The sequence below is a fragment of the Chiloscyllium plagiosum genome, unplaced genomic scaffold (assembly GCF_037043375.1).
Source record: "Chiloscyllium plagiosum isolate Xiang-an unplaced genomic scaffold, Cpla_swu_hap1 HiC_scaffold_35, whole genome shotgun sequence".
Classification (NCBI taxonomy): Eukaryota; Metazoa; Chordata; class Chondrichthyes; order Orectolobiformes; family Hemiscylliidae; genus Chiloscyllium; species Chiloscyllium plagiosum.
In genome coordinates this window covers 60,820,266-60,892,354 of record NW_028270173.1, presented here as the reverse complement: position 1 = coordinate 60,892,354, position 72,089 = coordinate 60,820,266, and the positions used below count along the sequence as shown (strand labels likewise).

The window sequence follows — 72,089 nt, the reverse complement described above, 5'->3', positions numbered from 1 at the left end:
GCCTCCATTCTGCAAATCATTTATCAATCAATGGTCCACAGGATACTAACCAGCTCCCACCAGACACAGAACTCAACAATAGGAAATCAATAAAGGTGAGGCCTCATCTGGAATACTGTGTCCAGTGCTGGTCACTCAGTTATAGGGACAATAGTATTAAGCTGGAGGGTTCAGAAGACATTTACCAGGATGTTACTGGGTGTGGAAAGTTTGACATATACAGAAAGGCTGGACAGGCTGGGACTCTTCACTGGAAGATAGGAGATTGAGAGGCAACCTGACAGAAGTTCATAAAAATAATGAGAGGTATACACAAAGTTAATGGTAGTTGTCTTTTCCCCAAGATGGGGGATTTCAAGCTGAGGGGGCACATTTTTATGGTGAGAGGAGATAGATTTAAAACGATGAAGTGTACTTTTTTTTGAGAAAGGGTGGTTCATATGTGGAATGAACTTCCTGAAAAGGTGGTAAATGTGAGTAAAATTACAATGTTTAAAAGACATTTGGGTAGGTACGTGAATTGGAAAGATTTGGAGGGATATGGTGGGACTAGTTTAGTTTGGAATTATGTTCGGCATGGACTGGTTGGACCGAAGGGTCTGTTTCCATGCTGTATAACTTTCTGACGCTGCACCTCCCAGATAATTACACCTCGCCTTCTCACATTCAGGAATGAGCCAATTACAAACCTCAGCCGGAAATCAGGGGGAAATGCTTCCAATAAACACACTCAATATCCAACACACAGCTCCAGTCACACAGTTCAGCACAAAGCACCGAGTAAACAGCTCTCTCAGCTGGATCTTCTCACACAGCATAAGGGACATTTCCACCCCTGACTGCCCACAGGATAGTCAGACTGCCTGAAGATTGGTGTGGATATTATGGGATACAATTTGTATAAAAGCTGCTCCTTCACTCACCATCTCCTCACTTGGATTTCAGTCCCTATAGGAAGTGAACCAGCTCTGGAAGAGGAAGAGGAGACAATGGGCAGAGTAGGTGGGCTCTCTGATTGACGTCTCTCACAGTCAATCCAAATATTTCTGGAGCAACATGAGTTTCCTGAAACTTGGGAAACTGACCGGGGAAATGGAGGTGACTTTGAGCAGCAGATCAGGTGGAGATTTAAACTTGTCACTGTCCCATCTGAATAAAACCTCACTTATTGCAGCTGCTGTCTCAGTTTCCCTGGTAAATGTTTGACAGAGAATTCTAGTGTGGGAATAGCAATCTTCATCCTCAGAGAGGTTCAAACTGACAGCATCAATGTGGGATGTGTAGCCTCGGATGTGTTTGACAGCAGCTCAGAAGAGGAAGACCCAGAGCATTCAAGGCAGGGATGATGTGCGCGGTGGGATCAGCATATGTACAGGAGAGAGAGAGAAAGAGAGAGCGCGCTCCGGGATTGAATCTATACTCAAGGAATAACCTGTTCTTTAAGGCACTGAAACTCACAGAATGACCCCTTGAGGGAGTGACATCCATCACTCTGACTGGAAGCGTCAGCTGCCCTCTTGTCCCTTATTTTATGTGACATTTTTTGCCCAACTCCTCACTTTTCCACATAGTACTCAATTGATCCTTCCCTTTCCAGGATTTGAGGCGACAATATGTTCTTGACTTTGGAGAGTAAGGGGAGTTTGGAGATGGGGTACGAGTTTGCAAGGACAGAGGACTCCAAAGACTTTTGTCTGAGGGGTGATAACAGAAAAGCACGACAATATATTCAGAGAATGAACTGTGTACAAAATCAGAGAATATGGGATCATGAAGAGTATTTTAGCTGATCAGCAGTTTCGTGAGAATAGAGTTGAGGAAACAGAAGGTGGGTCACATGGACAAGATGAGCTGAGAGAGGGCATAAGGGGAGAGAAAGAAGAAACCAGAGAAAGATGTGACTTCAGGCAAGGGAAGTTCAAGGGAAGCATTAAGAGTTATAAGGTAGCCAGGAAAGACCTGAAGAGAGAGCTAAGAGCAGCAAGGAGGGGACATGAAAGGTCCTTAGTTGGTAGGATTAGGGAAAACCCTAAGGCTTTCTATAGGTATGTCAGGAATAAAAGAATGACTAGGGTAGGAATAGGTCCACTCAAGGATAGTAGTGGGAAGTTGCGTGTGGAGGCTGAAGAGATTGGGGAGACAATGAATGAATACTTTTCGTCAGTATTCACTCAGGAACAGGACATTGTTGCCGGTGTGAATACTGAGTCACAATTAATTAGAATGAATGGCTTTGAGGTATGTAGGGAAGAGGTGTTGGAAATTCTGGAAAGGGTGAAAATAGATAAGTCCCCTGGGCCTGATGGCATTTATCCTAGGATTCTCTGGGAAGCAAGGGAGGAGATTGCAGAGCCATTGGCCTTGATTTTTATGTCCTCGTTGTCTACAGGAGTAGTGCCAGAAGACTGGAGGATAGCAAATGTGGTTCCCTTGTTCAAGAAGGGGAGTAGGGATAACCCTAGTAACTATAGTCCGGTGAGTCTCACTTCTGTTGTGGGCAAAGTCTTAGAGAGAATTGTAAGGGATAGGATTTATGAACATCTGGATAGGAATAATGTGATCAAGGATAGTCAGCATGGTTTTGTGAAGGGCAGGTCGTGCCTCACAAACCTTATTGAATTCTTTGAGAAGGTGACTAAGGAGGTGGACGAGGGGAAAGCGGTAGATGTGGTGTATATGGATTTTAGTAAGGCATTTGATAAGGTTCCCCATGGTAGGCTACTTCAGAAAATACGGAGGTATGGCATTGAGGGTGAGTTGGAGGTTTGGATTAGGAATTGGCTGGCTGGAAGAAGACAGAGGGTAGTAGTTGATGGTAAAGGTTCATCTTGGAGTGCAGTTACTAGCGGTGTTCTGCAAGGATCTGTTTTGGGACCATTGCTGTTTGTCATTTTTATAAATGACCTGGAGGAGGGGCTAGAAGGTTGGGTGAGCAAGTTTGCGGATGATACGAAAGTCGGAGGAGTTGTTGACAGTGAGGAAGGATGTGGCAGGTTACAGCGGGATATAGATAAGCTGCAGAGCTGGGCAGAAAGGTGGCAAATGGAGTTCAATGTAACTAAGTGTGAGGTGATTCACTTTGGTAAGAATAACAAAAAGATGGGATACTGGGCTAATGGTCGGATACTTGGTAGTGTGGATGAGCAGAGGGATCTTGGTGTCCATGTACACAGATCTTTGAAAGTTGCCACCCAGGTAAATAGTGCAGTGAAGAAGGCATATGGCGTACTGGCTTTTATTGGTAGAGGAATTGAGTTCCGGAGTCCTGAGGTCATGTTGCAGTTGTATAAGACTCTGTTGCGGCCGCATCTGGAGAATTGTGTGCAGTTTTGGTCGCCATATTATAGGAAGGATGTGGAGGCACTGGAACAGGTGCAGAGGAGGTTTACCAGAATGTTGCCTGGTATGGTAGGAAGATCGTATGAGGAAAAGCTGAGGCACTTGGGGTTGTTTTCATTGGAGAAAAGAAGGTTTAGGGGTGACTTGTTAGAGGTGTACAAGATGATTAGGGGTTTAGATGGGGTTGACCGTGAGAACCTTTTTCCACGTATGGAGTCAGCTATTACGAGGGGGTATAGCTTTAAATTAAGGGGTGGTAGGTATAGGACAGTTATGGGTAGGTTCTTTACTCAGCGAGTCGTGAGTTCATGGAATGCCCTGCCAGTAGCAGTGGTGGACTCTCCCTCTTTATGGGCATTTAAGCGGGCATTGGATAGGCATATGGAGGATAGTGGGCTAGTGTAGGTTAGGTGGGCTTGGATCGGCGCAACATCGAGGGCCAAAGGGCCTGCCAGTACTGCGCTGTATTCTTCTATTCTATTCTATTCTATTCTATTCTATTCTATTCTATTAATGGACACTTGTTCAGACGGGTGAGTGGAAGGGAGGGAAATGGCAGAGGCAACTGATGGGAGTATTTCAATCTTATTTCCCTGACCAGGGAGATCAATAACTAGGGAGCAGAGATTTAAAGTAATTGATGGAAAGATTAGTGAGGAGTTGAGAGTAATTTTTTTTTGCCTTGAGGGTGGTAAGGACTCAACATTTGAAAAAGAATGCTCAGACAAGAGCCTGGTGAACAGTGGCAGCAGAGCTTCCAAATAAAAACCTGAGGGATGAGGCCCAAACCAAGCAGCAGCAGAAAAGCAGAATTCCAGAGGCAATGTCAGCATTCAAAGAGTGATGCAGGGCAAGGGTTTTGGCTGCTTAGGAAACAGGCTGAGGGACCGAGAGAGTAGTACCAGGAAAGAGACAATGTTTATAGTTCTTTTTGTTATGGTTTATAGTTTTTTTTAGGCATAGGGAAAGAAATAGGCAATGAGAAATCTGAATTGGTGAGTTGTGGATAACATTGAGTAATGGTTTTGAGTTTTTTTTTTGTCATTAGTAAGGATCACAATAGCAGGAAAAGTTGGCCTCTTGGAATATTCCTCCTGCAATCTGTGGGAAATCAAGGAAAGTTCCAGTGTCCACGGTGACCATGTATGCAAGGAGTGTCTTCAGTTGCAATGCCTGCATGGAACAGCTGAAGCTGAGGATAGACTCACTGTGGAATATCCATGAGGGTGATCATGTCGTTAATAAGATGTTCAGTGAGTTTCTCAAAACCACAAGTCAGACCTACACAGGCCTGTTAGGTGACTACCAGAAAAACAAGTAGTCATCCCTTGTGCAGGAGACTGTTATGGCTACCCCCCCTCTCAAACAGATATGGCACATTGGATATTGCCTGGGGGGCCATAACCTCTCAGGGAAAAGCAATGGATTTTTAAAAAATTCACCCAGGTCATTTCTTTTGGTGCCAGTACTTTGATAATCCTACTGGAGATGAACAGTGCTAGACCCTATGCTAGGGAATGAAGCTGGTCAAGTGGCTAAAATGGCTCAGTGGGTGAGTAATTTGGGGATAGAGACCATTGCATTGTATGTTACAAAATCAAGTGGAAAGTGATAAGGACAGTGCAGAAGTGAAATGTCTAAATTGGGGAAGGCCAATTTTAATATCATTAGACAGGATCTGTCAAACATTGACTGGGAGCAGCTACTTGTAGGTGAGTCCAGTTTTGGAAGGCCAGTGTACTGTAGTACAATAGTACAGTGAGAATTCAGGGCCAATGCATTCCTCAAAGAGTGAAAGGCAAGAACAGCAAGCCCAGGGAATCCTGGATGTCGAGGGAATCGAAAGGTTAGGAAAGAAAAAGAAGCATGTCAGGTACAGCACATTGTAAACAGAAGATGCCTTTCAGAATATAGAGTGTAGGGGAATGCTTACAAAGAAATTAGGAGCGTAAAGCGTGGCCATTGTGAGAAACGAAGCTCACTCACTTCAATAATTTCAGTCCGAGACAAGATCTGAAGCAGTAGTATCATTTATTACACTCTTGCAAGAGGGGTGTGGTGTCTATTTATAAAATAGTCACACGCACATACCGTGTTTAACGAGTACACAATATTTCTGTAATTCGTTCCTCTTCCCTCTTCCCATTGCTCCTCCCCGTTTACATCTCCGACTTCTCTAAGACCGGCGCCCATTACTCTTGTTTATCTCTTGCCTTATTCAGCCTTGTCTGTGACAAAATGTTTATTCTGGCCTCACAAGGCTGTTTGACTACATCCTATTGTGGTCCATTGTTAGGTATATCCTCCTTCACTGCCATCTGCTTCGTTGCTTGCTATGACCTTATGACCTCATGACTTCTGCATTGTGGTTTGTTCTTGTTTTTGCAGAAGTAGGAAACAGATGCTTATAACTGCTGTTTGTACAGGCATATCGAACTTAACCCCCTCCCCTCACAGCACCTTATCTATTTGTCTGTAACATCTACCATTGTTTGCAGGCACATTTCATTCTTGTATGCACATTTTAGCTAATACAAAAACAATTATATATTTCCTTTACATAGTTTTCATTCTTGTTAACCCAGCTCTTGGCTAAAACAATTATACACTGGTGTGAGTTCATTTACCTTGCATAAGTAATTTATGATTGCAAAAGTAACACTGCTTTACCTATATCCCACACCATGAAATATCTTTAGCAGATAGAATACAGAAAAACCTCAAAGCATTTTATCACTATGTTAAGAGAAAAAGGATTACCTCAAAAGTGTGGGGCTTATTAGAGACCAAAGGGTCAGTGCCTGAGGACATAGGTGAGGTTTTAAATAAATATTTCTTATCTGTATTCACAAAGGAGAAAGATAGTGTAATTGGAAATTTCACTTGGGATGTAAGGTTCTCGAGCATGTTAAGATTAATGAGGAGGGATTAGATGTTTTAGCAGGCATAAAAGTGAAGTGAATCTCCAGGGCCTGATGCAGTGTATCCCAGGCTGATATGGGATGCAAATGACCCGGGCAGAAATAGTTGTACTTAGCTGGCTACAGCTGAAGTACCAGATGACTGAAGGATAGTTAATGTGGTTCCTTTGCTCCAGAGGGCAACAGGAAAGACCAGGTAATTAAAGAACAGACAGTCTGACTTCAGTGGTCGAGGAATTATTGGAAAAAAATTCTGAAGGACAGGATTAATCAAAATTTGGAAAGGCAGGGATTGATCACAGATGGTCAGCACAGGTTTGTTGGCAGGAAAACCTGTCTGACTAACTGATTGAGTCTTTTGAAAAGGTGTTTAAATATATTGGGGGACGTAATGTGGTTGATGTGGTTCACATGGACTCCAATGAGTCCTTTGACCAGGAACCACATGACAGTCCGGTGCAAAAGGTGAGAGCCCATGGCATCCAAGCCAAGTTGGTAAAATGGATCCAAAATTCACTTGCAACTAGGAGGCAAAGAGTGATAGTGAAGGGTTGGTTTTGTGATTGGAAGCCTGGGAACAGCAATATACCACAGGGATCAGTGCTGGGACCTTCGCTGTTTGTTATTTACATGAACATTTAAATTTACTTGAACGTGAATGTAGAAGGTATAATTTGTAAGTTTGCAGATCACATTAAAACAAGTGGTGTTGTAATAGTGAGGGGAATGATGGGATGATCTCAAGCTACTGCCTAATATTGATCAGCTGGTATGGCAGATAGAATTTAATATTCATAGGTATGAGGTGATGCATTTTGCAACATCTTATCAGGAAAGGATACAATCAATGAATGGTAGGTCCCCACGGAGTACTGAGGGAAAAAAAAACGGTCCTTGGTTGTACATGTCCATACAAGGTATCAGCAAAGGCAGACCGTGTGATGAAGTCGGCCGACAGGATACCTGTCCTCATTAGCCAGGGTGTAGAATATAGGAATAGGAAGTCTTGTTACAACTTTTAAAAACATTGGTTAGGCCACAGATGGAATACTGTGTGCACTTCTGGTTACCACATGAACAGAAGGATGTGATTGCACTGGAGCGGATGCAGAGGAGATTTACTGGGATGTTGCCTGGCCGGAAATAGCTGGTTATGAGCAGAGACTAATCAAGTGGGTTTGTTTTCCTTAGAGCAGAGGAGTCTGAGGGAGAATTCTGATTGAGGTCTCCACATATTATGAGAGGCAGAGACAGGGTAGGTAATGAGAATCTCTTCCCCATGGCAGACATATCTATAGCATCATTAATGGTTGGGAGTAAATCATTTAGAAGGGATCTGAGGAAACAGGTTTTCAACCAGAGGGTGGTACAAATATGGAATGCGCTGCCTGAGGGAGTAGTGAAGGCAGATACTCTTGCAATTTAAAATGACAGGGTATAGTATGCTATGGACTGAGTGCAGTTATATGGAATTAATGTAGTTTGGTGTTTGTTGGTCAGCATAGACTTGGTGGGCTGAAGGCCCTGCTCTTTGCTGTATGACTCTATGTCTATGAATGACTCTCCACATTCAATGTGAGGTTGGAAATAATTTCTCCAGCTTGACTGTGTTCCATCAAACACTCAGAGGGAGGTTATAGCATGCTGCTGACCAGTTTTACCGAAGAACATCAGACAGTCAGTCATTGTCCTGGAATGTGGCTGTTCTGAATAAAGCCAGTGGAATTTAGGATGTTCTTTTTTTGATTTGGGTATCCTCGATCAGTACCTTATCTGTATTTTGTTCCTCACTCCTGAAGTCTACTCACCTTTTTTTCACCAATTTTACTTTTCCTGACACCAAGGACTTTACCACTTTTCCCAGCTTAGAGAAAGTAGAGATAGGGAAAGGACCCCATCCCACAGTGAAATTGAGCATATATTGTGGTACAGGATTCTATTCTATTACTAAAACACTCAGGAGTGTTTCAGTGAATATGAATACATCAGGCTAATAAATCTGATGCTTTTGGTTAAGATGAAAAATTAATTTATTGCAGGTTTTATATCTATATCAAATAAACAAAAAAAATTAATACTTGAAATTTGAGTCAACCAAAATAACAAGGCTTTTGAAAATTATTGAAGACCTTTCCCAGAACAAGAAACGAACCTTGGAAGAGTGTAAGGTGAATAAGCTACACTGTTATTACGTTGAACTATGACGGGCTGAGGGAGATTCACCTGCACCTTCTCCCAAATCTAAAACTATACCATACTCCAGCTGCAGTTTCACCAAGCTCCTATAAAATTGAAGGAAATCTTCGCTAGGAGACAGTGAGGACTGCAGATGCTGGAGATCAGAGTCGAGAGTGCAGTGCTAGAAAAGCACAGCAGGTCAGGCAGCATCCGAAGAGCAGGAGAATCGACGTTTCGGGCATAAGCCCTTCACCAGGAAAGCCCGTATGCTTGAAACATCGATTCTCGTGCTCATCGGATGCTGCCTCACTTGCTGTGCTTTTCTAGCACTATACTCACGGAAAACTTCACTACTCTTGTACTCAAATCACAGGATCCCTACAGTGTGGAAGCAGGCCATTCAGCACATTGAGTCCACACTGACCCACTGACAAATATTCTACCTAGACCCACCCTCCCTACCCTATCCCTGTAACCCTGCATTTGCCATGGCTAGTCCACCTAACCTACACATCTTTGGACTTTGGGAGGCAACTGGAACACCTGGGGAAACCCTCAATTGCATGGGGAGAATGATAATAATGATTAATGAAGCATTAATCTATAGTTTACAACAAATATAGATTCCTTTGAGACAGGAAAAGCTCAACAGGAAAAGTGGTCCAGTTGGGACTAACAAAAGATGTTGAAGATGTTACTATATCAAAAGAAAAAGGATTATCGAAGATTGGGATCTTTTCAAAATTAAGTAAAAGAGAACCAAGAAACTGATAAAGAAAGGAAGTGTAGAATATGAAAGTCAACTGGTGAGAAACATAAAAGAAGACTGTAAAGGCTTCTGTATGTGTGCAAACATGAGAAGATTATCAATGGCAAACATAGGCTCACTTCTCGTAGAGACAGGAAGGCTTATAGTGGGAACAAGGAGATGATAGACAAACTAAATGTATACTTCATGTTCATCTTCGTGGAGGAAGATAAACATGTCCTTCAGAAATACTCGACAAAAGCTAGACTAACTAGGCCTACTGTCAGTAAAGAAAACTGAAAGAAATTAATATTTTGAAACAAATGCAGCGCTGAGAAATTAAAGAGATTAAAAATTGACAAATTTCCTGATTGGATTATCTACCAGAGTCTTGTAATAAGTGGTTGTAGAGACAGTAAATATATTGATCATCATCTTCAAAACTCTACAGACTTGGGAACCATTTCTGCAGATTGGAATGCACAAATATCACCTCACTATTTGAGAAGGAGGGAAGAGAAAATGGAGGATTTGCTAGTCTGACATTATAATTATCAAGAACTTGATAATTCGACAGTTAGAAAATGATGGTATTATTGGACAGAATCAACATGAATTTACTAAAGATAAATCATGTTTGACAATCATGTTGGAATTTAAGATGTGATTAACAGAACACAGTGCAACACAGTAGCTCAGTGGTTCACACTGCTGCCTCAGCGCCAGGGACCTGGGTTCAATTCCAGTCTCAAGTGAATGTCTATGTGGAGTTTGCACATTCTCTCCATTTCTGCGTGGGTTTCCTCTGGGTGGTCGGTTTCCCTTCCACAGTCCAAAGATGTGCAGGTTAGGTGGATTAGCCATCGGAATTGCAGGCTTACAGGGATAGAGTGGGTTGGGGGTGGAGCAGGTAAGTCTGGGTGAGATGCTTTAAGAGAATCGGAGTGGGCTTCTTGAGCCCAATGGCCTGTTTCCACACTATAGGGATTGTACGAAAAAAATAGTTTGGGAAACACATGGTGCTTTTGGCTTTTCAGATTTCAACAGGGAGATTCCTGTCTGCATTTTTTAGAATCTCTTGTGCAACATGAGACGTACTGAACTGCTACAGCAATCACCTCTTTTTCCCAAGCACAAACAATTTCTAACAAACAAGAACAAAAGATGACAATTAATATCATCCAGTGCATCCATAAATTGACATCAAAGAATTATCTGGTGCTATACACACACAATTATCTATGTACTGTTTAGGAAAATAGAAGTTTTGTTCCCAAAGGGATAAAAACGAACCTTCCAGTGAAAGTGGGAAAGAGTCAACCGTTATTGTGATGTGGTGAGTAGCTGTCCCATGCTTGTTAGTTAAAAAGATCTTGATGAGTGATTGAGCACAGATTGTGACACCTCGAAATTAGGGGAAAACAAAAAGTGCACAGAGTCAAAGGATTATTTTCATCAGGTTCTTTTGGTGATGTAACAGAGAGAGTTGATGCAGGTAATACTGTTGGTGTGGTCAAAAAGGACGTCCAAAAGGCGCTTGGTAAAGTGTTGCACAACAGCAAAGCTAGAGGTAACCAAATCAAAGGGACAGTAGTAACGTGGATATGAGTGACAGGAAACAGGCATACTTAATGGATGTTTCTCGCACTAGAGGAAGATTTGTACTAGGCCTACATGTCGGGATTCTAGCTCTTGCTGATATAAATTGATGTGTAGACCTTGGTGTACAAGGACCAATTTCAAAGTTTGTGCACAGTACAAAACCCAGAGATATGTGAACTGTGAGGAAGGTAGTGCACAATTTCAAAAGAAATGGCTAGGTTGGTGAAATGTGCATCCAAATGGTGGATGGAATTTAATGCAGGTAAGTATGAAATGATTTATGTCATCACAAGATGACAGAAACCATCAACATTCCCTTTAAATTTCTTTTCAGCCGTGAAGTTTCCAAAATCGGTGTGCAGCAGCAACGTTTGGATCTGGAAGGCAATACCGACAACAGCGTGCTGGTGCTTATTGTCATGCCTGTACCTTGCAGTGCTTACATGCAGTTGTGTGGGAACACTGCAGACAAAATCAAATACAGATTTGGAAGGCAATTGAAAAAGCTAATGGCGTTGTGAGGTTTATCATTGTATCACAGAGAACAAAAAGAAAAAAAGTAATGTTAAATGTCTGTAAAATTCAGGTTTGCTCTCAGCTGGAATACTGCATTCAGTCGTGAGACACTCTTTCGAAAGATTGTGATGATATTAGATCGGGTGCAGAGAAAATTCATGAGAGTATACTTCAGTTCCAGATAGATTGGAGAGATTTGGACTGTTCTTGTTGGAGGAAGGGGTTCAGATGTGATAGACGTATTGAAACTAATGAGGGGTCTGGACAGATTATACATGGAGAAACTGTTCACATTGGTGGAAGGGATGAGAACCAGAAAATACAGTAATCAGCAAACCATTGGTGACACGAGGAAAGACGATGGAGATAAAAATGGTGAATCAACAGAGATTTTAAATCAAAAGCACCTACTTTGCTACAAAGTTTTTCAGCAGGGGACGCGATTTAGGCTGATCTTATTGGGTCTGCAGGACACCTGAATGAATGGAAAGCTGTGATCATTTAAAGGGGCCTCGCAGCTACTGGAATTCAGTCTCAGCTCCATGGCAGATATCACTGCCTGAGATCACAGTGCCAAAGTTTCAGTTGGCAATATAGGTCATGAAAGTGCCTGTGGTTTCAATGTTTGGACCACTTTTCCATTAGACCATTGGGCAATAGATGGTATGGAGCTGTCCTTATCTGTTGAATCCCATTGGACTTTAGGAAATATTCAAATTCCCTGCTGGTAAATGATGTCCTATTGACTAATACTTCCGGGAGTCCATACGTTCACAGCTTCTTAATCCCTGAGTTTGCTGAACGAACTTTATACACACCCAATCACTTTGAATGGCGCGTCCACGATGACCAAGAACATTGATGCCATGAAAGGATTGGTATAGTTGACATGTAACTGAGTCCAGGGTTTACCTGGTCTTTCCACAAATGTGAGGGTGGTGCTGGTGGCGATTTTTGTCCTTGTTGGCATTCTGGGTACTGTCCCACTAATGCAGCCACTAGACATAGCTTCCTGCCATCATCTTCATCTTGGAAACCCCTGAGTTTCCCTGGTAGACGTCAGCCAATATCTAGTGTTGATCTTTCCCTGGGACAACCTTTCCTTGCTGTCTCATAGTAATATACCATCCTCTGCAGTGATCTGGTCTTGCCAGGTCCAAAAAGGTTTCAATCCTGGTTGCGATAGCCCTTCTGTTTTCTCCATTATCACCAGCTTTTTAAGTTTTGATAGGATATGATCTTTTTGTGTTTGTGAGTTTTGAAAAGATTTGTAGCTCAGGTTGAGGTGTAGGTTTGCTCGCTGAGCTGGAAGGTTCATTTTCAGACATTTCGTCACCCTACTAGGTAACATCTTCAGTGAGCCTCCGGACCAAGCACTACTGATAATTCCTACTTTATGTTTATAAGTTTGGGTTTCTTTGGTTTGGTGATGTCATTTCCTATGGTGATGTCTTTCTTGTTCTTTTTCTCAGGGGGTGGTAAATGGGGTCCAAGTCAATGTGTTTATTGATAGAGTTCCAGTTGGAATGCCATGCTTCGAGGAATTCTTGTGTGTGTCTCTGTTTGGCTTGTCCTGGGTTGGATGTGCTGTCCCAGTTGAAGTGGTGTTCTTCCTTATCTGTATGTAAGGATACTAGTGAGAGAGGGTCATGTCATTTTGTGGCTAGTTGATGTTCATGTATCCTGGTGGTTGGTTTTCTGCCTGTTTGTCCAATGTAATGTTTGTTACAGTTCTTGCACGGTATTTTGTAAATGACATTAGTTTTGCTTGTTGTCTGTATGGGGTCTTTCAAGTTCATTAGCTGCTGTTTTCGTGTGTTGGTGGGTTTGTGGGCTACCATGATGCCAAGTGGTCTGAGTAGTCTGGCAGTCATTTCCGAGATGTCTTTGATGTAGGGGAGAGTGGCTCGGGTTTCTGGGTGTGTTTTTGTCTGCTTGTTGGGTTTGTTGCTGAGAAATCAGTGGACTGTGTTCATTGGGTCCCATTATTTTTGAATACACTATATAGGTGATTTTCCTCTGCTCTGCGTAGTTCATCTGTGCTGCAATGTGTGGTGGCTCATTGAAATAATGTTCTGATGCAGCTTCATTTGTGGATGTTGGGGTGATTGCTTCTGTAGTTCAATATTTGGTCAGTATGTGTTGTTTTCCTGTAGACGCTGGTTTGAAGTTCCCCATTGGCTGTTTGCTCTACTGTGACATCTAGGAATGGCAGTTTGTTACAGATTACATTACAGTGTGGAAACAGGCCCTTCGGCCCAAAAAGTCCACTCCGATCCGCCGAAGCGAAACCCACCCATACCCCTACATTTACCCCTTACCTAACACTACGGGCAATTTAGTATGGCCAATTCACCTGACCCTGCACATCTTTGGATGGTGGGAGGAAACCGGAGCACCCGGAGGAAACCCATGCAGATACGGGGAGAACGCCTGAGGCGGGAATTGAACCCGGGTCTCTGGCGCTGTGAGGCAGCAGTGCTAACCACTGTGCCACCGTGCCGCCCACAATACACTATATATCGCATGTTGTCCACAGTTGGATGTTGTCTGCGGTGACTGGGACGGGTGTCCAGGAAGTTTAAAACCAAAATGGACTGTTTTGGGGAGGCACCTGTGGTGGAGTATCAGCCAGTGGGAGGTAGCTCGAGGCATCCACATTAGCTGCTTTGTTTCATGGATGGTGTTCTAACTTGTACTCACTGAGAATAAGGGCCCAATGCTAAATTCTACCAGAAGCTATAGGTGACACTGCCTTGTCTTCCTCCAGTAGTCCTAGCACGGGTTTGTGATCTGTGACTATGACAAATTTTCACCCATAAAGGTACTAGTGGAACTTCCTCACACCAAAGGTGACCGCCAAACCTTCCTTCTTTATCTTGGCATACTGCATTTGGCATCAGCCAAAGTCCAGGAAGCATACGCTATCGGGCATTTCTCTCCGATAGGCCACTGGTGATTCAACACTACCCCGATAGCATATGGTGAGGCATCGCATGTCAGCAATATTCCTCACTTCGAATCATAGTGGGCCAACATTTAGATGATGATAAATGCTTTTTCACTTTCTTAAAGACTGCTTCTTGGCTTTGGGACTATTTCCAAGGCTGACCCTTTTATAATAGCAGGTGTAAGGGTGCCAAGATGGAGGCCAAGTTACCAATAAATTTTCTGTAATAATTCTCTAACCCAAGGAAAAGCCTAAGTGCCAGAACAGACATGGGGGCCGGAGCTCCTTTGATAGCACTTACTTTCTCTTCCAGTGAGTGTAACCCAGTTTCATCAATTCTGCAACCCAAGTGGGTCATTTGGGGCACCTGGAACACATTTTTCCTGTGTAAGGCATATGCCCACCTTAGAAAAATGTTTAAGCACAATGTCCAAGTTCTCTTTATTGCTCTTTCCTGTTATTAGTATGTCAACCAGATAAATGGCAACCTGGGGTAGCCTTGTAAAATGTTCTCCATGGTTCGCTGGAAAAGAGTGTGGACTGATGGATAGCTCAAATGGTTGTCTTGTATATATTGATGTAACCCGTTATGGGTATTCATTGTAGCATACTTCTGGCACTTCTCATCCAGTCGTAATTGCAGGTAGGAGTGGCTCGTGTCCAGCTTCATGAAGGACAGCCCCCTCTGCCAACTTTGTGTTCACTTTTCTTTGCGAGGGATTGGTTATTTATCCAGCTGCAAGAAAGCATTTACCATTTGTTTAAAATTCCCGCAGAGGCAAACCAAGCTGTCAGGTTTCACAGTTCTGCAAACTGCATTGGTTTGATGATTCCTTCACTCTAGCCTCCTGAGTTCCACTCGTACTTTTGCCTGCAAGGGAAATGGCACTGGGTGGGCTTTGCAAAATCTCAGAATTGCTTCCTTGTTGACATGTAAAACAGCTTTGACCCCTTTGATAGTCCCAAGCCCTTCTTGAAAAACTCCTGACTATTTCACTGGGACTTCACTGAGGCAACCGTTTTCCAATTGGAGAATGTTGAGGCAATCAAGGTGAATTTTTCTCAACCAACTCTGACCCAATAGCCTTTTACTACTATTAGCATAACTGCCCCAACTGCTTCCTATAGGAGATCGGAAGTGAAGTTGTACCCTTAATTTGCAACAGTCTATGTTGTCCCTCTGGCTGAGGACTTGCACAAGCTTAAAAGTTGGAATCCCGAGTGAATCTTGTTAAAGACAGATTCTGTCACCACCGAGACAGCTGCACTGGTACCAACCTCCATGGGAACTGGATGACCATTGAGCCAAACCTTCATTTTATTTTAAAATCTATTTTTATTGAAAAATAGATTTTTTAATATTACGACAAATACAAAACAACACAATTCAAAACAATACAAAGAAAGAACACAAAAAAAGTTTCAAAAACCCAAACTGCCCTCATGTATAAATGTATAAATTTATAAAAGTATATAAAAACCCAACTAACTACTTAACTAAATAAATAATAACAACACAGCTCAGCAAAACAATGCTCTGGAATATCGAGAGCATTACTTTTCACATTTTCATACTTTCGCAGTTCCCCCTCTCTGGATATTGGACTCGTAAAGCACAATCAATATGGCTATATAAAAACCCTTATTACTGTGTCCAGGTATTCCAAAAAGGGCTGCCACGTCATGTGGTGTACCATACTTGTGAGAAAGTCCAAGGGGATATGCTCGATAACAATCTTACACCAACCTCACAAGTCCATGGGAGTTTTGGACACTCAACTTAACATGGTATTCTTTCTTGTGCAGAAAGTGAGGATGTTGAAATGTTTTTTCTTATGCACATCTACAGGGAACACACTGGGCAGGCCAAGAAGAAAAGAGATCGGGTCCTTCTCCACCTTTGCACCCAAAATCCCCTCCATTGCAACCTCCACCGCGCTCCAGTATATTTGAAGCCTGCCACAGGACTAGAGACAATGGGTAAGAGTGCCCATTCCAACCTTGCACTTGGGACATGTTGAAGATACCCATGGTTTAAATTTTGACAAATGATCCACAGCCAAATGGACCCTAAGGAGAATCTTCAACTATAAAGCATGGGTCCTATTGCACATTGATATCTTTCTTGCATTTTCCCAAATATCTTCCCATTGCCTCTGCGGTGACCTCAATGCCTCGCTCTCTCTCCCTGCAGAGTCGATCAAATGCATCTGAGGGGGCACCCTCCCAATTGATGATATAAAGTGCTGACAGAAAGTGTACTCTTACCACTGAGCACCCTCCTCTCTATGTAGGATTTGTAGGGATCAGTCAAAAATGTCATCTTTCTTTGAATAAAACCCCTAACTTGAAAAAAATGAGAGGTCCCTGTTTGATAGCTCATATTTCTGTGCTAACTGATCAAAAGACATCATTGTGTCTCCCTCAAATAAATCACCCAGGCAAGACACACCCCTAGCTGCCCAATGTTTGAATCCTGACTCCATCATCCCTGGTTGAAAACCCGGCATACCCACTACAGGTGTAAGAGAAGATGTTGTGCCAATATTGCCTTCCCTCTGTTGAATTGCCCTCCATGCTTTAACAGTATTGATAACTATTGGGTTATGGCAATATTCCTTAACTGTCCAAAGACAGCAAGCTAGTAAGGGGGCACCCTGTCTGAGAGGTTTCGATATCTAACCATATTGAAAACCACATTGAAAACCATATTGAAACAAGCCAAATCACTCACACAAGATAAAAGCGAGCTTAGTTGGTAGCTTTTAATGTCCGGGAGATACATTTCCCCCAATCTGTAAGGCAATTGCAGTTTAGCTGATTTAATAAGGGGCCGCTTACGATGTCAAATAAAAGAGCTGAACTAGCCGTTCAGTCTGCTGAATATTTGCATATTGAAAATCAGGGGGAGCATCCACACAGGGTATAACAAACGGGGGAGAATATTCATCTTAATAAGGGCTATTCGACTTAACCACGAGACCAGAAGGTCTTGTTTGATTTTGTCAATAATTGAACAAAATTAGCTTTAAACAACTGATCCAGAACCGGAGTAAAGATTATGCCCAAATACATAAAACCCCCCCGTGACCACTTAAATGGGAATCGAGATTCACCCTCAAGACCTAACACCTTCGTAAGACCATCCATAGGCATAGCCTCTGAATTTGCAAGACTAATCTTGTACCCTGAAAAGGCGCCAAACGCACTGATGTATTGTATCAGGTGAGACAAAAAAAATGAGGACGCCATCCATATACAACAAAATCTTATGTAATTTTGACTGCACTTCTGGAGCTGGTACATTGAGATCTGTATGAGTGACCTCTGCCAATGGTTCAATCACCAATGAAAAAAGAAATGGCGAAAGGGGACAGCCCTGCTGGCTGTCCCTAAAAATGTTAAAATTACTTGATTGTTCCCCATTGGTGAGGACTGCCCATCTTACCAAGGCTTCACCCAAGCCAAACCGCTCCAGAGTATAAAAAAGGTACGGCCACTCAACTTGGTCAAATGCCTTCTCTGTATCTAGAGAAATCACCAATCCCTGTATAGACTGTTGTTGACACACTTAAATTACATTAGGCAGCTTCCTAGCATTATTGGAGGATCTGCAGACTTTTATGAAGCCCATCTGGTCGTCTTTAACAATAGAAGGTAACACAGTCTCCAGCCTTAACACAAAAGTTTTAGAGAGGATTTTAAAGCCCACTTTTAAGCGTGAAATGGTCCTGTATGAAACACAGTCCTCAGGGATCTTCCCTTCTTTAAGAATAAGCAAAATATTGGCCTCTCTCAGAGATGGTGGGAGACAGTCATGGCTGTACGAGTCATTGAACATGTTGAGCATTGGGCCTGACAATATGTAGATAAATTCCTTCTAGAAGTCCATCAGGACCAGGCACCTTTCCACTCTGAAACTGTTTCGCGCCTCCTGCACCTCTTGCTCTGATCCGGGGGCATTGAGAAAAGATTCGTGTTTGGGGGGTCACGCCCAAGAGCTCCAGATCCTTGAAAAAGGTCTCCATTTTGGCCTGCCCGTCCTCACAACCCTCAGATTGGTATAACTCAGAGTAAAATCTTTGGAATGCCACATTAACTTTTTTTTGGAGTCACATGTTAGCCTACAAAACCCTTCCCTAATCACCATGATGGCTTGAGGGGCATTCCTTTTCCTGGCAAGATATGCCTGGCTTGTCACCATCCTCATAAAACCTTTGCTTTGCAAAAGTAAGCTCCTTCTTTGCTGTCTGTGTGAGCACGGAGTTGAATGCAGACCGCAGCGCCGTTAATCTCTGTAGCTTGGCCAATGAGGGTCTTCTCGGCTGCCTTCAACCATGCTTCGAGGAGACATTGCTGCTCACCCTTCTGCCGCTTCCTACTGGCAGAGTAGGAAATAACTAACCCCATGGCATAGGCTTTGGCAGTTTCCCAAAGGATGGATGGGCTACTAACTGAGCTTGAGTTAATGTCTAGGAACACCCAAAATTCCCTAAAAAAAACTCCAAAAACTTATTATCCTTCAGGATAAAGGGATCCATTTGCCAGTGCCTCGGACCCACTGTAACATCCTTAATCTTAACCAACAGATACACTGGAGCATGATTGGAGATGGTAATATTACCAATCGCACAAGATGCCACCAAATCCAGGATTGCCATGGGGATCGGAAAAAAAAATCAATCCTGGTGTGACATCTGTATGAATGAAAAAAATGTAAAATCCCTGCCTGTAGGGTGGAGACACCTCCAGATGTACACCAACCCTAACTCAGATCCACTAATTGTTTAGTTTGTACAGAGCGTATCGGGGGCCTTTGGGCAACCTGTCGACTGTGCGACTCATGAGACAGTTAAAATCTCCCCCTATAACGATATGCTGGGACTCAGGACTGATCAATTTAGAGAATGTATCTACCAGAAATTTGAGGGGATGGGCCGGAGGGCAATAAACATTTAAAACAACATATTCTTCCCCGTTTATCAGAGAATTACAAACCTCCTATGTATGTCTTTAACACACTCTAGTAACTTAAATGGGAGATTTCTCCTAACCAATATAGCCACTCCCCTCCTTCTGGTATAAAAAGATTAAAAGTAAACGTAATCAAAGCCATTCTGCTGTAGTTTCAAATGCCCCCTTTCATCCAAGTGTCTCCTGTAATAAAGCAATATCCACCTTTTCCTTTCCCAGACTCTTCTTCTTCTTAATTGGTGAGTGACTCCCTTGATGTTCCAGGTACAGCATTTAATCAAGTCATTAGCCATAACTTTCTGCAATAATATTTAAATTCCAGAGAGGAGGAACTCAAACCACAAATCGCCGAGCCTTATTGTCGCAAGATCCATCAAACATAAAAACCACATAAACTAAAACTACTACAGTTAACAAACCTACAAAGCTATCAAAGATTACATACAACAAGAACCAAAAAGCAAGCTAACATATAAAGTGCAAACAGGGCTGAATAGGGGTACCCACCCCCTGCCAAAGGGGGCAATTACCCATCCCAAAATCCAATTTCCCATTCCTGCTGCCAAGACTGAAGCCTGGGCATTTGAATACCCAAACTGGGTAAAAACTGTCCGTAAGTCGGCACCTAGCCATCCCAACCATTTTCCCTCCTCCTAGCTGGAGCCGCACTGCAAACACAAGCAGAAAAGAAAGAAAGTACACCATGGAATAGCCATGTGAATAAAGAGATTTTGAAAAAAAAGGCTAAATATCCCACCCATCCTTTGGTATAACTTAACTGAGAAATTGAAAGCACACATCTCAACCGCCGCCAAACATGAAAGCTTAAACCAGAGTATTACCAATAAAAAAAGGAAAAGAAAGCCCCAACCAGACTTCCTCTGTTTTTTAAAGAAAAAAAACAAAGACATACCCAAACAACACGACTATTTGTACATACTAAATTGTCCAGATTAAGTTAATTTGTCCACAAAGTCTCATGCCTTCTCCGAGGTGTCAAAGAGATGTACGGGTCCACCTAAAGTGAGATGAAGCACCACCGGATACCTCAGAGAGTACTGGATCCCAAGCTCCGTCAGTCTTCTCTTGACACTCTCATAAAATTTTCTTTCTGGATCACCACCGCTGAGAAGTCCTGGAAGAACATGATCTTAGAGCCCTTCTAAATTAGGGCCTTCGGATCCTTCCCCTGGATTCTGGAAGCTTCCACCATTCTATCCTTATCTCTATAATGATGAAACCGCACCAAGAGAGGACGAGGATGTTGAGCCAGACCTGACCTCCGCGCCATGATCCGGTGAGCCCTATTGATTTCAAGCCTCTCATTCCAGCCTCCAAGATAAGGAATTTCAGCAACCGGTCCTCAATAAATTCCGCCAGCCACTCACCTTCCTTACTCTCCAACAGACCGAATATTTTTACTCCTGCCCCTGTTCTCGAGGTCATCAACTTGGTCACGCAAATTATGGACCTGCGTCTCTAGGGCTTGGATCCTGTCCTTGGAGAAACTGGGATCAGCTTTCGCTTCTGTGACTCTGTGCTCAAGCTCATCCATCCTTTTTTCCAGGTCTCCCAGCTGCTGTTCATGCTTCTGCAGCATGATAGAAATCGGGGCCAACTTCTCGTCTATCTGCTTCCCCAACATCTCGCGAGATTTCGCAAACTCCTTTACTAGGACCTGGTAGGAAATCGGGTCCGAGGATCCTGCAGGCTCGGCTGTGGGCCGAGCCTCAGATGTACCTCCTCCCTTCTTCGGCATCCCTGGATGGTGAAAACCGAGGTAAGTTGCTCTCTGACAATTTCCTGGGACTCCACAACCTTTCCAGAGTCCCAGGATATCGCGGTGGTCTGGTGGTCTGCTTATGCTGCGGTGGATCGATACCATCGTGGACCCCCCCCCCAAATCTTCTTTGTAATTGGCACCGATTTACTGGCCACATTGATCTGAGTGGCAGCTATTTCAGATGGCAGTTATAAGTTGACTGCATTACTGAGAGTCTGGAGTTACATGTGGAACACACTATGTAAGGATGACAGATTTCCTTGCCTTAAGAATATTCCTGAACCAGATGGATTTTTACAACAATTAACATAGTTACATGGGCACCATTAGTCTGGCATTTAATCCCAGATCTTTGTGGATATAAATTTCACCACTATCTCTGGTGAAATTTGAACCTGGGTTCATTTGATTACTAAACCAGTGACCATGCCACTGTGTCACCAACTACCCAGTCTTTTGGGCAATGATGCATTGGAATGGAATGTCAGTGAAGGAATAGTGATATAGTTCTAAGTCAGGATGTTGTGTGATTGGAAGGTAGTGTACTGTTGGTAGTGTACTCATGCATCTGCTACTCTTGTCTTTCAGGGTGGGAGAGGCTGTAGGTTTGGAAGGTGCCATGAGAGCAACCTGTGTGAGTTACTGACGTTCATCTGTAAAGTTTGTATCACTATTGTTGTACCATTAACCTGCATCTCCCCATACAGCTAAGGTAGCTGTGTCATGGACCGGTTGTGCTGAACAGAACAACCAGCAGGATTCAGAGCTCAGTCCTGGTGGAAGAATGAAATACGCTCAGGGGTCCTGTACTGCTTAATAAATACTGTAGTAAGGGTGTTGAAATCTGACATAAAACAGAAAGTGCTGGAGAAACTCAGTTAACATTCTGAGTCTAATGTGAATTGTTCAGACTCGTTCTGAAGAAGACTCATATTGGACTCAACATTAACTCTCTCTTTTCTCCATAGATACTGCCAGACCCGCTGAATTTCGCCATCATTTTCTGTTTTATTCCTGCACTAACCTCCTTCCTGAACATAGGCTGGAGAGTGAGAAGTACTAAGGGTCTTCGCTTCCTGACCTCATCCCTGAACAATCTGGCTCCAATTGTAATGTTGTGGCGCTGTACTTTTAAACTAAGTCCACCTCTCAGGGGTGGGTATGAGGTTGAATCAAAGCCTGCTTTCATTGGGAATGTGGATTATAGACAGATCCATTCCACATTATTGCTGCCAGGATCTAATGTAATTCCTCAGGTTCTGTGTCCCTGTATAACATCCTCCATTGTCACTTATTGAAACATAAACATATAAAGTGAGTGAAGACAATGTTTATACACTGCATTGAACATGACATCAATCACATCACAATGTACTTTCCTGAAACAAAACTGCTTCAAGTGATCATACATAATTTCTTTAAATGTTTGCTTTAGTTCAATTCCTTGACAACTCGGCCACAACCAGATTATGGCTGAGGGTTTATTCATGTTTCTATTGCTTTTACCTGTGTGATCCAGCAGAAATTGTCCAAAGATGGAGGTGGGAATCAGAGCCACATGTCTGAGGGGGGGGGGTCAGTTGCAGATGGGATAGTGACAGGATATATTGAATCTATCAGGAAGGTTTCTCACACAATGAAACTAAGGGATCGGTTAAAGTGTGTCTGCTTTAATGCAAGGAGTTTCCGAAATAAGAGTGATGAACTTAGAGCATGGATCAGTACTTGTGGTTACAATGTTGTGGCCATAACGGAGATATGGGTTTCATAGGGACAGGAATGGTTGCTTGATGTTCCAGGGTTTAGAACGTTTAGAAAGAACAGGGAGTGTGGAAAATGAGGAGGGGGTGTAGCATTGCTATTTAGAGAGTGCATCACAGCTACAGAAACAAAGGTTGTTGAGGAAGGTTTGTCTACTTAGACAGGATGGGTGGAAATCAGGAACAGCAAGGTAACAGCCACCGCATTGGGGGTTTTCTACAGACCAACTAATAGCTGTAGAGAGATTGAAGAATGCATAGGCGTGCAGATTCTGGAAAAATACAAAGGTAGCAGGGTTGTAGTTATGCGTGATTTCAATTTTCCCAATATCGACTGGAACCTCCTAAGTGTAGATGGTTTGGATGGAGCCGTTTTTGTCAGGTGTGTTCAGGAGGGTTTCTTTACTCAGTATGTAGACAGACCGACGAGGGGAGGGCCATTTTGGATTTGGTGCTCTGAAATGAGCCAAGACAGGTGTGAGATCTCGCAGTGGGAGAACACTTTGGTGACAGTGATCACAATTGCCTAACATTTAGCATAGCCTTAGAGAGGAAAAGGAACAGTTACCGAGGGAAGATATTTCATTGGGGAAAAGGAAATTATGATGCTATCAGACAGGAGTTGGGAAGTACAGACTGGGAGCAATTGTTCCACAGAAAGGGTGCAACAGACATGTCGAGACTATTTAAGGAGCAGTTGTTGCTAGTGATGCAACAACTTGTTTGTTCTTCTGAGACAGGTAAGAAGGGGTAAGATTAAGGAATCTTGAATGACGAGAACAGAGGAACTTCTCGTCAAAAGGAAGAAGGCAGCTTACGTAAGGTGGAGGAAGCAGGGATCTAGCACAGCTTTAGAGGATTACAGACTTGCTAGAAAGGAGCTCAGAATTGGACTGAGGAGACCCAGGAGGGGGCACGAAAAAGGTTTGGCAAAAAGATTAGGGAGAACCCAAAGGCATTTTACTTGTACATGAGGAATAAGAGAATGATCAGGGAGAAGGTAGGGCCTATCAGGGATAGCGTAGGGAACTTGTGCATGGAGTCTGAACAGATAGGGGAAGCCCTAAATGAGTTTTTTGCTTCGGTTTCCACCAAGGAAAGAGAACTTGTTGCAAATGAAAACTTGGAGGAGCTGGGATACAGTCTTGACCAGATCAAGATTGATGAAGTTGATGTGCTAGAAATTTTGGAAAACATTAAGCTTGATAAGTCCCCAGGGCCAGACCAGATTTATCCTAGGCTGCTCTGGGAAGCGAGAAAGGAGGTTGCTAAGCCGCTGGCGAGGATATTTGTCTCCTCACTCTCCACGGGAGTCATACCTGAGGATTGGAAGGAGGCGAATGTTGTTCCTCTTTTCAAGAAGGGTAGTAGGGAAATCCCTGACTGACTGACAGACGTCAGTCTTACGTCTGTGGTCAGCAAAGTTTTGGAAAGAATTCTGAGGGATAGGATTTATGACTATTTGGCAAAGCATAGTGTAATTAAAGGCAGTCAGCATGGCTTTGTGAGGGGCAGGTCATGCCTCACAAATCCTTATTGAGTTCTTTGAGGAGGTGTCAAGACAGGTTGAGCAGTAGATATGATGTATATGGACTTCAGCAAGGCATTTGATAGGGTTCCCAATGGTAGGCTCATTCATAAAGTCAGGAAGTATGGGGTACAGGGAGATTTGGCTGTCTGGATTCAGAATTGGCTGGCTGACAGAAGGCAGAGTGTGGTTGTAGATGGAAAGTATTCTGCCTGGAGGTCAGTATTGAGTGGGGTCCCACAGGGCTCTATTATTGGGCCTCTGCTCTTTGTAGTTTTTATAAATGACTTGGATGAGGAGGTTGAGGGGTGGGTTAGTAAATTTGCAAATGACACAAAGGTTGGAGGTGTTATCGATAGGAGAGAGGGCTACTGCAGGCTGCAGCGCGACAGACAGGATGCAGAGCTGGGCTGAGAAATGGCAGATGGAGTTCAATCTGGATAAATGCAAAGTGATGCAGTTTGGAAGGTCGAACTCGACTGCTGAATGTAGGATTAAAGACAGGATTCTTGGCAGTGTGGAGGAACAGAGAGATCTGGATGTGCAAGTTCATAGATCCCTCAAAGTTGCCACCGAAGTGGATAGGGTTGTTCAGAAGCATATGGTGCTTTGGCTTTCATTAACAGGGGGATAGAGTTTAAGAGCCGTGAGGTTTTGCTGCAGCTCTACAAGTCCCTGGTGAGACCACACTTGGAATATTGTGTCCAGTTCTGGTCGCCCTACTATAGGAAAGATACAGAGGCTTTGGAGAGGGTGCAAAGAAGGTTTACCCGGATGCTAACTGGACTGGAGGGCTTGCCGTATGAAAAAAGGTTGAATAAACTCGGACTTTTCTCTCTGAAGAGAAGGAGGAAGAGAGGAGACCCGATCGAGGTGTACAAAATAACGAGAGGAATAGATAGAATCAATAGCCAGAAACTTTTCCCCAGGGCAGGATTGACTGGTACGAGAAGTCATAGTTTGAAGATATTAGGAGGAAGGTATAAAGGAGACATCAGAGGTAGGTTCTTTACGCTGAGAGTTGTGAATGCATGGAATGCGTTGCCTGCGGTGGTGGTTGAAGCAAAATCATTGGGGACATTTAAGCGACTGCTGGACATGCACATGGATAGCAGTAAGTTGAGGGGTGCGTAGGTTAAGTTACTATATTTTACATTAGGATTAAATCTCGGCACAATATCGTGGGCCAAAAAGCCTGTTCTGTGCTGTACTTTTCTATGTTCTGTGTCCTATGTGCATGTTAGGTGGATTGGCTATGCTAAATTGCCCATCATATTAAGGGATTTGTATGTTAAGTGTGTTAGCCATGGGAAATGCAGCATTACAGGGAAAGGATAAGGGGAAAGGTCTGGATGGAATTCTCTTCGGAGGGTTAGTCTGGGCTTGTTGGGCCAAATGGCCTATTACCACACTGTAGGGATTCTAGAACATAGAACATAGAGGAATACAGCGCAGTACAGGCCCTTCGGCCCTCGATGTTGCGCCGATCCAAGCCCACCTTACCTACACTAGCCCACTATCCTCCATATGCCTATCCAATGCCCGCTTAAATGCCCATAATGAGGGAGAGTCCACCACTGCTACTGGCAGGGCATTCCATGAACTCACGACTCGCTGAGTAAAGAACCTACCCCTAACATCTGTCCTATACCTACCCCCCTTAATTTAAAGCTATGCCCCCTTGTAATAGCTGACTCCATACGTGGAAAAAGATTCTCACTGTCAACCCTATCTAAACCCCCTAATCATCTTGTACACCTCTATCAAGTCACCCCTAAACCTTCTTTTCTCCAATGAAAACAACCCCAAGTGCCTCAGCCTTTCCTCATACGATCTTCCTACCATACCAGGCAACATCCTGGTAAACCTCCTCTGCACCCGTTCCAGTGCCTCCACATCCTTCCTATAGTATGACGACCAAAACTGCACACAATACTCCAGATGTGTCCGCACCAGAGTCTAATACAACTGCAATATGACCTCAGGACTCCGGAACTCAATTCCTCTACCAATAAAAGCCATTCTGTTGAATGGACTGTATCATGAATGTTAAATGGAAGTTACATCAATTTGTAAACTCCATATATTTTTTATTTTTATTTACTTTTCGGTTGAGGACCAATATGGTAAATGGATATTGCTTTGGACCAAAGTCTGTGAAAGGAGGTGATGTAGTTACAACAAGTTATTGGAACTGTGGATCTTCTTCCGATTTGCTGTCAAACATGTCGAAGAATGCACATAGAACACTGATATTTTCAGTTTCAAAGCCTCCGATGATGAAAAATACTAATCCCACGCAAGAAGTCTCTGTCAAACATTTACCATGATGTGCAAGAGCCGGTGTTGAACAGGGGTGGACAAAGTTAAAAAAATCACACAAAACCAGGTTATAATCCAACAGGTTTATTTGGAAAAACTAGTTTTCGGAGCGTAGCTCCTTCATCAGGTAAGCTCTGAAAGCTAGTACTTCCAAATAAATCTGTTGGGCTATAACCTGGTGTTGTGTGATGAGGAATGCTATTCCCACACTAGAAATCTCTGTCAAACATTTCCCAGGGGAACTGAGACAGCAGCTGCAATAAGTGAGGTTTTATTCAGATGGGACAGTGACAAGTTTAAATCCCCACCTGATCTGCTGCTCAAAGTCACCTCCATTTCCCCGGTCAGTTTCCCAAGTTTCAGGAAACTCATGTTGCTCCAGAAATATTTGTATTGACTGTGAGAGACGTCAATCAGAGAGCCCACCCACTCTGCACATTGTCTCCTCTTCCTCTTCCAGAGCTGGTTCACTTCCTATAGGGACTGAAAACCAAGTGAGGAGATGGTGAGTGAAGGAGCAGCTTTTATACAAATTGTATCCCATAATATCCACACCAATCTTCAGGCAGTCTGACTATCCTGTGGGCAGTCAGGGGTGGAAATGTCCCTTATGCTGTGTGAGAAGATCCAGCTGAGAGAGCTGTTTACTCGGTGCTTTGTGCTGAACTGTGTGACTGGAGCTGTGTGTTAGATATTGAGTGTGTTTATTGGAAGCATTTCCCTCTGATTTCCGGGCTGAGTTTTGTTGATGGATCATTCCTGAATATGAGAAGGTGAGATGTGATGACCTTGGAGGTGCAGAGTGCCCGAGCATTCTTACTGATTTCCTATTGTTTAGTGTGTATGTTCGGAACTAGTTATTCTCCTGTGAATGGTCAGTGCTCTCTGTGATGTTGCTTGTCTTTTGAAATCTCGACAAAACCTTCCAGAAACCGATTTCTTTAACTTGCTGAGAAAAGCAAAAGAGACTTGCATTTATGGGGAGCCTTTCACCAGATGGGACTTTGAACAGATGAGCCGACGAGTTGCTGATGTAGTTTAATCTAGACAAATGTGAGGTGTAACATTTTGGCAGGCCAAATTAGGGCAGGAATTATACACTTAATGATAAATTCTGTGTTACAATTGAGCCCTCCACTATCACCTGATGAAGGAGCGTCGCTCCGAAAGCTAGTGTGCTTCCAATTAAACCTGCTGGACTAAACCTGGTGTTGTGTGATTTTTAACCATGTTCTTCATGATTTTATAAACCTCGATAAGGTCACCCCTCAGCCTCCGGGGAGAAACAAAGCTCCAATGGACACTGAACATTGTTCATTGTGCAACAGAAGTGTTGTCTGTTGTTGTTGTATATGATATTAGAAAGTGCCCAGGAATTCAGTCAGAGCAGCATGATTCCCCTCATGGTTCATCATCTGACTTACCTTCATTGTGAAGCAGTCTCCCAGTGAGGTGGCAGACTCTCTGTGAAGGGAGATAGAGTTAGAACCTCAGTCTGGCAACAGAACAATATAGGAATTGCTGCAGATGGATTTGAACTCTGTGTCATCATTGGAAAAGGAGTAGGCCATTCTGTCAGTCAGGCCTGTTCTGCCATTCAGTGAACACCATAAACTTGCCTTTGGCTCATATCCCTTTTGGTTAAAACAAAATCAATCTCAATCAAAATTAAAAACTAATCTCACCATCTACTGCCATTTGTGGAAGAGAGTTCCAAATCTGTACCACCCTTGATGTGTAGAAGTCGGAAACTTAGAACATAGAACATAGAACATAGAACAATACAGCACAGAACAGGCCCTTCGGCCCACGATGTTGTGCCGAACTTCTAACCTACATTAAGTACCCATCCATATACCTATCCAAATGCCGCTTAAAGGTCGCCAATGATTCCGACTCTACCACTCCCACGGGCAGCGCATTCCATGCCCCCACCACTCTCTGGGTAAAGAACCCACCCCTGACATCTCCCCTATACCTTCCACCCTTCACCTTAAATTTATGTCCCCTTGTAACACTCTGTTGTACCCGGGGAAAAAGTTTCTGACTGTCTACTCTATCTATTCCTCTGATCATCTTATAAACCTCTATCAAGTCACCCCTCATCCTTCGCCGTTCCAACGAGAAAAGGCCTAGCACTCTCAACCTATCCTCGTACGACCTATTCTCCATTCCAGGCAACATCCTGGTAAATCTTCTCTGCACCCTCTCCAAAGCTTCCACATCTTTCCTAAAGTGAGGCGACCAGAACTGCACACAGTACTCCAACTGTGGCCTAACCAAAGTCCTGTACAGCTGCAACATCACTTCACGACTCTTGAATTCAATCCCTCTGCTAATGAACGATAATACTCCATAGGCCTTCTTACAAACTCTATCCACCTGAGTGGCAACCTTCAAAGATCTATGTACATAGACCCCAAGATCCCTCTGTTCCTCCACCTGACTAAGAACCCTACCATTAACCCTGTATTCCGCATTCTTATTTGTTCTTCCAAAATGGACAACCTCACACTTGGCAGGGTTGAACTCCATCTGCCACTCCTCAGCCCAGCTCTGCATCATATCTAAGTCCCTCTGCAGCCGACAACAGCCCTCCTCACTGTCCACAACTCCACCTATCTTCGTATCATCTGCAAATTTACTGACCCACCCTTCGACTCCCTCATCTAAGTCATTAATAAAAATTACAAACAGCAGAGAACTTCTACACATATAGCTCGGAAACAGACCTTTCGGTCCAACCAGTCTGTGCCAACCTTAATGCTGAAAATGTGTTGCTGGAAAAGCGCAGCATCCATGGAACAGGAGAATCGACGTTTCGGGCATAAGCCCTTCTCCTGTTCCCTGGATGCTGCCTGACCTGCTGCGCTTTTCCAGCAACACATTTTCAGCTCTGATCTCCAGCATCTGCAGACCTCACTTTCTCCTGTGCCAACCTTAATCCCAAACTAAACTAGTCCCACCTGCTTGCTTCTGGCCCAGACCCCTCCAAACCTTTCCTATTCATGTACTTATCCAAATATCTTCTAAATGTTGTAATTGTGCCCATATTCACCACTTCCTCACGAATTTCATTCCACGCATGAACTACCCTCTGTGTAAAAACATTTGCCCCTTATGTCTGCCCCTGAAGGACATTTCTTGCTCCTCATGTTAGGGCAGTACGGTGGCTCAGTGACTAGTGCTGTTGCCTCATAGCGTCAGGGACCCGGGTTCGATTTCTCCCTTGGGCGACTGTGTAGTTTGCATGTTCTCCCCGTGTCTGCATAGGTTTCCTCCGGCTGCTCTGGTTTCATCCCACTGTCCAAAGATCTGGGGGTTAGGTGGATTGGACACGTTAAATTAGCTGTAGTGTCCAGGAGTGTGCAAGCTAAGTGGGTTTGCCATAGGAAATGCAGGGTTACAGGGATAGGGTAAAAGGTGAGGGTTTCGGTGGGATGCTGTTTGGGCGATCAGTATGGACGCGATGGGCCAATGGCTTGCTTCTACACTGTAGGGATTCTATGTGTCTTTTTAAAATCTCTCTACTCTCACTTTAAAAACATGGCCCCTAGTCTTGAAATCCCCCATCCTAGGGAAAAGACTACCATTAACTCTATCTATACCTCTCATTATTTGATAGACTACTATGAGGTTGCCTCTCAACCATCTACCCTCAGTGAACAAATTCCCAATCTGTCCAGCCTTTCTTTATAACTCAAACCTTCCATACCTGGCAACACGTGTCTTAGCCCCTGCAGATCAGCTCTCATTGCCGCTTTATTGAAGACTTCAATCAGATCACCCATCAACCTTCTAACTTGTAGAGAAAACAAGCCTAATTTGTGTCATCTCTCCTCATAACTTAACAAGAAGCAATGAAGGTTGTCCCTTCAAAATGCAGTCCCCTATCCAGCATGAATGGGATAGGATAGGGTAGGGTTGCGGATAGTTCCTGATCTCAGTCCAGATGGAGAGGGGTCCATGGGCAGAGAGATAGGCAGCAGTGAGGGAGCAGATCTCCTGGACTTGTTGGTCATTCTGACAAATCTGGTCTGGAGGGATGCAAGCTCTATTCTGTTTGCTGTATTCCTGAACATGGATTTCTCAGTAGACCAATAGACTGTGGTGTTTATATCATCTGCTGCTTCTGCCATCATTCATTTGTGTGATGTGAAGTTAAATACTCAGAATCAACACTTTTTGAGTTGACATTGAGCTTTGAAGAGACTGCTTGTTCTTCCGTGTTGATATGAAGTCTGAAAACTGAGCTCCATTCAGCTCAACATTACTCCACTGAAAACTCAAAGCAGGTTTTGCAAGTTCCTGGCTGTGGAGATTTGCTCTTTCCCTGAACTGGTTCCCACCTCAGTGAATCTGATCCTGGGAAAATCATGAGCTCTGGATGGATGTCACAACAAGCAGCTTTGATCAAACAATCAAAGTTCAACACAAATTGACATCATTTCTGAGACAGCAGTCAAGTTTCCTCAGATCACTAAATTTAGACTTCAAGATAATCTGAGGATGAACTCCCTGGATCTGAATTGATTTTTTATAATCATATTGGATTAAGTTATCAATGAAGCACTCAACGGTGAGGCACATGAGGAGATATTTGGACATATCACCTAAAGCCTGGTCAATGCGATATGTTTTAAGGAGGATCTTAAAGGAAGAAAGTGAGGGGAAGAGGCGGAGAGGTTTAGGGAGATAATTCCAGAGGGTGCAGCCTTGCAGCTGAAGACACAACCATCAATAGTGGAGCGACTAAAATTGGAGATGTTCAAGAGGCTAGAATTGAAGGAGTGCAGAGGATCTTGAAGGGTTGTAGGGCTGAAAGAGATCACAGAGATAGTGAGGAATGAATCCATGGAATGATTTGAAAATAAGGATGAAAATTTTAAAAGTTGTCTGAATGGGAACAGTTACTGGTAGGCACAAGAGTGATGTGTGAACAGGACTTAGTGTGAATTAAGATTTGAGCTCCCAGTCTCTGGATTATTAAGCCATAACAATTTACCTGCCATACCTGAAACATATTTGTTGAAATGTTAATGACTTCTTTGAAGCACAGAAACAGAAAATAGAAGCTGTAGTAGTCCATTAGATTCCTGGAGCCTGCTCAGCCATTCATGATGATCATGCTCATCATCAAGCTCACTACCCTGAGCCCCCTCCACCCACCCCATATCCTTTGATCCCTTTGGCTACAAAAGCTTAAAGATCTTACTTGAAGGCCTCAGCTATTCCCAAAATACTAGGCTTGTCTAATGCTGTAGCTGATAGGAATCTGAGTGAGTCCAGTGGATCAGGTTTTCAAGGACAAGTCCCTTCAATCAGCTATACTGAAGCAACATTTTCCACAGCTTTGAGCACTTCCTGCCCAATGAGTTTTCTTCACATAATGTTGGAAACAAAGGGGAACATTTCCAAATTGTGATTCAATCAACATTTATACTATACACAATATTTTCCATGAGTGAATAGTGCTTAACCATGGATAAAACTGGTTGTCACCAGCACAATGCAAACTTGTAATGAATTGAAGGCCCATTTTACACTTTGTCTTTTTCATTACTATCACAGTACCTGGGAAGATGGGATGTGGATGGAAAGAAAGTAACTTGGTTGTCTGATCCTGGTCCCTGCTGGAAACAGAGGGTGTGTGACAGTCAGTGAGAGAAAGAAAGGTAATAGCAGACTGGCACTCACTGTGGAACAGTCTTTAACGGAGGAGTCAGCCCCTTCAACAAATGAAGAGATGGAATTGGAGGAAATCATGTTTCCCTTTCCTGTTTTACAGAAGGATTGCACCACACTACACCAGAGAATACAGAGAGGATAGTCACTGCAGATAGATCCTGACCATCACGCAAGGAACAACTGCACAACTGTGGTAAGACATCCAGTCCCTTCTCAGCATTGTTCAACACAGAGAAGGTTAAAACCATTGTCTGGAAATTGGTCAGGTCAGGGGAGCTTTGAGATATCATCAGATGTGAAACTGGTCAGTGGTGTGGAGCCTTCCATCAGAACCAGCCTTTCTGAAGGTTCGACTGTGGGTGATCAGTCAGGGTGAGGCTGGGAGGAAGTGTGAGTGGACTCAAGATGAGTTTCCATCATTTATCCAGCCTCATCAACCACTGACTCAATTTATAAAGGCTGTTTGAATATGAGGTGTGTGAGGAGGACTCCCCAAGTGCATCTGTTATACAACTAATGACAAAACAACAGCTTCATGGAAGATAAACCATTCAAGTGTGAGGTATGCGATCGAGCTTTTGCAAAGTCATCAACCCTTGTGAATCACCGACGTATCCACACTGGGGAGAGACCATTTAAGTGTGAAATGTGTGACAAAGCATTTGCTCAGGTGTCGGGCCTGGTGAATCATCGACGTATCCACACTGGGGAAAAACCTTTCACGTGTGAGGTATGCAACAAGTCATTCTCAGAGTCATCGACCCTCCGGATACACCTACGCATTCACACAGGGGAGAAACCATTCTCATGTAAGGTGTGTGACAAATCATTCTCATCATCGTCGGATCTCCGTAAACACCAACGCACGCACACAGGAGAAAGACCATTCATGTGTGAAGTATGTGACAAATCATTCTCTTATTCATCACATCTCCAGACACACCGACGCATCCACACTGGGGAGAAACTGTTCAAGTGTGAAGTATGTGACAAGTCATTCTCTGATTCATCAAGTCTCTTGCTCCATCAGAGGATTCACACAGGTGAGAAACCATTTACATGCAAGATATGCAACAAATCATTCTCACAGTCATCAACCCTCCGCATACATCAACGTATTCACACAGGGGAGAAACCCTTTACATGCGAGGTGTGTGACAAAGCATTCTCACTATCATCGAATCTCAACACACACAAACGCATTCACACTGGGGAGAAGCCATTCAGGTGTGAGATGTGTGATAAATCATTCACACAGTCATCAACCCTCAGCATGCACAGACTCATTCACACTGGGGAGAAAGCATTCACATGTGAGGTGTGTGACAAATCATTCTCAAGTTCATCAAGACTCCTTCTCCATCAGAGGATTCACACGGGGGAGAAACCATTCACATGTAAGGTGTGTGATAAATCATTCTCCGTGTCATCAACACTTCGCAGACACCAACGCATCCATACAGGGGAGAAACCATTCACATGTGGGTTTTGTGACAAGTCATTCTCAGATTTATCACACCTTCACAGACACCACCATATCCACACTGGAGAGAAACTGTTTAAATGTGAAGCATGTGAGAAATCATTCTGTGACTCATCAAGTCTCCTGCTCCATCAGCGGACTCACACGGGGGAGAAACCATTCACATGTGAGGTGTGTGACAAATCATTCTCAGTGTTAAATTCCCTCCACAAGCACCAACGCATTCATACAGGGGAGAAACCATTCACATGCGAAGTTTGTGACAAATCATTCTCTGAGTCATCAAACCTCCGCAGACACCAACGCATTCACACAGGAGAGAAACTGTTTATGTGCCAAGTTTGCAGCAAATCATTCCAGAGGTCCTGGAACCTCCTGCTCCATCAGAGGATCCACACAGGGGAGTAATCCTTCAATTGTAGGGTGAGTGTTGAACCTATTGAAAGTTATTTGACCACCTAGGTCAAGATAGGGTTCACACAGGGAAGAAATGCTTTATATGCAATGTTTGTATTCAGGTTTTCGCACAGTCAACATATCCATTCTCTATCAACACATTCTCACAGGAGAGAGAGCCTGTCAGTGAGTGTTCACTAATGAAGCCTTCCCACAGTTTGTGGATGTCCTGGAAATCACGCAACAACTACCTGACCAAGTTCTTGAACAATTTGTAGTCAGGGTGTTTGAACCTGTACACAGTCTCACTGTGCAGGATGTTCAGTGGGACTGGGACACAGAACAAGAAGCAGCTTTCACTCCCATCAAACAACTAGTGATGACATCACCAGTGCTGAGGGATTATGATGTAACAATGGAGTGACCCTGCAGTGTGATGTCAGTGAAACAGGACTTGGGGTAATCCCCAGGCAGTGAGGACAACCCGCTGTGTTTGTATCCAGAGGGTTTACTCAAACTGAACAACGCTACACAAATCAAGAAAGAATGTTGATTACTGTCTTTCCTTTCACCAGTGTCTATTTGGGAGGGAGAAAGCTTCTTCAAAGCATCTTTCTGAAGCCACTTGTGTTTGCTACAAAGAATTTGCTCTGGCTGTTTGTTTGCATAGATATCACTTGGAAGTGAAGTACATTCAAGGGAAGCAGATGTACATTGCAGACATGGTGTTGGGAGCTGCTCTCTCTTTGAAATACATTAATGCTGGTACAGAGTTTGAGATCTTCCAGATTTAACAAGAAGAATCAGCCCAACATGTTCTGGAAGGCAGCAAACCACATCTGTGGTCATTTCTATGGTTGGTACCAGCTTCCTGGCTGATCATTAATAAACCAACATTAAAGATATTGAAAATAGAATTTATACTGTATGTAACTTCCATTAAAAATTCCTGATATGATCAGTTTAAGACAGATTATGCTGATAAAGTGAATACAAATTAGCATACATTCTCAGCCAAAATGATGTACTTATGGTTGTTACCTACTTGTCAAGCACTTATATTGAAGTAACAAGTTTTTAAAAATGTTTGTGATCAATTGAAGCATTTTTATAAAAGGATTGTGATTGTGATCTGATTTGACTTCATGATCAATGCAGTGTGTAAATATCTACTAGATAATTTGTAAGACAAGATATAACCTAAATCCACAAACATCCAATCTCTCGCCACCAATGCTCAGTAGCAGCAGTGTGCACTATCCACAAGGTGCACTGCAGAAATTTGTCAAGGCTCCTTAGGCAGCACCTTCCAAACCCACAGCGACTTATATCTGGAAGGCCAAGAGCAGCAGATACATTGGAACACCACTACCTGCAATTTCCCCTCCAAGCCACTCACTCTCCTGACTTGGAAATATATTGCCATTCCTTCAGTGTCTCTAGGTCAAAATCCTGGAATCCCCTCTCCGACAATGATACTGTTCTACCTATAGTACATGGACAGAAGCTCAAAAGAGTAACATACCACCACTTCTCAAGGGCAACTGGGATGGATGATAAATGCAGGCCAGGGAATTTAAAAAATACTTCTGCTTAATCTTGATTTTAGTCCTTGATTTTAATAATTTGTATGCTAATTTTTTGTTGGTCTTTTGGCGTGACTTTTGTATTTATAAACTCAATTGTATACAGTTCTTGACAATCTCATGTAGGGAATAGACAAAAGGATGTTTGAAGAGAGGAAGACAACAATGAATGAAAAAATCTGCAATGGACAACATTTTGATTACTGTTTAGTTGACAAGGATCAAAAAGATATGATTTTCTGCTTCGAACACCTTAAAGATCACGTTATTTCGGCCTGGGTTTGATAAGATGAGAATAGAGACTATTTACCTTTAAGGAGGCTATGGATAATAGTTGCTTAAGTTGTTTCCTTCCAACTGTTGGATTCTTTCCAAGGCTGGCGAACAGGAAAGAGATGGAGACCAGGCAGGAGTCTTAAAGATTGTCTTTATTGAAAGCACTTCTTCGTATATCTTCAAGCTTAAGTTTTATTAACTGTGAGTAGATGTGGCTTTTTATACAGCATTGCAACTGAAGCTTGTTTATACAGTATTCTTAACGGTTATTTGTCCTTACTGTGAAAAACAGACATTTTCTTTACAGAGTACTTACTGATTCTACTTCTCTTACACAGTTAGCATGATTCACATAGGCTTGACAGCACTTACAGTCATGTGCCCCTTGAGTCATCCTCATTAACCCAATCACATTTGCTGTTCACGTGTGACTTTAGTCATTCACCTTAATCATCCTAACTACCTTCAGTTGTCACCCTCCACAACTCTCCCGTTTGATTCTATCAAAGCACAGTACAGAATCGCAATCTTTAAACATAGGAGCTGGAGAACTCTTTTTTTGTGCTGGAGGACAGGACTGAACAGAGCGAATTTTAGCAGGCATCAAACTCTTAATAAAAGCAGAGAAGCACTGCAAAAGGATGTAAATAGCAATTAAAATAATGAGAAAGATCACTATGCCTTGGACAATGGAAGTGCCCAAGGATCCTAACCATACCGTCGCCGAACTCCAAAGGATGTTTTCGGTCGTGGAGGGATGATGGTATTTGAGTTTGTCAACCTCTTTGTTGATATGATCCACAAAGTTGATAATTTTTTTCTAAATTGTCAGGGATTTAAGTGCAGCATTCTTTCCCAATGAGGAGAAATGTGCCTCCTTTTTCAGAGAGAAGCCAGTCTAGAGCCATTTGGTTTTGTAAGGCAGTTGTGTGATTGGCCACCATTTTGGCACCGATTTTGTGTAAAGCCTGGGTAGTGTCATTGACTATCTGCTCCAGGGCAGCAGCCAAATTGCGGGATTCCCTGGCCAACCTCGCAGTGCAATATGGGGGAAACAGAACGGAAAAGAATTATTTGGTTTCAGTCGTGGCAGGCTTGCGCATAGTAGAGTGGATATCAAGCAGCTGAAAATGTGTTGCTGGAACAGCGCAGCAGGTCAGGCAGCATCCAGGGAACAGGAGAATCGACCTTTCGGGCATAAGCCCTTCTTCAGGAATGAGGTAGGGAGGAGGGACTTGGGGGAGGGGCATTGGAAATGCGATAGGTGGAAAGAGGTCAAGGTGAGGGTGATAGGTCAGAGTAGGGTGGGGGCGGAGAGGTCAGGAAGAAGATTGCAGGTTAGGAAGGTGGTGCTGAGTTCGAGGGATTTGACTGAGACAAGGTGGGGGGAGGGATAATGAGGAAACTGGTGAAATCCGAGTTCATCCCTTGTGGTTGGAGGGTTCCTAGGCGGAAGATGAGGCGCTCTTCCTCCAACCGTCGTGTTGTTGTGGTCTGGCGATGGAGGAGTCCAAAGACCTGCATATCCTTGGTAGAGTGGGAGGGGGAGTTGAAGTTTTGAGCCACAGGGTGGTTGGGTTGGTTGGTCCGGGTGTCCCAGAGGTGTTCTCTGAAACGCTCCGCAAGTAGGCGGCCTGTCTCCCCAATATAGAGGAGGCCACATCGGGTGCAGCAGATGCAATAGATGATGTGTGTGGAGGTGCAGGTGAATTTGTGGCGGATATGGAAGTTTCCTTTGGGGCCTTGGAGGGAAGTGAGGAGGGAGGTGTGGGCGCAAGTCTTGCACCTCCTGGGATTGCAGGGGAAGGTGCCGGGAGTGGAGGTTGGGTTGGTGGGGGGTGTGGATCTGATGAGGGAGTCACGGAGGGAGTGGTCTTTACGGAACACTGATAGGGGAGGGGAGGGAAATATATCCTTGGTGGTGGAGTCCGTTTGGAGGTGGTGGAAATGACGGCAGATGATACGCTGTACATGGAGGTTGGTGGGGTGGTAGGTGAGGACCAGTGGGGTTCTGTCCTCATTGGAGGCGATTGGAGGGGCGGGGCTCAAGGGCGGAGGAGCGGGAAGCGGAGGAGATGCGGTGGAGGGCATCGTCGACCACGTCGGGGGGGGGGGGGGGGAATTGCGGTCCTTGAAGAAGGAGGCTATCTGGGTTGTACGTTTTTGGAACTGGTCCTCCTGGGAGCAGATGCGGCGGAGACGAAGGAATTGGGAGAATGGGATGGCGTTTTTACAGGGGGCAGGGTGGGAGGAGGTATAGTCCAGGTAGCTGTGGGAGTCGGTCGGTTTGTAGTAGATGTCTGTGTTGATTCGGTTGCCCGAGTTAGAAATAGAAAGGTCTAGGAAGGAGAGGGAGAAATCTGAGACTGTCCAGGTGAATTTGAGGTCGGAGTGGAAGGTGTTGGTGAAGTGGATGAACTGTTCAACCTCCTCGTGGGAGCACGAGGCGGCGCCGATACAGTCATCGATGTAGCGGAGGAAAAGGTGGGGGGGGTGGGGCCAGTGTAGTTGTGGAAGATGGACTGTTCCACATATCCTACGAAGAGGCAGGCATAGCTGGGGCCCATGCGGGTGCCCATGGCTACTCCTTTCGTTTGGAGGAAATGGGAGGATTGGAAAGAGAAGTTGTTCAGGGTGAGGACCAGTTCAGTCAGTCGAAGGAGGGTGTCAGTGGAAGGGTACTGGTTAGTACGGTGGGAAAGGAAGAAGCGGAGGGCTTTGAGTCCTTCGTGATGGGGGATGGAGGTGTACAGGGACTGGATGTCCATGGTGAAGATAAGGCGTTGGGGACCGGGGAAGTGAAAATCATGGAGGAGGTGGAGGGCATGGGTGGTGTCCCGAACGTAGGTGGGGAGTTCTTGGACTAAGGGGGACAGGACCGTGTCGAAGTATGCAGAGATGAGTTCGGTGGGGCAGGAGCAGGCTGAGACAATGGGTCGGCCGGGGCAGTCAGGTTTGTGGATTTTGGGCAGGAGGTAGAAGCGGGCGGTGCGGGGTTGTGGGACTATGAGGTTGGAGGCGGTGGATGGGAGGTCCCCTGAAGTGATGAGGTTCTGGATGGTCTGGGAGATGATGGTTTGGTGGTGGGAGGTGGGGTCATGGTCAAGGGAGCAGTAGGAGGAGGTATCTGCGAGCTGGCGTTTGGCCTCAGTGGTGTAAAGTTCGGTGCGCCAAACTACTACCGCGCCTCCCTTGTCTGCTGGTTTGATAGTGAGGTTGGGGTTGCAACGGAGGGAGTGGAGGGCTGCGCGTTCCGAGGGTGAGAGGTTGGAGTGGGTGAGAGGGGTGGGGGAGTTCAGGTGGCAGTTAGTATCGCGGCGGCAGTTGGCTATGAAGAGATCGAGGGCAGGTAGGAGGCCAGAACGGGGTGTCCAGGTGGATGGGGGTGTGTTGGAGGCGTGAGAAGGGGTTCGTCAGAGGGTGGGCGAGAGTCTTGGTTGAAGAAGTAGGCACGGAGGCGAAGGCGGCGGAAGAATTGTTCGATGTCACGCCGCTTGTTGAACTCATTAATCCGAGAGCGTAGGGGAATGAAGGTGAGGCCTCTGCTGAGGACTGATCTTTCATCCTTCAAGAGGGGTAGGTCTGGAGGGATGGTGAAAACACGGCAGGGCTGGGAGCTCGGACCTGGTGTGGGGCTGGAGCTGGATGTGGGGGCGGGGTTAGGCCTGGGGGCGGGGACGGAGATTGTCAAGCAGTTTAGTAAGGTGATACATAAATGGAACCACATAAGCAAGATTACAGGAGCCAGGATGGGAGTAAGCAAGCATATGTTTTGTGGCCACAAACAAAATAGATACCATTAAAAGAATTGAAATGGGTCATAATTTCAGGGAACCAGTTTTGTTGAAAAGTGCCTTCATGATTGGCTTTGTGAAAAGTAAGAAGGCTATTGGAGCCCTGTGTGAGGAGAGAGGTATTACAAATCTGTTGGTCAGAGGGGGAAAAGAGACATTATAATATTGGGAGTATCTGCTGACTCCCAAGAATGTCCCTTTTCCTCAGTTGCAGTTCTGGTGAGAGTGAAAGGGGCTCTGTGTCTTCCTTCATACAAAATGTTAGTCAGTGTAACAAAATGGGAGAGGAGATGGTGCAGTAGTCTGGTTGGTACCATTGTGGAAGGGCGAAACAAGTTACGCTGCAGACCATTGCTTTTGCATTAGCCGCTCGGTGTTGACTGTATAATGGACACCTTCAGTCCGTAAACCCGCCTGATTTCTGGGCAGCAAACTGTTCTGTTTCAGCGCCTACTCCACCACTTTGGAGACATTGAAGGGGAATGGCCATAATGGGACTCCCCGTTTGGATTGGGTCAGAATATGGGCACACACTCAACAACTGGACACATTTCAGTAAGGCCTTTGATAAGGTTCCATATGGTAGGCTGCTCTGAAAGGTTAGATCACATGGAATCCAGGGTGACCTGGCAAATTGGATACATAATTGGCTTGATGGTAGGAAGCCGAGGGTAATAGTGGAAGGATGCTTGTTGGACTGGAGGCCTGTGACTAGTGGAGTGCCTCGGGGGTCGGTCCTGGGTCCATTGCTGTTTGTTATCTATATCAATGATTTGGATGAGAATATACAAGGCATAACTATTAAGTTTGCTGATGACACTAAAATAGGAGGAATCATGGACAGTGAGGAAGGTTATTAGAAATTGCAGCAGGATCTTAATCAACTGGGGAAGTGGGCCGAGAAATGGCAAATGGAGTTTAATATAGATAAATGTGAGGTCTTTTTTGGAAAGTCAAATTAAGGTTGAAGTTTCATGGTGAATGGTAGGGCCTTAAGCTGTGTAGTGGAACAGAGGGATCTTGGAGTTCAGGTGCAGGGTTATTTGAAAGTGGAGTCACAGGTAGACAGGGCAGTGAGGAAGGCTTTTGGCACACTGGCCTTCAATCTTGGCACTGAATACAGAAGTTGGGAAGTTAGAACACAGAACAGTACAGCCCTTCAGCCCATGATATTGTGCCAAGCATTTAACGTAAATCAACCTAATGTAAGATCAACCTAACCTAAACAGCCCACAATTTACTGCCACCCATGTGCTTGTCTAGCAGTCGCTTAAATGTACCTAATGTCTCTGACTCTACTACCACTGCTGGCAATGCATTCTATGCTCCCACTACTCTCTGCATAAAGAACATAAAGACATCTCCCCTATACATTCCTCCAATCACCTTAAAATTATGACCCCTCGTGACAGCCATTTCTGCCCTGGCTATCTATTTATGCCTCTTATTACCTTGTACACCTCTGTCAAGTCACCTCTCTTCCTTCTTCTCTCCAATGTGAAAAGCCCAAGCTCACTCAACCTCTCTTCAAATGACAAGCCCTCCAATCCAGGCAGCATCCTGGTAAATCTCCTTTGTACCCTCTCTAAAGCATCTACATCCTTCCTGAGGCAACCAGAACTGAACATAATATTCCAAGTATGATCTAACCAGGTTTTTATAGAGCTGCAGCAAAACTGTGCGGCTCTTAAACTCAATCCCTCGTTAATGAAAGCCAAACAACCATACACCTTCTTAACAATCCTATCAACTTGAGGGATCAACTTGAAGATCCTGCTGTTCCTCCACACTGCCAAGAGTCCTGTCTTTAACCCTGTATTCATCATTCAAATTTTTCCTTCCAAAATTAATCACTTTGCATTTATCCAGTATGAACTCCATCTGCCACTTCTCAGCCCAGCTCTGCAACCCGTCAATGTCATGTTGTAGCCTGCAACATCCCTCGACACTATCTACAACAGCACTGACCTTTGGGTCATTGGCAAACTTACTAACCCACTCTTCCACTTCTTCATCCAAGTCATCTATAAAATTTACAAAGAGCAGAGGCCCAAGAACAGATTACTGCAGGACACCACTGGTCACCGACTTCTAGGCAAAATACTTTCCATCTACTACCACTCACTGTTTCTTTCAGCCAGCCAATTCTGTATCCAGACAGCCAAATTTCCCTGTATTCCATACCTCCTAACTTTCTGAATGAGGCTATCGTGGGGAACCTTTTCAAATGCCTTAATGAAATCCATATACACCACATCCACTGCTTGACCTTCATCAACTTGTCTCGTCACATCCTCAAAGAACCTGATAAGGCTTGTGAGGCATGACCTGCTTCTCACAAAGCCATGCTGACTACCTTTAATCAAAATATGTTTTTCCAAATAGTCATAAATCCTATCTGTCAGAATTATTTATAGTACCTTGCTTACCACAGACATAAGACTGACTGGTCTATAATTCCTGGGGATTTCCCTATTCCCTTTCTTCAACAGAGGAACATTTGCCTCCCTCCAATCATCTGGTACTACTCCTGTGGAGAGTGAGGATGCAAAGATCATTGCCAATGGTGCAGCAATCTCATTGTTTGGTTCCCCAAGTAACCTTGGATATATCTGGTCCGGCCCTGGGGATTTATCTATCTTGATGCTTCCCAGAATTTCCAGCACATCGACTTCCTTAATATCAATCTGTTCAATCCTATTAACTTGATCCACAGTGTTCTCACATGGTTCCTCTCTCTGGTGAACACTGAAACAAAAAACTCATTTAGGGCCTACCCTACCTCTTCAGACTCCAGGCCCAAGTTCCCTCCACTATCCCTAATTGTCCTTACCCTCTCCTTGATCATTCTCTTATTCCTCACATAAGTGTATAGAATGCCTTTGGGTTTTCCCTAAACCTTCCACCAAGGCTTTTTTGTACCTCCTCCTAGCTTTCCTCAGTCCATTTTTGAGTTATCTAGCTACCCTGTAATCCTCTAAAGCTGTGCCAGATCCTTGCTTCCTCAATCTTAAGTACGCTTCCTTCTTCCTTTTGACAAGAAGCTCCTCTGCTCTTATTGTCCAAGGCTGCTTCACCTGACCATTCCTTGCCTGTCTCAGTGGGACAAAGTTATCCCACTGCAGCAAACGCTCCTTAAAAGCCTCCACATTTCTGTTGTGCCTGTCCCATAGAACAATTGTTCACAATTTATACTCCACAGCTCCTGTCTAATAGCAGTATAATTTCCCCTCCTCTTCCCATATTGTCTATTCCTATCCCTCTCCATTGCTTTGGGGGTAAAGGTCAGGCAGTTGTGGTCACTGTCACCAAAATGCTCTCCCACCGAGAGCTCTGTCACCTGGCCTGCTCATTGCCTAGCACCAAATCCAATATGCCCCCCATCCCCACCCCAGGCAGCCTATTTACATATTGAGTCAGGAATTCCTCCTGGATACACCTGACAAAATCAACTCCATGTAGACCATCTGCACTAAGGAGGTTCCAATCAGTAACGGGGAAGTTGTACTCACCCATAACAACAACTCTGTTACACCTTCACCTTTCCAGCGTTTGCTGTCCAATTTGTTCATCCATTTCACTGGGGGGTCTATAGAAAACACTCAATAAAGTGACTGCGCCTTTCCTGTTACTGACTTCCACCCATACTGTCTCAGTAAACAGACCCTCCTCAACAGCCTCCTTTTCTACAGCTATGATGCACTCTCTAATTAATAATGCTACTCCCCCCTCTTCTCTTACCCCCCTCCCTGTCCTTTTTAAAAGTTCGAAATCCTGGAACATCCAGCAACTATTCCTGCCTCTGTGAAATCCATGTCTCTGTTATGGCCACAATATCGTCGTTCCAAGTACTGATCTATTGTCTAAGTTCATCACTCTTGTTCCTGACACTCCTTGCATTGAAATAGACATACTTTAATCCATCCCCTTGCCCTAACAACTGTGTATTATTCCTGATAGACTCTCTGTAGCAGTTGTACAGGACGTTGGTGAGGCTGCACTTGGAGTTTTATGTCACCTTGTTATTGGAAAGACATTATTAAACTGGAAAGAGCGCAGAAGAAATTTACAAGGATGTTTCCTGGATTCAATGGTCTGAGTTATAGGGAGAGATTGGACCATTAAGATTTTTTTCTTTAGAGCATAGGAGACTGAGGAGGTATCTTATAGAAGTGTATAAGATCATGAGAGGCATGGATAGGGTAAATGCACCCAGTCTTTTTCCCAGGGTTGAGGAATCAAGGACTAGAGGGCATCAGTTAGAGGGGAAAGAATAAAGGGGAACCTGAGAGGACAATGTTTTTACACAGAGGGTGGTACGCATATGGAATGAGCTGCCAGCATTAGTCGTTGAAGTGGGTGTATTAACATTTATAGGGCATTTGGACAATACATGGATAGGAAAGATTTAGAAGGATATGGGCCAAGTGCAGGGAAATGGGGTTAGTGTTGATGGACATTTTGGTCGGCATGGACCATGTCAGACGTCATATTGTGATCCAGCCAACTATGCCAAGTTGTTGGGTTTTTGCAAGGCCAGAGAATAGGAGCAAGACAGAGACCAGCCAGGTTGTCTTTCTTGAAAGTACTTCTTAGTATATCTTCAAGCTTAAATTTTATTTACTGTGAGTAGATGTGGCTTTTTATACAGCATTGCAACTGAAGCTTGTTTATACAATATTTTTATGGTTATCAATCCATACTATGATAAACAGAAGTTTTCTTAACAGAGTATTTATTTATTCTGTCTCTCTTACACAGTTAGCATGACTCAAACAGGCCTGACAGCTTTTACAGTCATGCGCCCCTTAAGTCATCTATGTTAACCTGATCATATTTGCTGTTCACGTGCTACTTTAGTCATTCACTTTAATCATCCTCACTACCTTCAGTTGCTGCCATCCAGGTAACCAAAGGGTAAACTCTGATGGATCTACAAAAACTTATATATTATGAGAGAAAGCCACAAGCTCGGCAGGGGCAAAGGTAAGTACAACTGCCTGGTAACAAACACAGATCAAAGGGGATTGGATAGAAATGATGCCATTGTTGTCTGACATTCTGAAGGGAGTGTGCGAATCAGTCTGTGTGACTCACTTCACATGATAACCATCAGGAACTTTGGAGGGTCAGCATGATCATTAAGGGGAAATGGTCAGTTCAGTCACTGAGGGTATAAAAGGTCTCGTTCAGCAGTCTGACCACTAGAAGATAGAATATAGAACATAGTTTTATTGTCATGTGTACTCCATTGGGAAGTACAGGAGTGTGTTGATACGTTTTTCACAATTTCTGCCTCTTATGGCACCATCTTGGGAACAAGTACCTAGGTACAAATCTTGGATACAAAAGAGGAAGAAAAAATAGTTCAGAGTTTTAAACAGAGTTTTAAAAATGTTAGAAATAAGACATAGTTAAGCTCTTATTAATTCAGGTAAAAAAAAATTCAAATAAATATTACATTGCAGAAGCTCAGTGCAGGGCCTCCTCACAGGACCTAACTGCCTCCTGCAGACCCCAGTCCAACAACCATTCCCCTCCACGCCAAGCCTCTGGACCGCTGCATACGGAAACTGAGCTGTTCCAAGGTAAGTTCCAGAACTGCCTCCCTCATGCCAATCTCTACCTGGGACTTACTCCCCACACGCTGCTCTGGCACTCAGGTGGACCCTTATCACACACGAATGCCAATTGCCAGTTTGAGAGTTCACTTTTGACAGCAGCTCCATATATGTAGCTATGTGAATGCATTCTCAATGAAAGAAATGTGTAATTACACCACAGACTTGTTTTGTACCATTGTGTATCCAGAGTAAGACAAGAATCTGGTGGACAGTCTGGGGAATAGAGAGGAGATATCTACAATTTCTTTATTCACTTTGCAACATGGCTGTGTTTCAATAAACGGAGGTCGGGACAAGAGGGGGAGGGATATACAGGAAGCTCATGGCCTGGGGAGTCATTCATGTGGTTCTAACAACTTTCTACATGGAGGATTTGAAAAACAAGTTCAAAACTAAGTAAAAATAAGGCTGAACTTTCCTGTGAAGACTGTGAGAATCCTTGGGTTTTATTTCTAACACATTGTTAGAACTGTGTCTAAATAATAAGTTTCCCGAGCGAATGAAAGCAGAACAGTCCATCAGCAGAACTAATTGAAGACAACCCCTTAAGATGTTCATTCCAGTTGACACCAGGGACAATGATTTGTGAATGAGTGTGCTGGTGAATTATCAGGCTTGATAACTGTGAACACTCGTTCTTACAATATCACGTATGAAAGTGCTATCGCCAGTGTGAAGGCATTGATGATTCATGAGTGACGATGACTTTGCGAAAGTTCGGTTGCACACCTCACACTTGAAGAGTTTCTCTTCCATGAAGTTGTCCTTGTGTTAAACCGTTGAACAACAAATGAACCATATGCATTAGCAGACAGTACAAAGCTGTGGAGCTTTCCTCACACTTGAACTGCCTATCACTATGAATGAGTCAGTGGTTCATGAGGCTCGATCAATGTCTGAAGCTCTCAGCACCACTTGGAGCCACTCACACTTCATCCCAGCCTCACTCTGACAGATCACCCACAGCCGAACCTTCAGAAACGTTGGTCCTGATGGAAGGCTGCACACCACTGCCCAGTTTCAGATCTGATGAAAGCTAATTGACCCCACTGATTTCCAGGTGATGGTTTCACTGCCCAACTTTCTCTAAGCAATAGTGTAAAGCGACACAATTGTGTAGTTGATCCTTGGGGGATGGTTGAAATGTACTTGCAGTCTATCCCCTCTGTTTTCTCTGGTGTAGTATGGCACAATCCTTCCATAAAACAGGGAAAGGAATCATGATTTCCTCAAACTCCCTCTCTTTTGCTGAAGGAGCTGACTCCTCAGTTAGAGACTATTCCAGTGAGTGCCAGTTTGCAATTTCCCTGTGTGGGAGGGGTTCAGAGACAAATCCAATCTTTTCCCTCATTTAAATGTCACACATCCACTGTTTCCATCAGGAACACTGGATAATGGCCAAGAGCAGACAATTGAGACTACTTTTTTTCTTCTGTCCAGACCCCCAACTTCCCAAGCACTGAGGTCAATGGAAAAGGCAGTTGGAGTATAAAATGAGTTATCTATTGTTTATGAGTTGGAATTGTGACAGTGAGAATTTGTTGAATATTAAAAATACAAAGAAAAATGTCAATTCAATAAAGATAGTGACATGACTTTCCTTGCTTTCCAAAATTAGTTGAGGAAAATGCATTGGTCAGGAAATTCAGGAACCTGAGGAAAATATTGCTTCACCGTAGCTGATGAAAGAGTTCTGGTTTATCCTGGGAAATTAAATTATATTGCATTCACTCCAAATGCACATCCTAAATTCAAATATCAATTATAGTATTGGGCAAAACTTGATATCCATTTCTCTCATCAGTTCCCCAAGATTCGGGAAATTCGTGTTGCTCCAGAAATATTTGGATTGACTGTGAGAGACGTCAATCAGAGAGCCACCCACTCTGCACATTGCCTCCTCTTCCTCTTCCAGAGCTGGTTCACTTCCTATAGGGACTGAAAACCAAGTGAGGAGATGGTGAGTGAAGGAGCAGCTTTTATACAAATTGTATCCCATAATATCCACACCAATCTTCAGGCAGTCTGACTATCCTGTGGGTAATCAGGGGTGGAAATGTCCCTTATGCTGTGTGAGAAGATCCAGCTGAGAGAGCTGTTTACTCGGTGCTTTGTGCTGAACTGTGTGACTGGAGCTGTGTGTTGGATAATGAGTGTGTTTATTGGAAGCATTCTGCTTCAGTTTTCAAATGCCTTCTGGATATTCCACAACCTCACCTCACTAATCTCCTCAGAAAAGAGAAAGAAGAAAGGTTCTACAAAAAGCCTTTCACAACCAGCTCGTTACAGCCAATTGTATAATTTTGAAACTGGTCACCGTCGTAATGTTTCAGTGGTGGAAAATGTCTGCACATCCACCTCCCAATGGTAGTCTTTTTTGGGATTCTAACTGAGGAATTGTTATATTTTATTGACAGACTTAATTTAAAAATTATGTTAATTCCCAACTGAGCCACTTAAAGATAATGCAGGAAGGATTTTCAGTTTTCAGATTTTCATAAAAATAAACGATAAGGAACATTGACTAACTAGTTGGCAACTGATGCACTAAATTACAGAAAGGATAACTCCTTTTAATTCATAACATGACTGAACACTCGACACCACTATAATATTTTATATCATGTAGCCTGTGGAATGACAGTTTTCACAGGGAGCAATTAAATGACACTGCCACCTTCCAGTGGGCTCACCTGTTTCCATTTTAATCAATCATACATTTGACTGACCATCAAAAGCCGCTTCTGAGTTTCCAGAGTTTGAACGGACTGTCAACACTGAGACCTGTCCATCCATTCGTTCCCCGGCCTTGCCAGGATTAATCTTCTAGAGTCTTTAGATTGTCAGTGTGTGTCTCTTCAACCAGAGACATGTTCTCTCCCACATTCTTCCTGGCAGCCCACAGAAAGAACACCATCTCCTTTCGGCTGACCACACTGACTGCAGTCCTTACTGTCTTTCTTAGACCTGTCTGTCTCTCTGCCTGTAATCTCAGAGACAGAAAGTCTGTCGAGTTAGCTTCATCTCCTTTCCCCTTTGTTTTCAGTTCTGGTCACTTGGCAGTTTGCTCTGTAAGTCCCAACCTGTCCCCATGGAAACAAGAGAAGCTGCCTGTTCCTGGGCAAAGCAATGCAACCTCTGACTATCCACCCTTGTGAGGATATTGTCTTTACCCTTTAAAGGTTTTGATGGCTCAAAACATAACAACTTTACAAACTTTGCATTTAAGGCATACTCTTGAGTCTTCTCAGCTGTGGAGAGGGATTGAGTAGTCTGGAGAAGAATTCTCTCAGTTCCTTAGGGAAGGCATAGGTTTGATCATTCACCCATTATTGCCTTAAGAGACTTTAACATTGTGTCTCACTCTAATGTGCTAGGGACTGATGTGGATCAAAAGTGAAAGTATTCATGGAGCTGGCTTCTCTTCACTGGTTGTCCACAAATCTCAACAAAATGTCAGAAACAAAATATCAATTGTTCGGAAAACTTAGCAGGTCTGGCAGCATCTCAGCAGAAAGCAGAGATAATGTTTTGGATCCAGTGAAGCTTCTTAAGAAACTGTGCTAGGCTGTAAAATCATAGTCATAGAGTCTTACAGCACAGAACCAGACCCTTATGTCCGACCAGTCCATGCGAGCCATAATCCCAAACTATACTAGCCTCACCTGCCTGTGTTTGACCCATATCCCTCCAAACGTTTCTTATTTATGTACTTATCCAAATGTCTTTTGAACGTTGTACTGCACCCGCATTCATCACTTCCTCTGGAAATTCATTCCACACACGAACCATACTTTGTGGAAAGAAATTGCCCATCATGTCTTTGTTAAAATCTTTCTCCTCTCACCTTAAAAATTGTCCCCCATCCTAGGGAAAAGATACCTACCATTCACCTTCTCTGTACCCTCATGATTTAACAAATCTGTATAAATGACCCCCAACCTCTTTCACTTCAGTGGAAAAAATCCCATCCTATCCTTATAATTCAAATGCTCCATTCTCAGCAACATCCTGGTAAATCTCTTCTGAACCTTCTCCTTCCTATAACAGGGTGACCAGAACTGGACAAATACTCCAAAAGAGGCCTCACCAATGTCCTCAACATGTCATCCCAACCCCTATAATCAAAGGTCTGAGCGATGAAGGCAAGCATGCTAAACACATCGTTAACCATTTATCTATGTGTGATGGAAACTTCAAAGAATTACGCATCTAAACTCCTCACGCTTTCTGTTCTGCAAATCATCCAAGGCTGTACTTTGAATTGTATACATCCTGCCTTTGTTTGTTTTACCAAAATGCAATTTCTCACATTTATCCAAATTGAACTCCATCTGACACTCTTCAGCCCATTGACTCTTTGTAATGCTATATAATCTTTGTTACTGCCCACTATGCAACTAATTTTGTTATCATTGCAAACTCACTAACCATTTCTTCTATATTCTCATCATTTGTATAAATGACAAACAAAAGTACACGTGGCCCCAATCCCTATGGAACACCCGTAGTGACAGGTCTCCACCATCTCTCCCTGTCTCCTGCCATTAAGCCAATTTTGTACCTAATTGGCATGCTCACCCTGAACCCCATGTGATCTAACTTTACTAATTAGTCTACCACGTGGAACCTTGTCAAAGGCTTTACTAAAATCCAAGTAAACAATGTCTTATCAGTCCGCCTTCATCAATCTTATTAGTTACTTTCTCAAAAAAACGTAATCAAGTTGGTGAGACACGATCTCCCTCGCACAGAACAATACTGATGATCCCTAATCATTCCTTGTCTCTCCAAATCCATATAAATCCTATCTCTCAGAAACACCTCCAACAACCTATCCACCACATAAGTCAGATTCATAAGACTATAGTTCCCAGGTTACTCCTTATATCACTTCTTAAACAAAGGTAACACATTAGCCACTCTCCAATCATCCAGCACCTCACCCATAGTTATAGATGATACAAATGTTTCTGCAAGGAGTGTCACAATTTCCTTTCTCACTTCCCACAACGTGCTGGGATACATTAGATCAGGTCCCGAGATTTATCCACTATTTTAATTTCTAAGAACTCCAGTAAAAACCGTGGTGAAATATTAATTTCTCTTCCATCTCTGTGGTACAACACAAAAATGAACTATTTGATATTTAAGGGGCCCTACTTTCTCTCTGGTTGCTCTCTTGCTCTTAATGTACCTGTAGAATATCTTTGGATTATCCTTAATCTGATTTACCAATGCTATCTCATATCCTCTCTTTGCCTTGTTGACCTCCCTCATAAAAATGCCTCTTCACTGTCAAGAGATTCATTTGAACCCAGTTGTCTAAATCTACGATTCTCTTTTATTCTTGACTCAATATTTTTATTCATCTATTGTTCTCGAAGCCTACCAACCTTCACTCTAACAGGAACATGATGACCCTGGACTCTTGTTGTCACATATTTGAAAGCCTCCCACGTATCAGACATCCCTTTATTTGTGAGCAGTCTCCTCCAATCAACTTTTGAAAGTTCTTGTCTCATACCACTAACATTTGCCTTACTCCAGTTAAAAACTTTAATTTTATGGAAGACTTATTGTTTTACAAAACTATTTTAAAACAAATATAATAATGATCACTGGACTCAAAAGCGTTCCCTACTATTACTTGTCCTGTCTCATTACTGAAGAGATGGTCACGTTTGCTTCACTAGTGTGAACTGTGGTGGAATACGTCATTGCTGCTTCTCATAGCTCTCTGCACCTCATGGACACCCAGCTTTGGGATCTGTCCTTCACCTACTTCCTTAGTGATGATAAAGTAATCGTTCATCACTTGGGAGGGAGTGGTAGTTTTCCTTGAACTTGTTTGATTTGAAGCACTCACAATCCATGGAGTCAATATTGAAGACTTCTCACCCACCATGGGATGGGACATTCCCAGGGATAGTAACAGCGGAATCGGGGATGTTCCCAGATTGATATAATTCAGTGTGTATTACTGCTACCTGACCAGTATGTGGGTAGCTCTCCTCACGAGGGACGTGTCCTGAGAACTTAGAGAAAATTTACAAATTTCACTGGGTTAAAATCATCTTTAGCTAACTCTGACACAGTGTCAGGATTATCTAGATCTCTCTGATTTTCCTTTTATTATTAGACTTTATAGTAATTGTTTATTTATAGTTTGCTCGGCCATGTCAGTAGAGTCAATCATGTTATGTGGGACTGGAGTCACATGTGGATAAGACCAGGCAGTTGTGACATGTTCCCTTCCCAGAGAATAATATTTGGATTTGTCAGCAAATTTTCATGATTTTATTTTGATTGTATGCCAGTAATTCACATTCACAACGTGAGTGATTGAAATGAACACCAGAGGTGCTTTTACAGGGAACATAAATAAGCAGAGGAAGCAACAGAGGATCTGCTGATAGGGTGAGATGAAGAGGGTTAAGAGGAGGCTCATGTGAAACATAAACACCAGCATGGAGCAAATTGAATGGCCTGTTTCTCTGTAACCTTCATGATTAGCTTTGAACTGTCAATCCCTGGATTGTTAATTTAGCTCCATAGTAAATCAGTTGCCAAACCTGGAGACACATTTTTTGAAATATCTTTGAACGCTTTCTTTAAAGGCTTTCCCTGAATGCCTTGACCTTTACCATAGGTTTGGATTTGAAAGCTTTGCCAGTGCTGTAGCTGATCCCTAAATTTATGATGTGCGACCTGAGTGAGTGCAGTGTATCGAAATCCCTGAGAAAAATCGAAATCCCTTCAATCAGCGACACTTCAGCTTCTTGCACTTCCCATTTATTTTATTTTTCTTTAAATTAGTTTTGAAAACAAAGGGGTGAAAACTCAAAATAGTAAATGAATTAACATTTTTCCTGATTATTTTTCATTTTAAATGGCAACTCTAAGGTTAGAACTGTGCGTCACCAGCATGACACGGTCTCATAATGAATTGAAAGGCTGTTTTATACTCCTCCATACTGTAGTTTTCATTGCCATCACTATGCCTGAGAAGATGGGGTCTAGGTGGAGGAAAGAAAGTGTTTGTTCCTGGTCATTATCACAGGGTGGTGTATGACAGAAAATAGAAAGGTCTTATGTCTGATCCACCCGCACAGTGGAAGAGCAGACTTGCACTCACTGTGGAACAGTCTGTCACTGAGCCCCTTCAGCAAAGGAGAAGAGGGAATTGGCGGAAATCATGTTTCCTTTCCCTGTTTTACAGAAGAATTGCACTGTACTATACCAGAGAGTACAGAGAGGAAATATAACACAGATCCTGATCATCATCCAAGGAACAACTACACAACTCTGGGAACACATCTAGTCTCTTCACTGCCTCATTCAATACAGCAAAGTTGAGCAGTGAAATCATCATGGTGGAACTGGTTGAGTCAGAGGAGCTTTTGACATATTATCAGATCTGAAACTGGTCAGTGGTAAGGAGCCTTCCATCAGAACCTTTCTGAAGGTTCAACTGTGGGTGATCAGTCAGGGTGAAGCTGGCAAGAAGTGTGAGCGGGCTCTAAAAGTGGTGAGAGCTTCAGTCATTCATCGAGCCTCATGAACCACAGACTCATTCCTACAGGGGAGAGGCTGTTCAAGTGTGAGGAGGATTCCACATGCTTGTAAGATGTCTTGACACACATTTTGTGTCTGTTATCCAGCCACAGGAACGATAAACTATTCAAAGTCTAAGATGTGTGACCAAAACGTACCACAGTCATTGAATCTCGACACACACCAGAGCAATAGGCAGAAGCCATTCATGTGTGAGGTTTGCGACAAATCATTCGCACACTCATCAACCCTTCACAATCATCAGCGTACTCACACTGGGGAGAAGCCATTCTCATGTGAAGTTTGTGACAAATCTTTTTCCCGGTCATCGATCCTTCGCAATCACCAACGTGTTCACACTGGGGAGAAACCATTCATGTGTAAAGTTTGTGACAAGTCTTTTTCCTGGTCATGTAACCTCCATGATCATCAACGCATTCACATGGGGGAGAAACCATTCACATGCAAAGTATGCAACAAATCATTCTCATACCGAATGAACCTACAGGTACATCAATGCATTCATACAGGGGAGAGGCCATTCCCATGTGAGGTGTGTGACAAAGCCTTTGCACAGTTAATGAGCCTTCTACAACATCAGGCAGTCCACACAGGGGAGAAACCCTTCAAGTGTGACATTTGTGATAAAGCTTTTACAACATCTACTCGGCTTCTGATGCATCAGAGCATCCACACAGGAGAGAAACGCTTCAGGTGTGAGGTTTGTGAGATATCTTTAGCTCAATCTTGCATCAGAGAATTCACACAAGGGGGAAACCCTTCAAATGTGAGGAATGCGATGAATGCTTCTTGCGGTCATCAAATGTCCGCACACATCAACAGAGTCACACGGGAGAAAGTCTTCACCTGTCCAGCATGCAACAGATCATTCTCACGATTATCAAATCTCCATGCCCACCAACGCAGTCATACAGGGGAGAGCCATTTATGTGTGAGATGTGTGACAAATCATTCTCGTGTTTAATGAACCTCCGGGTACACCAATGTATTCACACAGGTGAGAAGCCATTCACATGTGAGATATGTGACAAAGCCTTCACACAATTATCAAGCCTCTTAAGACACCAAAGGGTTCATACAGGGGAGAAACCTTTCAAGTGCAATGTTTGTGAGAAAGCTTGCACCCAATCTGCCGATCACCTGAGGCACCAATGGGTACACACATAGCAGAATCTGTTCAAGTGTGAGGTGTGTAACAAGGGCTTTGAATAGTAAACAATAATTGTTGCATTCACAAGGGAGTGACCATTAAAGTGTAAGATGTTGGTAAAGCATTTATAATATCTCCATCCTCCTGGAAAACCATAGGATTCACATGGAGCAGACATTCTTTGGCTGCTGTATTCATGACATGGCTTTTCCCCAACATTGACCTCCTGAAACATTAGCAAAGCCACACTTAGAAGAAACCATTTCAGGTATCAGGCGCGTAATGAAGTTTTCATCCACTCAGCGTGTCTCCTGGTCCAACAGCAGTCACAGCAAAGAAACCCTGTCAGTGAGTTCCGTAATAAAGTCTTCACACACCATGTCTCTCACATCATACACCGATGTCTCCACATGGACTTGGTGCTGGGTCACCTGCTTCTGTTGCACTGAGAGCTGTTTGTATTGTTTACCCTCCGATGCTTACACAGAGGAGCTGTTGTTTAAAAGTATATCTGTCTCAAACCTCTCCTATATCACCAGTGATATCAAATTTCAGTAAAGCATGTGAAAAACCAAAGATCTTTGCAAGTCAACAAAGTCCTCTTTGAAAATTGCTTTTGTCTGCACGCTCCAGTACTGCAGTGAGACTTGAAGTGTGTATCGGTGACATATAACAGCGGAAGACTTCCAGCAGCAATTCCTGCACTGCATCTTGTGGACATGTTGGAGGCTGAGAGGTGGCAGAGATTGAAAGGCGCTAGGCCATGGAACAATTTGTGCTTGAGCTTGTGAATTTTAAATTTGAGGCTTTGAGGAACTGGGAACTAATGCAGCTCAGTGAGCACAGGAGTGATAGGTTTGTGAGTCAGTCACAGAGTCAAAGAGCATTCAGTCCATCTGATCCATGCTGACAATGTTCCCATACTAAAGTCATCTTACCTGCCTGAATTTGGTCCACATCCATCCAAACCTCTCCTATTCATGAATTTATCCAAATGTCTTAAATGTTGTAATTGTATCTGCATCCATCACTTTCTCTGGCAATTCATTCCGTACATGAAGGACTCTGTGTAACACAAATTGCCCCATGTGTCTTTCTCCTCTCACCTTAAAAATATGCCCCCTTATTTTGAAATGGCCCTTATCTATGCTCCTCATGATTTTATAAGCCTCTAAAAAGTCACCCCTCAACCTCCTAACTCTAATTGATTATGTTCCTAATCTGATGATTATTGTCAGAATGTTGATGTCCTTATAGAACACTCATTTTGTTGACTTGCTGTATTGTTAGTCAATTAGCATTGTTATGAAGATTGTTATTGTTGTACTAAAGCTGAACTGTGAATGTTTCTACTGTCCTAAATGCTATTTTCAATGTAAAGTTCAGTTTTCCTTTACCAATATGGAATTAAATGAGATTTTTATTTTCCAAAATGGCTGATGTAGCTCTAAAAAATATATGGTTAGTAACTTTCTCAAAAGTAGTTCTAATCAATAATATGTAATGAAATTTTGACTATCAAAGGTGACTGTCATGATATTGTTCATGGTGAACTTTCTTCTGCATTTGAGTATTTTTGTGCCAAATTGGTAGCCACATGAACAGATTCACACAAAAAATTCTTTATCTCCAATTTGTTGACTTTTATTGAAAGAAATTGAGAAAACATTGAGATAATAAAAAACATTAACTGACTTGACAGGTTTCTGAAACTTTAAATCTAATAAAAGATTTTTATTCCAAAGTACTTCATTCACATGATATTAAGCTTGTTTCTGAAGGATTTTCTTGACTTGTTTTAGTTATCTTTGTAGTTGAGTACAACATGTTAAATCATTATTGGAAGTCTCAACTCTGTTTCCCAGCCTAGTTTTCAGTTGGAAATGAAACCATTTATTTTCTTTCCTGGAAGGCATTGAATCCTATTTGGGTGTTTGGTAATTAGCTGCCTTTTCATGGGTGCTTGCTCTGGTTTTGTCTCCCACGCTGCTTGTGGGCTTTTAATGCTCTCGCTGCTAAAAAAAAATCTCGCCTATGCCAACCAGATATCCTAACCTAATCTAGTCCCATTTGCCAGTACTTGGCCTGTATCCCTCTCAACCCTTCTTATTTATATACCCATCCAGATGCCTTTTAAATGCTACAGATTTTAAAAGGCTTTTCCTCAGATATACAATTGTTTCTGGTGGTTTGCAAGAATTTGCTGTTTAGAATTTTCTTTATTCTTCATAATAGCTGCTCTATGGGTTTTCTAGCTGCTAGCTGTTCTTAAAGCCGCAACAATTTTTTGAAAAAGTGACGTTTGAATTAGTTTGCAGGCCAAACAGTCTGAGATCTGTTTCTTGATTTTTACTGCTACTATGATTTTCTTGGCAATGGAGCCTGTCACTACCATTTTTTTTTGTTATGTCGTTTTAACCACACATCCGTTAATTTGGTTTCATAACAGACTGGTTGAGGAGAAGGCAAGGTCAAGAACTGTTTCAGGCTTAGGCTTCTATTTAAAACTGTTTCAGGCTTAGGCTTCTATTTAAAACTGGCAAATAAGTTTAAGATTAGTTACCACAATAAATGGTACTCAAAGATATACCAGGTTCTAACCTTACAGTTATAATATTGAAAGACGATTCAATAAACTCTACCACCAAATGCTAGTTTATTGACTTCACATGCTGCTCTGCATGAATTTCTAGCATTTTCCTGGCTAGATTTTAGATTTTCCCAACTCTCCATGTCTTTCTCAAATGCAAAAGAAAAGGAAAAAAACAAGGATATCAACAAAAGATTTTCCTTTAATTTAATAGATATGAATTTCTTCATACCTCCATTTGTCTAATGAATAATTATACAGTCATAGACTCATAGAGGTGGACAGCACGGAAACAGACCCTTCGGTCCAACTTGCCTATGCCAACCAGATATCCTAACCTAATCTAGTCCCATTTGCCAGTACTTGGCCCGTATCCCTCTCAACCCTTCTTATTTATATACCCATCCAGATGCCTTTTAAATGCTACAATTGTACCAGCCTCCACCACTTCCTCTGGCAGCTCATTCCATACACGTACCACCCTATGCATGAAAAAGCTGCACCTTGCATCCCTTTTATGGCTTTCCCTCTCACCATAAATCTATGCCCTCTAGTTCTGGATTCGCGCACCTCAGGGAAAAGACTTTGTCTATTTATCCTATCCATGCCTCCCATGATCTTATAAACCACTATAAGGTCACCCCTCAGCCTCCGACACTCCAGGGAAAACCGCCTCAGCCTATTCAACCTCTCCCTATAGCTCAAATCCTCCAACCCTGGCAACAACTTTGTAAATCTTTTCTCAACCCTTTCAAGTTTCACAACATCTTTCCGATAGAAAGGAGACCAGAATTGCACACATTTTCCGGTCACTAGCAAAGTTATGATGCTCATGCATGGCACTGGCAGGTATTAAGATCAAAAGTGTACACACCTTTACAAAGTAGGAACTGTTTACAAAGTTACAAAGTATCTTCAGCACAGAAACAGGCCTTTTGGCACAACTGATCTTAAATCATTTGCTGGTCAGCTAAGATTGGTTTATTGAGTTGGGAAATTTCTCACGTGAGCTACCCACCTTGACAGCAAACATCTAGCCTTAAGAACCTTCAAAATATTGAGGAAGATTAAAGGGAACGCTTCTGCTTTTTTCAAATAGTGTCATGATTTGATCATATCCATTGAGAGTTATATAGAAAGCGCTGAGTTTTACCTGAGCTGAAGTGTATGGAAGGGGACAGATGAGAAGTTGGACAGGAGAACATTGGAATGGTCTTGTGTAGAAGTAACAACAGCCTGGAGCAGGATTTCAACAGCAGGTGGACTAGTGAGATGAAATGAGTGATGTTGCATTGAAGTATTAAGTGACCTTTGTTAAGGAGAAGGTATGGGATCAGAAGCTCAGCTAAAGGTTGAAGAAGATGACGCTGACCAATTGATATTGAAAATGGAAGTGAAGAGAGAGATTGAGAGTAATTTCAGTATTTTAACTCAACCTACCTGCCTTTACTCTTATAATCTTTAATACCCTTGCCTAAAATAAATCTATCAATCTCAGTTTTGAAGTTTGCAGTTGATCCTCAGCCTCAACAAATTTTTGTAAGGAGAGCGTTCCAGATTTCCACTTCCATTTTTGTAAAGAAGTATTTGCTGACATTACCCCGAACTAGTTTTAATTGTTCTAATTTTAATGCTTTGCACCTTGTTCTGGACTCTCCCACAAGAGGAGTAATTTCTCTCCACCTAATCTATCAATTTGTGTAATCATCTTAAACACTTAAATTATATTATCTCTTAATGTTCTCATCTAAAGGGAATACAAGCTCAGTCTCTTGCTCTTCTGGTGCAGTGGTACTGTTTTACTCATTCAAAGGATATGGGTGTTGCTGGCCAGGACAGGCCAACCCTAATTGTCCAGAGAGTAGTTAACAGTCAATCAGTCACTTTCTGTGGGTCTAGAGTCACATGTAAGCTAGGTCAAGTAAGGACAGATGAACCATATAAGCTTTTTCAGCAATTGACATCATTAGACTCTTAATTTTATTGAATTCAAATTATTTTGTCTGTCATGGTGGGATTGAAACCCAAATCCCCAGAACACTACTTGGTCTCTGTATTAATATTCATTAGTGATAATAACACTGGGCATTGCTTCCTCTTGCTGAGGTTCTGCAGACCGGAGTTCCCCATTGAGTACAGGACATCACGCTGCACCGGATGTTGGTTTGGCCACTTTTGCACTACTTTAAACAGGTTGACCTGCTATAAGGCTATTAATAAATTGGAGAAGGTGCAGAAAAGAATGACAAGGGCTGAAACTGGAGAGTTTAAATGGAGAGGCTGGAACGTTTTTCACTCGGATCATGAAAGGTTGAAGGTTGATCTTATAGACTTAAGGAGCACAGATAAGGTGAATAGCGAAGGTACTTTCCCTAGTCCAAGGGAGTTCAATGCTAGATGGCATAATTTTCAAAACTGGAGAAAGAATTAAAAGGGACCTGAGGGGCAGCATTTTCACACAGAGGGTGGTTTGTATGTGGACTGCCAGAGGAAGTAGTAGATGCAAGAAAAGTTACATTTAAAAGACATTTGAACAGGTACATAAATAGGAAAGGTTTAAAGGCTGGGCACAGGCAAATGGGACTAGTTTAGTTTGGGAAACCTTGTTGGATAGATGAGACTGTTACAGTGCCGTGTGACTCAGCTGCATCATACCTCACCATGATAATAGTGTGATATGTTCACCTTACACCCTTTCAAGATTTATTTCCTGTCCTGTGCTTTGTTACTTTGGTTGTTTTAAAGTTGTGTACAGCATAAATGTTTTATACTTTTTTCTATTGTTTTAATGTTTGCATACTTACAACTCAATAAATTTGCATTTTCTCTAACACCAAATTACCTGATCATTCTAGGTGTGTTCCTAGCCACTAACATAGTTAGAATCCTGGACATAATATATTTGTCAATCTCACTTTGGGCTAAGATACTTTCTGTAGTTTCTTCAGTTTCCTTCTGCCTCTCGTTGTATTTGAGGCAAACAGAGCATGTACTGATTTCTGTCTCCATGGAAGAGGTTACCAGCCTGTCAGAGGTTACAGCTTGAGCAGCACCACTTTGTATCAAGCATAAATGATCAGGAGATTCTCTCACACATAACACTTGCAGTTGATATATTGGTAGGATTAACTGATTGATTTGAATTTGTTTGTCCAAACTTAACTTTTCTGTGAAAGAAAAACAGCATTGTCATCATGGTGTATTTATATTCACTGAAACACTCAGGATCCTCCTTGAGAGTCCTGTACACTATATATTCCAGAATGTCATTGTGGGATGGGATACTATCTCCATCAGTGGGGTTATAATTTCCACTTTACAGGAAACACAAATGGTTCCCTAAGAAAAGATCTGCATTTACACATCAACTTTTAGAATATTGGGACATCAAAAAACACTTTACAATAAATGAAGTACTTTTTGAAGGGAGGTCCCTTTTGTAATTTAGGAAACTATAGCACAAGTTCGAGAAACAGCAATGCGAACATGACCAGAAAATTCATTTTAATTAAGTTGATCATGATATTTGCCAGTGGAGCCACACAGGGGAGAACCAATCAGAAACAGTTTCCATGATACAGACCCTCCAGGGAACCAATTGTTGGGGGGGATAGGCTGTGTGTACGTTGGGGAAGAATGGCTTCAATCTCAGTCCCTGCTGCCAAAGGGCCACCATTTACAGAAACACGCTTCTAATCTTTGCTGATCTAGCATCTTAGTTTATGCGGTTGAACACTGAGGACCATGTGGAGAGGATTCTTTTTAATCCCACAGATCGCCTCTTCATTAATCCTATAGCTTTTCTTCAGGAAGTCCCACCCCCAGCCCACACTATATTAACTGTATGATGTATAAACATTCCCACCAATTTTGCCCCATGTTACTTTCTCAAACATTTCTACTTCCCTTTCAGAGTGATTGTTTTCTCTGAGCTCATTTTCTTAATTGATGCACTTTGGGCAAATCAGTGATTTGACCTTCTATTACTCCGCCGTGTGCATGAGAATTTGTTCAAACTGATGTCACACAAACACTTCTGGGAATCCCTGATTATCCAATCAGGGCATTCTGATCAAGTAACCAATCAGGACACTGAAATGTGAACCAATTAGTGCAGTGAAAAGATGTCCAATGTCAAAGTGAGTTTGAGAATGAAATGTGGGCAATATTTATTACAAAACCAATTGTGAGAAACTAAGCTCACTCACATCAATAATTTCAGTCTGAGACAAGATCTGAAGCAGCAGTATCATTTATTACACTCTTTCAGGAGGGTGTGTAACAGGTAGGCACACCGAGTTTAACGAGTACATAACATTTTATGCAATTCATTTCTCTTTCCCTCCTCCCATTGCTCCTCCCCTGTTTACATCTCCCACTACTCTAAACCGGCTGTTTATCTCTGGCCTCATCCGGCCTTGCTCGTGACAAAATGTATGTCCTGCTTGGCCGTTTCACCACATCCCTCTGTGGTGTATTGTTATATATCCTCCTTCACTGCCATCTGCTTCCTTGCTTGCTAAAGCAATATTTCCTTCCATTCTTTACTCACACTGAGCCTTATGACCGCCTGATTGTTGTCTTTTTTGTTTTTGCAGAAGCGGGAAACAGATGCTTGTAACTGTTTGTACAGGCATATCTAGCTTAACCTACACCCTCCCCCCCCCTCATGATTCAGCCTTGTGATTTTTGCAGATAACATTTACAATTTTTCCCTCACACCAATCATTGATACAGACAACACTGGTTGACAAACAGTTACACCCTACAACAGTCTGAGTTCTAGGCAGAGGTTCGACAAGCTCAGACATTTTTCTTTAGAGTGTAGGAGACTGAGGGGGGATCCGATAGAAGTGTATAAGATCGTGAAAGGCATGGATAGGATAAGTGCACTCAGTCATTTTCCCAGGTTTGGGGAATCAAGGACTAGAAGGTTTGAGGTTAGAGAGGAAAGATAAAAAGGGAACCTGAGGGGAAACGTTTTTACACAGAGGATGGTATGCATATGGAATGAGCTGCCAGTGGAGGTGGTTGGGGTGGGTACATTAACAACATTTAAAAGGCACTTTGACAAATTCATGGATAGGAAAGGATTAGTCGGATGTGGGCCAAGTGCAGGGAAATGTGATTTGTATGGAGACATTTTGGTCAGCATGGCCCAGTTTGGCCAATGGCCTGTCTCCATTCTGGGGGACTCTGTGACTCTAACATCTTTTGGACAGCATATAATTTGGGTAATCCAAAGCCTTTATTGTAATAGTCCTCACAAGACATTGCAAACTCTTTTGAGGATGTTTAAAAGTCTGTTTACCTATGTCTCTCAATTCACCAATTGCAACTGGCAGGCGAGGCATTAGGGGAGGAGAGGCGAGAGAGAGATTTGATTTAAGGAGACGGAACTGGGAGCTGAGGCCGGGAGAGTGCAGGGTCTTGGAACAATGGGCCAGAAATTGGAGGATTAACTTGTGTTCATTCCAAAAATAAATAAAAAATTGGTGCCTTCCAATGCAGCATCCAGTGGAACTCCCTCAGAACAGGAATCCACACAGACAGCAGTGAGGGGAATCAGTGCAGGAACCCACACAGACAGCAGTGAGGGGAATCAGTGCAGGAATCCACACAGACAGCAGTGAGGGGAATCAGTGCAGGAACCCACACAGACAGCAGTGAGGGGAATCAGTGCAGGAATCCACACAGACAGCAGTGAGGGGAATCAGTGCAGAAATCCACACAGACTGCAGTGAGGGGAATCAGTGCAGGAATCCAACAGACTGCAGTGAGGGGAATCAGTGCAGGAATCCACACAGACAGCAGTGAGGGGAATCACTGCAGGAATCCACACAGAGATCAGTGAAGGGAATCAGTGCAGGAATCCACACAGACGGCAGTGAAGAGAATCACTGCAGGAATCCACACAGACAGCAGTGAAGAGAATCACTGCAGGAATCCACACAGACAGCAGTGAAGAGAATCACTGCAGGAATCCACACAGACAGCAGTGAAGGGAGTCAGTGGTGTGGACACACTCCCATTTTATAGTAATAACTGGCATAATAGAAACATTCTACGCAAATGTAAAGTTAATATGTGAATGGGTCATTAAGAGTTGAAAGGATGACGCTGGAAAAGCACTGCAGATCAGGCAGCATCCAAGGAGCAGGGGAGTCAACATTTCAGGCATAAGCTCATCATCAGGAATGTCATCATTAAGTCAGGTGGTAAACCATGTAAATGGGGATGCAAGTTGCGAGGTTTGATGATGTAAGCGGGTATGTGAGTGAGGTGGCAGTTGGGTAAAGTTGGTGAATTGGTTGGGTATTTTGGGTGTAGTAAATTAAATAGGTTGTTTTCAGGTTTGGGGCTTAGCAGCTCAGGTTGGAGTGCAGACTGGTGGCAGAATATAATCAGGGTAGGTTAGTTCCAGTAGAGCTGATGTTGAGGAGGATCAGTCTAGGGCTGGTCAAAGTGTCAAGAAGGGAGTTGCAGAGAGAAACAATCGGAGTGATTGGGGTCAGGTCGATAGATACCTAGGAATTGTACTACACTTATACCTTTTGTTTTGTAAATATATTTATTAGCAATTTTTTTAACTTTACAAACATATAAAATTATTGAAAAAAGCAATCAATCTCAAATACCAATATAATAAAAAGAAAAAAAACACAAATTACAACTACTATCTACTAACTACTAACCTACTCTATAATACAAAGCAAACCCTAACACTGTGCAAAACAACACCAAAAAAAAAGAAAGAAAAGCAAAAAAAATCAAAAAAACAGCACAAAATACAGAACAGCTATGCTCGGCACAAGGCTCCCAAACAAAGGAACGGGAGCATTGTATATATACCCATATTAACTCGGGAGACCTCCTCCAGGGCCCAGGGCTTGACAAATCTAATCATCCTGGTTAAACAAATGCCCTATTTAAGATAACTGATAAATCTATATCCAAATAACTCAAGTAGGGCTGCCATGTCTTATAAAAATTGTCTGTTGTGTGGTGTTCCATGTTTGTGAAAAGTCCAAGTGAATGTGCTCCATAATTAATTTCTGCCATCCCAGCAAGCCCAGCAGGTTCTCAGACACCTAATTCACCAGAATATTCTTCCTTGCACAGTGTGCAAGAATATTAAATAGTTTTTTCCCATGCCCATCTAAAGATGGTAAATTCGGTAAACCTAAGAGGAGAGATATCGGGTCTACTTTGACTTCAGTTCTCAATACCCTCCCTATCTCTCCCACCACAGCGCTCCAATAAACACGCAGCCTGTGGCATGTCCAGAAGCAATGGGTAAGAGTACCTACACTTATTTTACATTTGGGGCACACTGAAGATGCCCCTTTTTTAAACTTCGCCAGACAGTCTGGTGCCAGATGAGCCCTGTGCAGAACTTTAACTTTGAACTGTAACTGCGTGTCCTGTTACAGATTGAGATCTTTCAAGTAATCTCCCATATGTTCTCCCATGTTTCAGAAGAGATCTCCACTCCCAGCTCTTGCTCCCAGAGCTCACATAACCAGTTAATATCCTGCCAGGCCCTGCCATCCAGCAGGCGATAGAGGGCACTAACCGAAAGGGTGCTTGTGGAACGTAGCAACAACCTCTCTGTATCAGGCTTGTAGGGCTTAGCAAGAAGCGTAGTCTTCCTCTGGATGAAATCCCTAACCTGCATAAAATGGAAAAGGTCTCTGCTGGGCAACCCGTGTTTATGGCTCAGTTGCTCAAAAGACATCATAACCTCCCCATCAAACAAATCTCCCAAATTAGAAACTCCTCTCGCTGCCCATAGTTTGAACCCTGAGTCCATCATCCCTGGTCGGAACCCTGACATGCCAACTATAGGTGTAAGTGGCAAAGTCTTGGATAAACAACCCTCACTCTGACGCATTGTCCTCCATGCCTTGACTGAACTATGACAATGGGGTTCAGGCAATGGTCCATAACTGTCCTCATCTTATCCATGAACAACAGGTTAATAAGAGGACACTTTGCCTGGGAGGCCTCGATATCCAGCCATATTGAGTTTGGATCGTTAGCTACCCAATTACAGACAAAGGACAGCAGGGAACTCAACTGATACCTTCTGATGTCTGGGAAATCAACTCCTCCCCCTCCATGAGGCAACTGCAATTTAGTAAGTTTGATGAGGGGCCTCCCACGATGTCAAAGGAACCAAACCACCCCATAAGCTGCCGCAGCGTTGACCTGAGAAACATTATAGGGAGCATACGCATGGGATAAAGCAAACGAGGAAGAACATTCATCTTAATGAGAGATATTCGGCCCAGCCATGAAATTGGAAGAGCCTCCCATCTCTGGAGATCTCACCTAATATTGTCGAGCAAGTGAGCAAAGTTAGTCCGAAATAACAGATCAAACCTGGGGGTAATAAAAATGCCTAGGTATTGGAACCCTGCCTGTGACCACTTAAAAGGGAACTTAGGGCCACCTTCAACTTCTGGCACATCCCTAAGGTTTCCCAAAGGCATAGCCTCCGATTTTGCAAAGTTAATCTTATATCCTGAAATAGCCCCAAATGAATTGATACATTGTATCAAATGGGTACGGAGGTCATCGGGTTCGATAAAAACAGAAGGACATCATCCGCGTACGGTGTAATCTTGTGTGCTCTCGATCCCATTTCCGGAGCGGTTATGTGGACGTGGTGACAAATAGCCTCTGCCAGCGGCTCTATCACCAACGTAAACAACAACGGTGAGAGGGGGCAGCCTTGCCGATTACCCCTACCAATTGTAAAATTCCCAGACTTCACCCCGTTGGCGATGACCGGGGCCAGAGGGTGGCGATATAAAACCTCCACCCACCGAGCAAAGACTCCACCCAACCCAAACTATTCTAAGACATAAAAAAGACACGGCCATTCCACCTGTCAAATGCTTTCTCTGCATCTAAGGAAATTACCAACCCCTGAACTGATCGTTGCTGACAAGCTTGGACCATATTCAGCAACTTTCTAATATTATTGGTGGACCTTTGGCCCCTTATAAAGCCTGTCTGGTCATCTTTAATAATATGGGGCAACACCCTTTCCAATCTCAGTGCCAGGATCTTGGACAGAATCTTGAAATCTGAATTTAATAGAGAGATGGGCCTGTATGAGGCATAATCCTCAGGAAACTTCCCCTTCTTAAGAATTAGGGAAATATTAGCTTCTCTCAAAGATGGTGGTAGGCGTTCATGCATAAAGGAGTGATTGTACATCTCCAACATCGGCCCTGACAGAATCCCTATGAACCCCTTATAAAACTCACCCAGAAGACCATCAGGGCCAGGCGTTTTCCCACTCTGAAGTTGCCTAGCTGCCTACTGTATTTCCTGAACTGTCAAGGGGGCATTAAGGAGAGAGGCCTGTTCCAAGGTTACCCCTGGGAGGTCCAGTTTCTTAAAAAAGGTCTCCATTTTAGCCCTCCTGTCCTCACAATCTTCAGACTGATACAATTCAGAGTAAAAGCTCCGAAAAGCCTCATTAATCTTTTTAGCATTGTATGTAAGGATCCCGGCGCTGTCTCTGATTGAGGAGCACGCTTTTTACTTGTCAGGTACGCTAAATACTTCCCTGGCCTATCCCCATATTCGAACAGCCTCTGTCTAGCAAAAGCAAGTTCTTTCTTTGCGGTTTGTGTCAGTATTGAATTCAAGGCAGCCCAAAGGGCTGCGATCCGCTGTAGCTTAGTCACTGAAGGCCGAGCAAAAAGTGCTGCCTCCACGGCTTCCAATCGCGTCTCAAGCAGACGCTGCTGTTCCTCCTTCTGTCATTTCCAGTTAGCCGAATAGGAAATAACTAATCCCCTAGCAAAGGCCTTAGCAGTCTCCTATAGCATGGACGGACTACTAGTCGTGCCTGAGTTGATAGTCAAGAATTCCTGAAACTCCTTCAAAAGGTATTCCACAAATTTGGAATCCTTAAGGAGAAAAGGGTCCAAACGCCAGTGCAGCAAACCTAGCCCCTCACTCTTGGCCTTAACCTCCAAATACACTGCTGCATGATCAGAGATAGCTATATTCCCAATTTTACAGCCCATAATCGAATCAAGAAGGGCTGAGGGAGCCAGAAAGAGGTCAATCCTCGTGTGATATTTATGTGGGTTTGAAAAAAAGGTGAAGTCCCTGCCGGTAGAGGGAAGACATCTCCAAATATCCACCAGCCCCAACTCCTCACGTAAGTCAACCACCTGCTTGGCCTGTGAAGAAATAGTTGGGGGCCCACAAGGCATCCTGTCCACTGTCGGATCCAAAAGACAATTTTAAAAAAACCCCATAATAATGTGCCGTGTTCCAAAAGCACTCAACTTAGAGAATGCACTAATCAAAGATTTGAGGGGATGCGCCGGAGGACAGTAGACATTTAAAATGCCATATTCCTCCCCATGTATCAGGGCTTTAAGTATCACAAACCGTCCCTGCTCATCTTTCACCTGCTCTAATAATGTGAATGGAAGATTTTTCTGGATAAGTACTGCCACTCCCCTACTTTTAGTTGTAAAGGATGAAAAGAATACATGGTCATAATCCCCCGTTGTAATTTCAGATGTTCTCCATCATCAAGATGGGTTTCCTGCAACAAAGCAATATCAACCTTTCCCTCTTAAGGCTAGAAAGCACTTTTATCCTTTTAATAGGCGAATGACTTCCCTTAATGTTCCAGATGCACCATTTAATAAGACACTTAGCCATATCCCCTTTCAGACATCCTTGAACCCCTCGGAGGGAGAACCCTGTTTACAAAGTGCTGAGCATAAGTAAATAAAGACTCGTAGAATCGAAAAAAACTATATATACAAAAACTACTCTATCATAACTATAAACAACTATTACTACCAAAAAACTACAAAGAAAACCAACTATAGAACCTTGAATGGAAGACTCTTCCCCCTGCCCATAGGGGGCACTCACCCTACCTATCCCCTCCTTCACAGCTCCTTCAAACCTGGACTGTGCCCCAGCCTTAGGCCAGAAAAATGAACAAGGAGATGATCCTTAAATCAAAAGACAATGTCAGGATCAGCACTCTACTCATCCCTGGCTTTATGACACCCCTACTTGTGACTAAAAGAGAAGCAAAACAAACAAAAAAAAAGGAGAGAGACAACAAAGAACAGCCACAAAATTTCCCATCAGAAAATCCAGTTATTAAAAAAAAAGCAACAACTTATTCCAAAGTCTTTTCCCCCTTTCCAAAAAGGAAATTATTAGGGAGAAAGAAAGGAATTTAAAAAAGGAAGGGAAAACATGGCGAAAAATAGAAAAGAGAACAAACATTAACCATATTCTTCAGGCCAATCTACAAAGTTTTTAGCTTTATCCGCCGAGTCAAATGTATAAACTGAATCCTCATGGCTGAAACAAAGTACTGCAAGGTATCACATGGAGTACTGGATGCCCAGGTTCCTCAGCCTCTTTTTAACTTCATCGAAGGACTTCCTCTTCCTGGAAAAACATGATTTTTGCCCCTTTGTACAGCAGCATATGCAGATCTTTTCCCAAGGATCTGGAAGCTTCTATAACTTTTTGCTTGTCCTTATATGAGTGGAAGTGCATTAGGGTGGGGATGCTGCACCGGCCCTGACCTGTGCACTGTAACCTGATACGCCCTTTCAATCTGAAGCCTGCTGGACTCGATGTGAAGGCCCAAAAACTTAGGCAGCCAGTTTTCAAAGAAATTGACGGGCTGCTCACCTTCCTCATCTTAAGGGAACCCAACAATTCGGAGATTTATCCTCTGACTTTGATTTTCTAGGTCGTCAATATGGTCTCGCAAGACCCGCACCTCTTGCTCCAGCACCTGGATCCAACTGGACAAGGACTCCATTGCAGCTTCCGAGGCCTTAGTTGATGATATGTCAAAGCTCCCCTGACCTGACCAATTTCCAGATGACGGTTTCACTGTCCAACCTTCAGCAATGCTGTGAAGGAACTGGATGATTTCCCACAATTGTGCAGTTGTTCTTTGGGTGATGGTCAGGATCTACTTGTTTATCCTCTCTGTATTCTCTAGTGTAGTACAGAGCAATCATTCTGTAAAACAAGAAAAAGAAACATGATTTCTTCCAACTCCTTCGTCTCCTTTGCTGAAGGGGCTGACTTCTCAGTTAAAAACTGTGACAACAAGGAGTGTCAGTCTGCTATTCCCTGTGTTGGGGTAAGGGTGAATCAGATACACGTCCTTTCATTCCCTCACTCGACTGTCACACACCCTCTGTTTCTAGCAGGGACATTGGATAGTGACCAGGAGCAGACAATGTGCCTACTTTCTTTCCTCCACCCAGACCCCCATCTTCCCAGGCATTGTGAGGGCAATGGAAAAGACAGACGGGCAGCGTGTAAAATGAGCTGTCGATTTGCTCTGAGTCTGAGTGGTGCTGGTGAAGACCAGTCTTGTCTTACTTGTTTCATATAAAAAACACTCAAATGAAAAAAATCTTCCTTGTGTTTTAAAATTACTTGCAGAAAACTCAATGGGCATGAGTGCAAGTCCTAGAGCTGAGGGCAGTTTTGTGCAGCTGACTGCACATCCCAAATTCAGCCATGAGCCACAACACTAGGAAAAACAATCAAATCCAAGCCCAGGTTTTGGGCATTAAAAGGTATTTCAAGAATTAAGACTTCAGTTTTGACAGCTGAATAATAATGGCACTGCATCAACAATCCAGAGACTAAAAGTACAAATCAAATCACATCCATAAAGTGACATCCATATGATTACAGTGAGAAACTGGCAACTTGGCCAAATGGTCCATGCAGGTGTTTATTATCCGCACAAAATAAAAGCGTGAAAATGTTTAGTTTGTCCTAAAAATCCAAATATTGTCCTTCAAAGAATGGAACCTACTCAACTGCCTCATCTGGCCTACATGTGACTCCAGTCCCACACAACACAGTTGACTCTGAACGGCCCTCTGAAGTGATCAAGCAAACAATAATAAACAATCACTACAAAGTTCAATAATAAGAAATCTCTCTCAATCCTCCCCCTCTGAGGAGGGAGATGTCCCTGAGCACTGCCCCTCCTACTAGGCAACACTTCCTCAGAGAAATGTATTATTCCAGACCTCCACCATCAGTAAGCTACAGGAATTTTAGTTAATTATAGAGAAAGTAAATGATTTTAGGGTTAAACCTTCTGGAAATGATCCCATTCTGCCATTAAAATTAAAGAAGGAAACACTGTCCTCAGGCAACTTAGGAATGTTTGATATTCATGCACACTGGACACACAAAAGTCAGCCCTTCACCATGAAAATTGCTGCATGTGTAAAAATCACATCACTATCACTCACCTCATCATTCCAAATCTTTTCTGCCCTCATCCTCACACACCACATACCATTCACTCATTATACTTGTGCTCACTAATCTGTAATTGCTTCCACTCTGAAAATACCTCCGTTTAAAATTCTCTTTCTCGTTTGCAAATCTGTCTACAGCTTTTCTCTTCTCTACCTCTACCATCTCCTCCATTCCTAAAACCTTAGGACTCCCTCAGATCTGGCCTCACCAACATCTCCCATTTTAATTGCTCCAAATTGGTGGCCATGACTTGAAATGCTGAGGCCCAAATCTCTGGAATTCTCTCCCAAAACATTACCGCCTTTCCATATCGCTGTCTCCTTTAAGACCCACTTTAAGACCAACTGTATTGCCCAAATTTGTGATAATTTATCTGAATATCTCCTCATGTGATTCAAGGTCAGTGTTTGCTTACTAACTGAAACCTGAACGATTATATAAGATAAATAAAGATTTCTAGAGTTCTGCTCATATTAAACATCCAGTCACTTTTTGAAAATTAAGGGCGTGCTGCACTGTCAGTGATGCTGGGATTCAACTATGATGTTAAACCGACAGACGCCTTTTCTGCTCTCTCAGAGATGAGTGTAAAATATTCCATGGTACTATGTTGAAGGTGACGGGAGTTATCACTGGTGATGTAGACAAAATTAAACCTCCATCAACCTAATCAAAAACGGATTGTCTGGTCATTATTACTTTGCCGTTTGTGGGAGTATTCTGTGCACACACTGGGTGCGACGTTTCCTGCACTACAACAACACTTCAAAACTGACTTCATTGGCTGTAAAGCATTTTGGGATACTGGTGACCATGAAAGGCTCCATATAATTGCGAGTTTTTGCTCTTTTCTAATGCGATCACAAAGATAAGACAGTGGGAAGTCTTCAAGGGATTTGAAAAGACAGGAAACGTCGGGATCCCAACACAGAGACAGAACTAACCCTTCACAGTTCACAAGATAATAAACAGCTCCCAAAACACACAGAGAACTCAACAACTGGAAATTGACGAGAATCCTCAGACACTCTGCATCTAATTTCAGGAATGATCCATCAACAAAACTCAGCCTGGAAACCAGAAGGAAATGCTTCCAATAAACACACTCAATATCCAACACACAGCTCCAGTCACACAGTTCAGCACAAAGCACCGAGTAAACAGTTCTCTCAGCTGGATCCTCTCACACAGCATAAGGGACATTTCCACCCCTTATTGTCCACAAAACAGTCAGACTGCCTGAAGATTGGTGTGGATATTATGGGATACAATTTGTATAAAAGCTGCTCCTTCACTCACCATCTCCTCACTTGGTTTTCAGTTCCTCTAGGAAGTGAACCAGCTCTGAACCAGGAAGAGAGGGTGGGCTCTCTGATTGACGACTCTCACAGTCAATCCAAATATTTCTGGAGCAACATGAATTTCCTGAAACTTGGGAAACTGACCGAGGAAATGGAGGTGACTTTGAGCAGCAGATCAGGTGGGGATTTAAACTTGTCACTGTCCCATCTGAATAAAACCTCACTTATTGCAGCTGCTGTCTCAGTTTCCCCGGGAAATGTTTGATTTCTGCTCTGGGAATAGCATTCGTCATCCTCAGACTGACATTAGTTATGGATGTTTATCCTTGCGATAATGTGCAAGGGATCAGAACATGCATGAATTCAGAGAGGGCATGAGACTATGTGAGAAAGTTGTGAATTCAGGACTAGGATAATTAATGGAAGTTTGTCCATTTGGGGCTAGTAGAAGGGAGGGAAGTGGTAGAGGCAGATGATGGGATGGTTTTAATCATACTTACCTGAGCAGAGAGGTCAATAACCAGGGAGCAGAGATTAAAAGTAATTGATGGAAGGATTAGAGGGAGTTGAAGAATATACTTTATCACCCAGAGCGTGTTCAAGGCCTAAAACGTTCTGTCTGGAAGGATCATTGAGGCAGAAACCGCTCCTCGTATTTTAATAAAACATTCGGAAAGGAATGGAAGAA

The 72,089-nt window shown here is 43.1% G+C and overlaps 2 protein-coding genes and 1 pseudogene across 3 annotated transcripts in view; 2 read left to right on the top strand and 1 right to left on the bottom strand.

The window, feature by feature from the left end:
- Window positions 1-945, bottom strand: part of LOC122541621 (uncharacterized) — a 19,135-nt gene extending 18,190 nt beyond the window's left edge. The window contains exon 1 of the mRNA XM_087978802.1: window positions 924-945. The gene's annotated coding sequence lies outside the window, so the exon portion shown is untranslated. The remainder of the gene's footprint in view (window positions 1-923) is intronic.
- A 26,093-nt stretch (window positions 946-27,038) lies between these two features.
- On the top strand, window positions 27,039-34,428 carry LOC122541654 (uncharacterized). The gene is made up of 3 exons (XM_087978725.1): window positions 27,039-27,394; window positions 32,193-32,296; window positions 32,410-34,428. Exon 3 carries the CDS (start codon window positions 32,845-32,847, stop codon window positions 34,198-34,200), a length of 1,356 nt encoding a protein of 451 aa, XP_087834851.1. The 5' UTR covers window positions 27,039-27,394; window positions 32,193-32,296; window positions 32,410-32,844; the 3' UTR covers window positions 34,201-34,428.
- Window positions 34,429-46,670: 12,242 nt separating this feature from the next.
- Window positions 46,671-55,940, top strand: LOC122541627 (uncharacterized; annotated as a pseudogene). The gene is made up of 2 exons (XR_015752920.1): window positions 46,671-47,428; window positions 52,691-55,940. The product of XR_015752920.1 is annotated as an uncharacterized LOC122541627 (transcript).
- Window positions 55,941-72,089: the final 16,149 nt, after the last annotated feature.

What these genes read in the sequence shown, in the direction of transcription:
- LOC122541654 (XM_087978725.1), top strand. Translation starts at nt 32,845, where the DNA reads ATGGAAGATAAACCATTCAAGTGTGAGGTATGCGATCGAGCTTTTGCA.